General features: G+C 41.6%; 4 protein-coding genes and 1 pseudogene across 13 annotated transcripts; 3 read left to right on the top strand and 2 right to left on the bottom strand.

Moving 5' to 3' along the window:
* The first annotated feature begins 699 nt into the window (after window positions 1-699).
* On the top strand, window positions 700-10,202 carry pwp2h (PWP2 small subunit processome component). The gene is made up of 21 exons (XM_088409241.1): window positions 700-858; window positions 1,538-1,650; window positions 1,717-1,811; window positions 1,891-1,990; window positions 2,074-2,217; window positions 4,276-4,411; window positions 4,513-4,745; window positions 4,846-4,989; window positions 5,064-5,134; window positions 5,203-5,339; window positions 5,716-5,864; window positions 5,951-6,098; window positions 7,049-7,199; window positions 7,523-7,703; window positions 7,771-7,918; window positions 8,006-8,114; window positions 8,193-8,258; window positions 8,345-8,563; window positions 8,983-9,133; window positions 9,207-9,281; window positions 9,974-10,202. The coding sequence occupies exons 1-21, from the start codon at window positions 841-843 to the stop codon at window positions 10,134-10,136; spliced, it is 2,751 nt and encodes a 916-aa protein (XP_088265367.1). The 5' UTR covers window positions 700-840; the 3' UTR covers window positions 10,137-10,202.
* Window positions 10,203-10,470: 268 nt separating this feature from the next.
* On the top strand, window positions 10,471-16,442 carry eed (embryonic ectoderm development). Its single transcript, XM_088407757.1, has 12 exons — window positions 10,471-10,608; window positions 11,100-11,252; window positions 11,358-11,450; window positions 11,839-11,904; window positions 12,048-12,173; window positions 12,244-12,325; window positions 12,429-12,520; window positions 13,474-13,607; window positions 13,671-13,776; window positions 13,852-14,010; window positions 16,030-16,103; window positions 16,191-16,442. The coding sequence occupies exons 1-12, from the start codon at window positions 10,489-10,491 to the stop codon at window positions 16,315-16,317; spliced, it is 1,332 nt and encodes a 443-aa protein (XP_088263883.1). The 5' UTR covers window positions 10,471-10,488; the 3' UTR covers window positions 16,318-16,442.
* A 904-nt stretch (window positions 16,443-17,346) lies between these two features.
* On the top strand, window positions 17,347-30,490 carry atp7b (ATPase copper transporting beta). Of its 5 annotated transcripts, none has more exons than XM_088408258.1 (21): window positions 17,347-17,536; window positions 19,804-20,539; window positions 21,629-21,844; window positions 21,934-22,097; window positions 22,815-22,976; window positions 23,081-23,154; window positions 23,548-23,731; window positions 23,805-24,038; window positions 24,652-24,743; window positions 25,558-25,685; window positions 25,890-26,044; window positions 27,044-27,178; window positions 27,408-27,602; window positions 27,687-27,869; window positions 28,208-28,391; window positions 28,807-28,953; window positions 29,027-29,169; window positions 29,254-29,478; window positions 29,537-29,654; window positions 29,747-29,849; window positions 29,999-30,490. In XM_088408258.1, exons 1-21 carry the CDS (start codon window positions 17,411-17,413, stop codon window positions 30,168-30,170), a joined length of 3,876 nt encoding a protein of 1,291 aa, XP_088264384.1. In that variant the 5' UTR covers window positions 17,347-17,410; the 3' UTR covers window positions 30,171-30,490. The 5 variants fall into 5 exon arrangements, 3 of the variants coding, with proteins under 3 accessions (XP_088264384.1, XP_088264387.1, XP_088264386.1); XM_088408261.1 differs by having other exon boundaries at window positions 17,348-17,536; window positions 19,804-20,101; XM_088408260.1 differs by having other exon boundaries at window positions 17,348-17,536; window positions 29,254-29,457.
* Window positions 30,491-33,121: 2,631 nt separating this feature from the next.
* LOC148428122 (leucine-rich repeat-containing protein 3 pseudogene) lies at window positions 33,122-34,656 on the bottom strand (annotated as a pseudogene).
* A 3,453-nt stretch (window positions 34,657-38,109) lies between these two features.
* LOC148428121 (poly(rC)-binding protein 3-like) lies at window positions 38,110-50,926 on the bottom strand. Of its 6 annotated transcripts, none has more exons than XM_088403342.1 (13): window positions 50,694-50,920; window positions 46,799-46,963; window positions 46,694-46,717; window positions 46,581-46,613; window positions 46,220-46,336; window positions 45,741-45,872; window positions 45,546-45,674; window positions 44,878-45,021; window positions 43,677-43,718; window positions 42,450-42,525; window positions 41,937-41,995; window positions 41,610-41,779; window positions 38,110-40,370 (listed from the first exon to the last, which is right to left on the bottom strand). In XM_088403342.1, exons 2-13 carry the CDS (start codon window positions 46,871-46,873, stop codon window positions 40,316-40,318), a joined length of 1,056 nt encoding a protein of 351 aa, XP_088259468.1. In that variant the 5' UTR covers window positions 46,874-46,963; window positions 50,694-50,920; the 3' UTR covers window positions 38,110-40,315. The 6 variants fall into 6 exon arrangements, 4 of the variants coding, with proteins under 4 accessions (XP_088259468.1, XP_088259476.1, XP_088259450.1 ...); XM_088403350.1 differs by having other exon boundaries at window positions 41,937-41,992; XM_088403324.1 differs by having other exon boundaries at window positions 42,450-42,528; window positions 50,694-50,919.
* Between the last annotated feature and the right edge of the window lie 9,274 nt (window positions 50,927-60,200).

The following is a 60,200-nucleotide window of genomic DNA, read 5'->3' as shown; positions in this document are numbered from 1 at the left end:
AATTCCAGATCCCTCCGGTCTTCCTATGATAGAGCTTGCATGTGCCCGCGTAGGTTCTCTCTGGGCACTCCGGCTTCCTCCCACATTCCAAAAACATTCATGGTATGTGCATTCGACACTCCAATTTTGTCCTTGGGTGTGTCTGAGGGCGTTAATGGTTGTTCAGGTGTGTCTGGGTGCGTGAATGGTTCATCCACGTGTGCCCTGCAATTGGCTGGCAACCAGTCCAGGGTGTCCCCTGAGTTCTGGAATAAGTGGAATAGGCACCATTCCATACGTATATCATGTATGTGCGTGTGTGCGTGTGTTTGCCTGTGTGTGTGTGTGTGTTTCCACTACATGTCTTCTAAATACACAATTCAGTCCATCTGATGTGGATATTTGCCCTTAAAACATCCATAGTTCACCTTCACCCTCCTCCTTTGAACCATTTATGTCATATTATACGTTTTATTATATTTCTTAAAAATGCATATTTGTGACTCTTAAACATTCCGCACCAGTCATAATCTGGCAGGAACAAGTCAAAACTTGAAAAAAATGCTGATCTTAAATGATCAGTTAATGCCATTTTCTTTAAAGAAAAATCATAAAAAGTCGTTGTGGCCATCTGTAGCTCCGTCCTGTTGTCGGCCCTCCTTGCCGCCAGGTGACGCATGTTTAGTACATGGACTCATTTACAGGCGGAAGTTCCGAGTGTCAACACAACGTAAACACGTGCAAAGGGTGGTAGCTGATCCAGCATGTATGCCGTCGACTTTCATAAAAAAACACCTCTAAACAATTTTCCCGAATTAGAGTGACCGTAAAGTGTAGTCAATTGAAGGACCCTCGAGCAAAATGAAGTTTGCTTATAAGGTGAGTGAGGCGTTTGGTAAGTAATTCGTAAAATTTGAATCAGAACGTTTCCCAAACGAATTCCAGTCAAAAATTCTTTGTAAACTCGCCCGTTTGCTTCTTTACACACTGATAGCAATAAAACTAGGCTGAAAATAGGCTCGCTCATTTACTGTACTGATTGAGTTTGAGCTAACCCACTTGTACTGTAGAACGTGGTCACCGTGTTGTTATTGTGCTTTTGCCATTTTTTTTGGTATTGAACATTAAATATTAATACCCGATGTTCACGTATAACAGATGTTGTGGAAAATGCTCAAACTCTAGGTACATGCACTCCGAGGGACAGTTACCTTAAGAATTGGGTCATTCGTCACCCCACATTTCATTATTGATACATTTGCTCCTACTTTTACCGCTATTTAAGACCCTAATTTCTCAGTCAACCAAGATGTCAACTGCAGTTCAGTTTACCTTGCTCCTTTTAATTTTTTCATTTTTTTAATGCTTTATCGTTATTCGCTGAAGTAGGTAAAACAACTGTACATTTGAAAGTAAGAAGTCCAAAGTACAGACATCTCTTTATTTTCAGGGGTTAATAAAATCTCAAAAATCTATACATAAGTATCATTAAGTTTCTTCTTGTCTTGCATTGTTGTACATTTTTAGTGTGTAAACAAAATCCGTTTTATGATTTAAGTTTTCGAATCTGCTTGGAGCTGTCTATCGTCAGGGAAATTTAAGCTTCTCTAAGGATGGCAATGCCGTAATCAGTCCGGTTGGAAACAGAATCTCCATCTTTGACCTCAAAAAGTAAGTATTATGTATGGTATACTATTTACCATATTAAACAAAAAAAGTAATAAGTCTGTCTTTCAGCAACACATCAGAAACTTTACCAATCTCCACTGAAAAGAATATTACATGTGTGGGACTCTCGCCCAATGGGAACCTGGCAATCGTGGTGGATGAAGGTCAGACCACAAATTTTCTTGCCCCATGTTTTGGAAAAATAAATAAATAAATAAATAAAAATGCTGTATGTTCATACAGATGGTGCAGCTTTGCTGGTCAGTCTTATCACACGCACCATCCTTCATCATTTCCATTTTCACAAACCTGTCAACAGCATCCGCTTCTCACCTGACGGGAGGTAATTATGTCTAATGAATGTGTGCAGTGACACCAAAGATTTCAATGCGTGTATACCAACCTGTGCTTTCATTTTGTGTTCAGAAAGTTTGTGGTCACTAAGGAGAATGTCGCATTGCTGTACCATGCTCCTGGCAAGCAACAAGAACTTAACGCCTTTGTGTTAGACAAAAGTTACTATGGTCCCTATGACGAAACAACCTGCATCGACTGGACTGATGACTCCAAGTAAGTCAATGCCGCATGACTGTAGACATTGGTGCGCAGGAATGTTGAAAACTCATTGGGCCAGATTTGTTAATGCAATTGCAAAAATTGATATAAGCTTGGTTGTAACAAATGTGGGATCTGATTTACTACTTTTATCCACTAACTAAACTACTACTAAACATCAGCAAAATGGTTCTATGAAGATGGTGAGATACAAGTACAATTCATTCCTTGACCATGTTCAGAACGCAAAACACTTGTATCTGAAATGGATTTTTTTCCCTTTCTTTCCATGCCTCTTTCCAAAAAATATTACTATATTTTGCAATCAAAATGTGTACTGGATTAAAAGGTGCTCTCTTTCTTGAATGTGTATGTTTAAAAAAAGGCAGAGGGAGCAAAACTGAGTTTGTTGTACTTTATTTAAGGGATTACATTGTACTCTTGTTATTTTTAATCAATCCTAATCCACAAATCTATCAAAGACGAGTAATATTCTGTATCCGATATGAACAACTCGGCAAGTTCTCCATTTAACATGCCAGCCTCCCCCTTGTCAATGTCCGAGTCAGTCTTGGCTACTCTGAAATGATGTTGGCTTTTCCATAGGCTCAGTCAAAAGTGTGAGCACCAAAATGGACCTGCTTGAAATTTTATTTCTTCTGCCATTTTTATTGCCCTCAGTCGAATGGTGACTGTAGAGACACTCCTCCCAGCTATTCTTTGATCATTTATCCATTGCCCGAGTTGGTCTTCCACTTGCGAACCGTTTTTCAGTTCATCTTAAGTTACCTTGGAATTTCTATGCTTGATTCCCATGCTCCTTCGTATAACAGGTATGACCAGTCGCCTGCTGAGATATTGTTGGTCAACTGCATGACTTGAAAAAAAAAAAAAAAGTCAATCAAGAAAAAATGTAAATCAGTCGGTGGGGAAAAAAAGTCACTTGTGAGTTGTCACTTGATTTCATTGACAATTGAACGTGATTTCATAACACCGACCTGCTTACTGTCTGGATACTTCCGGGATGAAGTTAAAACTAAAAGCGTATATTAAGGCCGTTGGTTACTTACATTACTTGTTGTGGTACAGTATATTTTGGCTGTTTTACTATAATGCAGTCCCCCGTGTAGTTTGTTGCAGTTTTGGCCCTACGAGCTTTAAAAAAAAAGATCGCGGCCCGTATTAGTTACTGCCTGGTATAGGTGTCTATCCTGTCTGGATAATTAATAGTCATATCTCTAAACATTGTTTAGTGAAATCCCTGCAAAAGGGAATCTATTAATTTATTGTAGAGGTGCTGAGCTTCTCTTTGTTTCTCAATATGACAGTTGCTCTGCTCCACAGAGTTTGAGGAATGTACACCTCTTATTATTGTTACATTGTCTGTCTACATATGTTGATAAGTTGAAACCCAATTTGTCTTCAGATATTTAACTATCGTCACATGCTGTTTCTAAGTTTCTCATTGTTAACCTGTGTTTTTTGGAGGTTTCTTGGTTTATTCAGTATAGGCTGTGTGGTTGGTCCCTTTGAAAGCGACACCGTGTAAGATTAAGACCAATTTTCATTACAAAGGAATGAATTAAATGATTATAAATTAAAAAAAAAACTTGCAAATAAGTGTTCTCTTAATGACAAACAGTATGTTTAAATATAATTGTAGGTCTAGATATCATTAAATGATATTTCGGAGGGCACACCATGTTTGTTATAGCTGCAGACAATGGTAAATGCAGCTCCTCCTGCTGTCCGTAATGAAAAATGGTCAAATCTTACACAGTGTCCCTTTAAGAGCACAAGGTGTAATCCTCCTTAAACTTTAGTTAAGTGTATCTATCAACAGCTTAAAACGTACTTTTGAGCAATTTTTACAAATTATAGCTGACAAACTGTCCCTTGTTAAGTGAGTTGATCCACCTACCGACTGTCTTCACCACTTTTACATGTGTTGCAACGGCACATTCTGTCTGTTCAAGTTGATGAAAGCAATCAGTGCTTGCTGTTTGGATTTCTCGTAAATCAGGCCACTTTTTATTTCTATTCATACAGTAATATTTTTATATTTGTTGTCAGGTGTTTTGTGGTAGGTAGCAAGGACATGTCCACATGGGTGTTTGGTGCAGAGCGTTGGACAAACCTCATATACTACACACTGGGTGGACACAAGGATGTCATCGTTGGATGTTTCTTTGAGAAAGACAGTCTGGATGTGGGTCTTTACTTTCTTTTTTTTTCTTTTTCTTTTTTTTACCCACCATATATCAAATACTAATGGTGACAATACGCACTAATGTGTTTGTGGGTCTGCAGCTGTACACAGTGAGTCAGGACGGGGTTCTGTGTGTATGGGAGACAGACACAGAGCTTGACTCCTTGGTGTTGAGGAATAAACCCGACAAAACCAAGATGCCCAGACAGGATGAAGACTTGGAAGATGAGGAGGAGGAAAGAGAGGAGGAAGAGGCCAATGTCATCAGAGGGAAGGCTCAAACATCCAAAATTGAAGAGAAAACCGAGCGTGTCCGATACAAGCAGACGAGCAAGTAAAGTATACGCTCACAAATTTGCTCCTTTGTTAACGTCCTTCACAGGATGCTGGTATGCATTGCCCTTTCTTGACTCTTTCACCCTCTTCACTTATAGGCACTTCTTCAACAAGGAGCGTGACTTTACCAATCTGACAGCGGCTGCCTACCATAAACCCACACACATCCTGGTCACGGGTTTTGCATCTGGAGTCTTCCACTTGCATGAACTTCCAGAGTTTAACCTCATCCACTCACTCAGGTCAGAGAAAAAGAAGCTTAGTGAATGCCCGGCAGGGGACTTTTTAAGCTCTATGATTGTGTTTCTCCTTTTAGCATATCAGACCAAAAAATTGCTTCAGTGGCCCTAAACTGCTCTGGCGATTGGATTGCCTTTGGCTGCTCAGGTGAGAAATTATTCATTTCATCATTTCATGTGACTGTTGACTGTCATTCACTGTAGGTTTTGTTCCAGGAATGGGTCAGCTTCTGGTGTGGGAGTGGCAGAGTGAATCGTATGTCTTCAAACAGCAGGGGCACTTCAATAACTTGGCTTCGCTCTCCTACTCGCCAGATGGACAGTACATTGCCACGGGAGGAGATGATGGCAAAGTGAGAGCAAAAGTGTTATACGATGGTCAATTGATGGTCAACTAGATTATATAGTGTAATTAAGCCAAAGGTACATGCCACACACATACTGTCGTATTTGCAACCTAGTATTCAAAGATCTGGGGTCAATCTAATTTTATATATTAAAAAAAAAAAAAAAAAAAAATATATATATATATATATATATATATATATATATATATATATATATATATATATATATATATATATATTTTTTTTTTTTTTTTAATGTAATGTAATTTTTAAAATTTGAAAAGTGGGGGCGCTGCTTTGTGGATTTCACTTTTCGCGGATGGATTCTGACCCCCATTAACTGTGTTTCATGGTATTTAATGTTTTCTCTCATATTTTCTAGGTCAAGGTTTGGAATACCAACAGCTGCCTTTGCTTCGTCACTTTCACAGAGCACACCAGCAGCATCACTAATGTTGCTTTCACCTCCAGTGGCTTTGTTGTTGTGAGCGCTTCTCTGGATGGAACAGTTAGAGCTTTTGACCTTCACAGGTAGTCAAGCATCAGACACTATTCACTGGATGAGAAATGACCTGTATGAACAGGTCGTTTGACTTGTATTTATTTTTGTGCTTAAGGTACCGAAACTTCCGCACATTTACCTCGCCTCGGCCTGCGCAGTTCTCTTCGCTTGCTGTAGATGTGAGTGGGGAGCTGGTAAGCGCTGGGGCTCAGGATTCTTTTGAGATTTTCCTGTGGTCCATGCAGACTGGAAGACTGCTGGAGGTGCGCTCTTACTCTAACCCATTATTATTGATGCTTAATAATGTTCATTTTTTTAAGCACATACGGAATATCCTCATAATAATAGTATTTATCAAATTATGTGCTATAAATCACATAGTGATCCTTATAGACAAAATTTGCAGCACCTATACCAAGCTCGGGCAACATATGGATTTTCTCGAATAATTTGAATTGTCTTTGTAACGGACAATTTAAAAATAAATAAAATCAATATTTTCCTTCCTTGTTTGCCGCGGCAAATTTGGTCCCCTTGAGCTTCCGTAGCCTCTGCATTCCTCATTTACTTCACACTCATGCCAAACCGAAGGCTAGTCTGCCTTTGAATGGTAATCCAACTGCTCTCACCAGCCAATATAGAGCACTTGAGGACTGCTAGCTTGCGGTTTATTCTTGCTAGAGGCTGTGCTTAACGCGCGCTGTACAATAAACTTCCAGTGTAATTGAAGTTTTAGTCACTGCCTTGAATTGGAGATTAAATGTGATCTGAGAACAGCATTGTACAATGTTGTGTTGTTTGTATCAAGTCGCAAACTGCGACTCTCCCACTGCAACATGTTGTGTGGGAAAAAGTCACCCGTTGTCATGACATGCTTTCCGCAAACAACTTTGAAATAAAAACAGTGTCAAAACACAAGCATTCGTGTCTAAACATCACTTGATATGGTAGAACAGTAACAACAACGGCCAAAAGAAAAAGATATATTGCTCTGCAAGGACGAGAAATCTTGCGGCGTTCTAGTATCACTCGATCGGGATCTTGTTCTTCCGCTAAAGTATAGCTTCATATTTATGTATGTTTTGGAGTACTTGGGGAAACATTTTGAAATTTCATTCAGGGTAAAAGAATGGCATTTCGGCAGTTTAGTGCTGTCAAAAGTCAAAGTGTAAAATTGTGTAAAATTTTCTTCTTGCTTCTTGGAATTGACCAGGTTTTAGGTGGTCACGAGGGCCCCGTTAGCTGTTTGTGTTTCAGTCCAGTTCAGTCAATCCTTGCCAGTTCCTCGTGGGATCGGACCATCAGATTGTGGGACATGATGAACAGCTGGCAAGTGAAGGAGACACTTCACCTCACCGCGGATGGTAAACCGTTATCATTGACGCTTCTTTACCTGTCTTTCAAACCCCTTCTTCATCCAAAAATTGGTCGTGATGGTCTGAATTAATCTGATAGAAAACAATGTGGGGTCAAATTGAAAGTGTTGACTTGGCTTAAACCCATTCTACCCAATTGCTGTGATTTCATTTGGGACACAACCGAATTGGAAAAAAAATACCAAAATGTATTTGAGCTAAACAAGCATAGTTTTGATATGGTTAAAAAGCTGGAGTTGGAGATGCAATTTCAGACAAATGGAAACAATTGTTAGTTATTTGCGTGCTTATTTTTTGTTTTGTCACTTCAGCTTTGTCAGTGGCCTATCGCCCTGATGGTCAAGAGCTGGCAGTGGCCACTCTGAATGGAGAAATTTCTTTTTGGAATCCCAACACGGCTGCACAGGTTGGCTCAGTGGCAGGACGCCATGACCTGGAGACGGGCCGCAAGGAGACTGATAAAGTTACCGCCAAGCACTTGTCCAAGGCCAAGTGAGTGGCGGGACTGCATCCCTTCTTCAGCTCAGTGGTTGCTTGAATTTACTTTTGCCGTCAATAGGTGCTTCACGTCACTGTGCTACTCTGCTGACGGGGAATCTATTCTAAGTGGCGGCCAGTCCAAGTTTGTTTGCATCTACAACGTCAAGGAACAGATGCTTCTGAAGAAGTTTGAGATCTCGTGCAATTTGTCCTTTGACGCCATGGAGGTCTGCGTTTACATCTAGCAGTATTGAAAATTAGCTGAGGCTGATATGAGAATATTGGTGTTTGACGAAGGTTTATTCTGCCTTCAGGAGTTTCTGGACCGACGTAAGATGACAGAGTTTGGCAGCCTCGCTCTGGTGGACGAGGGAGCCGGTGACAAAGACGGTGTCAACATTAGTCTCCCTGGGGTGAGAAGGGGTAAGAGATTGCCTTTGATTGCGTCATTCATCGGGGCACTCTTATCTGACAATGATGGTGGTTCAATGGTTCTCAAAGGTGATATGAGTTCGCGACACTTTAAGCCAGAGATCCGAGTCAGCTCGCTGCGATTCTCTCCAACGGGTATGTGATAGAAGAGTCCATTCCTGGTGTATGGGGGGGGGTGAATGCTCCAATACACAGTAGTTCGTCTTTGCGGTTTTGCTCAGGGCGCAGCTGGGCAGCCACAACCACTGAGGGCCTGCTCATCTACTCCCTCGATGGATCTTTAATTTTTGACCCCTATGACCTTGATCTTGATGTAACGCCGACCAGCATACGCAAACAGCTGCAGCTTCAGGAATGGGCGGCCGCCATCATTTTGGCATTCCGCCTCAATGAAAAGGCCCTCAAAGAGGAGGTGTTGGAGGCGGTGCCTTTCGAACAGAGTGAGTGAACCTTGTGAATTCAGCCTTGCTATTTGCGTTTTTCAAATTAACGTTTCATATTTATTATGTGTTTTTCCTTGATACTTCACAGTGCCAGGAGATTTTTAAAAAGGCTTGGCTAATAGTGAAGTAGTATTTGGTGTAAAGAAGTTGTCCTTTTGTAATATACTAAATCTAACTGAGCTGTTATTTGGTTTTATACCTGGGAGGATCCAAGTTTAACACGGGTTGTTAATCGAGGTTAATACATCCACTTTTTCTGCATATTTTTTATTAAATAAAATCATTTCCAAGATACTTATTTTCAAGATTCATGCAGTCATATTTTTTTAAGAAATATTTTGAGCTCAGACGAATCTATTTATTTAGGCACTCGTCTTCCCTCCAATGTGACACAATGAGCTTTTTTTGTTTTCTAGTTCCAGTTGTTTGTGGCACACTCCCTGACATTTATGTAGAGAAGTTGTTGGGCTTCTTGGCAACGTGTTTGGAGAAGTCCGCTCACTTACAGTTCTACATGACTTGGGCTCAGAACCTGCTCATGCTACATGGGCAACAACTCAAGAACAGGTTTGCTGCTGGTCACACTTTAGTTGAATGTAGCATGCAGTACAAGATCTCATAGAGATGCTTTGGTGTGCAGGTCAGGAGCCATATTGCCCACGCTGCAAGCGTTGCAGAAGAGCATCCAGAGACACTGGGACAACTTGTCCAAGCTGTAAGTCTTGTCAAGAACATGCCCTTTTTGTCGATAAAGCGTGTCAAACTCAAATAATTTTTATGATAATTGACTCTAAAGTTTGATTTGTTGGTGGCAGCTCTAAAATCAGGTGTGCCTTTCACGTTGCTTGTTCTTTTTATTTAGTTGAAATTGGGCACAAAAAATGATTTTCGTCACTTTTGTTTCTTGCTCAGTGTATTTGTTAATTTGTTCATATTCGCCCCAGAAGCCCCCACCCAAAAATGCAGCTTTTGTACTATATATTTGGGAGTCACTAATTTTCATGACCTGTGATTATAAACTTAAAAAAATAAATAAAATAAAATGCAGGTGCAACGGTGCATGTATTTTATGCGGAGGTGATTATGCCTTGATACCATTTTTTTTTTTACATCTCATAGATACTATAATAACTATGACGTGACCTGAAATCGAAATAACTGCGACACCCCTGTTTTATACAATTCCAAATTGTGAATGGAGTAGACTTATAGAGCTTTCTACACCGCATGGTGCTCAACGCGCTTAACAAAAGCTCACCTATTCACACACAAATGCATACACCAATTACACCAATACACCAATGGAGGATGCTGCAAATTAGGGTTCGGTGACTCCCCCAACTTTTGTTTGAAAATTGATTTAAATATTGAAGTTAATTCTCATTTACCTTTCATTTCACTCTTTAGCTGTGACTTCAACCTGTACAACATCCGCTACGCTGTGGCCCTGTCTAAGCAGAGAGGCATAAAGCGGGCATCATCAGGGCAGGAGAACAGCCAGGATGTTGATGATGAACAGTCTGATGACATGAGCCAGGCCTCCTTGGATGATGAAGAGATGATACTGTAGATTTTGTATCAATGTCACAATTACGAAACCTGTTTTTTAAATAAATGTATTATGTATATAAAGAAAGTCGTTTTATATTTCAAAATTACACAATAGTCAATATGGTTTATGTGTTGAATTCAATTCATGGTATGAAATGGACATTTGATGTTGTTAAACGACACCTGTGGAATAACAAATGAGAACAACAAAGCTAAAGCTGACCTAAATCTTTTGCAAGGTATGGAACTTCTCTTTGGAAAAACGTAAATAGCACTTTTCGATGGCCCAAATGTCGTTTTGAGAACTACTACTCCCGACAGACCTTGCGACAGATCTGGCGGCTGAACGGAAAAGGCGGAGTTGCAGCAACATGAGGGAAAATAAGAACATGTCCGAGTCCCTGTCTCAAGCGGGAAAAGAAGTGCCGGTCAAAAAGCACAAGTTAAGCAGCGATGAGAACAGCAATCCAGATCTGTCGGGGGACGAGAACGTAAGTGTTCAACTCTTGTTCTGACTCTTGATGGACAAAGCGTTAGCAGTGAGCTAAGTTAGCACCCTCGTGCTATAGTAGCCGAGCATTAATATCTGTTAGCTTTACACCTGGTGTAAAAAAAAAAAAAAAAAAAACAGTTTAATGGGAGCGATTTAATATACGTTAGCACTCTCACTACGATGTAGTAACAACATCGAGTTTCGCGCAATTAATACGTGGGTACTTTCTGATGTTTGATCTGATTCCATTGTTAATCAAATGGGTCACCGGTGATAGCAGTTAGCATAAGTTAATACTTCCTTTTCTACTAGCAAAAACTACTATTAGCGTTCTCATTAGCTGTACACATTATTTGAAGTACTCATATGAAACGTCATTATTCATTGCGTATTTATAGAGCAATTTTACTCTGTAATCAATATCGATCGGCTTTACTTGTATTTAGTTATATTGAAAGGTCCTTTAATTGTATTTATGCCATGGCTTAGGATGATGCTGTCAGTGTTGAAAGTGGCACCAACGCAGAACGCCCTGACACGCCCACAAACACCTCCAATGCCCCAGGAAGGAAAAGCTGGGGCAAGGGCAAATGGAAGTCCAAAAAGTGCAGATATTCTTTCAAGTGTGTTAACAGCCTTCGGGTGAGAGCGTATGCACAACCAATGTGATCATCTCCAAACCCTCATCTTTTTGCTCACACTGTGCCTACAAACACTGCTTAACAAGAAATGCAATGATTCTTTCAGGAAGACCACGGCCAGCCTCTCTTTGGAGTCCAGTTCAACTGGCACAGCAAGGAGGGCGACCCGCTGGTGTTTGCGACAGTCGGGAGCAACAGGGTGATCGAACGGTTTCCATTTGAAAAGTCAACAATACAGTGAACCCCTTTTGTTTGTAAAAGACAAAACAATCAAATCAAATATACTTTGACTTTAAAATGACTACTGTTGGAAGGACCCCCATCCACGGGTCCATGGGCGGTAGATGCAGAATCTTTACAGCAACAGTCTCACTTACCGCCTTGTCCCCTTAAAGGAGGAAAGACAAGCAGTACTAAAATGGAGCAACTTAAGCAATACTTTTCCTGCCTTGCAATTAGCTCTAGAGTTTTTCAACAAGTAACCCAAGTCAAATAATGATGATTCAGGGGTTCTCTGTATTTCTTTCTTTATTTTATTATTTCTTTTGCCTTAATGGTAATAGTAACGGGTGCCATCTGTTCTCTAGGTCACGCTTTATGAATGTCACTCACAAGGAGAAATCCGACTTCTGCAATCTTACGTTGACGCTGATGTATCCTCATTTAACGATGTGGTTCTGTATTCCCTCCCAAGTTAATGTTGACTGGTATTGTAAGGAGTCCTCCAACAAAAAATGTTGGTTGACTGCACATGAAATAAGCCAAACAGTTTGACTTGACTGAAGTCATGCTTAAGGCAGATGAAAACTTCTACACGTGTGCGTGGACCTACGACACTAACACCAGCCACCCACTGTTGGCTGTTGCCGGGTCACGGGGAATCATCCGAATTATTAACCACATCACCATGCAGTGCATCAAGGTTGTTTTTCCTTTCACCTGAAAGAAACTCACATCAAATATTCTCAGTTAAAATATTTTGTCTTATGCAGCACTATGTGGGTCATGGAAATGCGATCAATGAGCTGAAGTTTCACCCAAGAGACCCAAATCTTCTCCTGTCAGTCAGCAAAGGTGCTTTTTTTAAAATGTGATTTTATTTTTTTCAATAATATCCCTGCCACTCAAAACCTTGGACATATATTGTTCAAATCCTTTCAACTGTGTATGTTTGCAGATCATGCCCTGCGATTGTGGAACATACAAACGGACACATTAGTGGCCATATTTGGTGGAGTGGAAGGTCACCGAGATGAAGTCTTGAGCGCTGTAAGTTTTACTGAGTTACACTTAATAGACCATTCATATTTCTCTATCTCTATCTATCTATCTCTATCTATCTCTATCTATCTCTCTCTATCTATCTATCTATCTATCTATCTATCTATCTATCTATCTATCTATCTATCTATCTATCTATCTATCTATCTATCTATCTATCTATATCTGTGTGTGTGTATATATATATATATATATATATATATATATATATATAATATATATATGTGTGTGTGTGTGTAGACTCAAGTGCTTATTTTTACCTTTGTTGGGTCCTTGGGATTCGCAATACGCAAAAAAAAAGTATAAGGGTCAAACTGCAAGACGTGAGCAAAAACCAACTACGGATATTAACAAATGTCTCTGTAAAATGTATTAAAATAATAGAATGAACTTACCTGTAGCATCTGTCATCTTAATATTGCAACCACTGATATAGCTTATACCATTTTGGTAGAAAAATCTGCTTTTTACTATGAGCTTTCGCTTTTTACTTTCTGGTTCATTGTTACCTGATTGTGTTATTTGACTTGTCGCGGATACTAAAAAAAAAAAAAAAACTGAGCAAGCAAGGATAGATTTTGAGTGTGTAATATTGGATTTTTGGTACAGAAAAATATATCGAACGAGCAATGAAAGCTTTTGAGAATATTTGCGTCATGGACAGGGGGCAGGTCTGGCTGGAAGATGAAGTCTGCATCTACATACAGATCCTCAGCAGAGAGAATCATGCAGTCCTCTAAAACATTCGTTACACTGCTGCTGTGACCCGAAATTTAAGGAGGCAGAATTTATGAATACTCGCATCGGACCTTGCACCCCAAATCATGTCTGACTGTAGATGCTGTATGTCACGCTGGACCTCAAGCACCTTAGGTTCTGCTTGAGGCCCAGAGTGAAAGTGTCCACACTTTTTTTTTTTTTTTTTTTTTTTTCTACTGCAGGATTTTGACCTCCTGGGTGAAAAAATAATGTCATGTGGGATGGACCACTCTCTAAAACTTTGGCGAATTAACTCGGAGAGAATGCAGAAGGCCATCCGCGGATCCTATGACTACAACCCCTCCAAGACCAACAGGTAACACAAGAGGAAAAGCATAAACATACTCATTTTTACACTTTTTTTTTCCCCCCTCCACAGGCCTTTTGTTTCACAGAAAATCCACTTTCCTGACTTCTCTACACGGGACATCCACAGGAATTATGTGGATTGCGTGCGGTGGCTCGGTGACCTAATTCTTTCAAAGGTACAAAGCCTAATCAATGTGAATGTGTGAATCCCTGCTTCCATCACACTCATCCACTCCCACGTCTTCTCGTAGTCTTGTGAAAATGCCATTGTGTGCTGGAAACCGGGAAAAATGGAGGACGACGTTGATCACATCAAGCCGAACGAATCAAATGTCACCATTCTTGGACGCTTCGATTACAGCCAGTGTGATATCTGGTACATGCGCTTCTCCATGGACTTCTGGCAGAAGGTGAAGCACAGTAGTTTTGCAACATCGGGTTTCTATTTTGGGGTCGCCACAGCAAGTCCTTTACATGATTTGTTCGGCAGCACTGTCAGGGTTCTTCCACCCCGCAGGATTGGGCACGGCGCAGTGCAAGTAACTTTATAACTGAATCAATCACCTAAGCAATATACTTTACTATATATTCATAATGTGATACTGCATGGGATTTTCCAGGCAAGAATGCTGTTGCTCATAATTTTAACATAACATAATATAACGGCTGTCCCAGTCCCCCCTTCAAAAACATATAATCTTGATTTTGAATTAGAAAAGAGAGCCTGGAGTTGTACTTTATAGAAAAATACAGTCATGAAAACAGTCAAGAAAATGTTGATCAGTTTATGCTTCAGTTCCCTGGATGGATCCCTGGCCACTTGGGGGCGTTATGATACCAACATACAGTCCAGCGAAACGAGATGCGCTTTAAGAACCATCTGCTAAAACGTCTCCTTGTAGTCAAGTGAGTTGGGTTGAGTTAACTGCTGTCCTACAGCACTAACTATAAGATTTTTTGCCAGCGAATCCCCCCCCCCCCCCCCCCCCCCCAAAAAAAAAAAATGTTAGGGCTGAGCGATTATGGAAGATAATAAACAACACGTTTTTGGGTGTGTTTTTTTTCCCCTCAAGATTGCGATTTGATTTGCATTTTTTTTTTTAAAGTTCCTAATCTATTTTTCAGCAGTTCATTCTTATTTCAACAAAGAATATAATGCATAATGGAATGCTTAGGTAAAGTCACATTAATCATCATTTAATAAGAATGACAGTTTATCCACTACAATTAAAGCTATAAACTTACTAAAAACTTTGCCCTGCAATTTGGTAAGCATTCACATAACATAAACAGCCTCTTGTTGGTATAAAAGATTGGGACACAAGACACCAGCGCTCACTTGAACAAGACTAATGTTCTGGTAATACGTTATCACAGCCTGCAATGCATTTATCATGCCCTTTCATAATTTATTAAAATGCCGGTTTGTCCACGCTTTCGATGCACGGATGTTTACTGTGCTCTTGCACTTTTCATCTTTAAATGAGTCATCCACACTTTCCACCAACAGTTCTCACTATAACAAAAAAGACATTTTGGCTTTGGCGAACATATTCCCATAAAAACATACATATCACTTTGGGCTGCTTTTAAACAAACCGCTGAACACTTCCCCTTGAGTTGGTCGTTAACTTGCGTGGTGTTCGAGTCGTTAGTACCTTGTTAGCATGTTGACGAGAAGGCCGAACAACAGTAACAAACAGGAAGTACTTTGCATGACCGTAATCGAAACTTAAGTTAACTTTTCCAATAAAACGACCTAAAGAAAGTTCTCTGCATGCACCACCAATACACCAGCGCCATCCTAAGGCAAACAAATGAGTAACATTCATATTGACTGTGATAATTCATATTATTCATTTGAAGGGTTGAGGGACATTTTAGGGGTCTTGGAACGTATTATGCTTTGACATGTAAGAAGCACCTCTACTTAGGAAACATTTACATTAAAAAATGGCTTCTGGAAAGAATACATTTTGGAAGTAGAGTTACCTCATACTTCATTTCATGAAATATGTAAACGTGGACTGCTGTTCTTTATCATTCACTCAACTTTTCACATCATAGACTATTAAAAAACAACATGCGTGCTCAATTTTTTTACGCATGTAACTGAAATCAATCTTACAACGGTGGTACACAATGAACAACCGTCACAGACACTTCCACACGAAACAGCAAAAATGTAAAGTACACAGTGAAGTGGGAATAAAGTAATGACCTTTTCCAAACCGTTATATTGCAAATGGAGTTAATTGTTACAGCCCCAACCGCTCATACGTGGCTAAAATTCTAATTCGGACAATGGAATGCGTTCCTCTCGTAGGCTGAAACAACTTGACCAACGGTGACATGTTGTGAGAAAGGACCGTAGGGTGTTTTTTGTTGAATTTTCGTGACATGTTCATCCATGTCCTTCTGTATGACAGATGTTGGCCTTAGGAAACCAGGTGGGGAAGCTCTATGTTTGGGACCTGGAAGTGGAGGATCCACACAAAGCCAAGTAGGTTGATTTCGGAACCGATTGATCAGACAGGCTCATTTGCACCTGTTCTGTACATCAACACTGTTCTCGGTGTCTTCTCTCAAGGTCCACCACGCTCACACTCCCAAAATGCACATCCGCCATCCGTCAAACCAGCTTTAGCCGCGACAGCAGCATTTTAATCGCAGTGTGTGACGATGCTTCCATCTGGCGTTGGGACCGCCAACGCTGAAAACTTCCAACTCAAGTCACCTGCTCCTTCTTTTTTTTTTTCCGCTGTAAAATCACTTTTTTGTTTGTTTGTTTGTTTGTTTTGTTGTTTTTTTTCTTTTTAAATAAACCATCTTCACTTTTCTACATTCCTCTGATTTTCTACAGTGCCAAATTTTGTGCAGACCTTATGTCCAAATGTTTATTTTATCTTGACTTGTTTCTAAAATCGTCATGAGTAATTTGGAGACATCAACCAAACTTGAGGGAGATACCTTTTAATTCAAGTGGTTACCCTGCAGTAAAATAATCAGAAATCATTTTTCTCACTAGTGTTCTTGAATTTGAGGGAACTGTATTTGTACTCAAACTTAATTTTTCATACACACCTTGTTTACTTTGCTTGAATTGGTTTAACAGTGGCGGGAAGAAACTGGAAAATACTGGGAGTTTATTGATGTCGAGTTTTCTGGTGGTTCGTAACCTTTTCCCAGTAATGTGCCCCCGTAATACATTTTTTCAACCAGGTACCCCCTATACAGCTCAAAGCGTTAAACAACCAGCTTTGCCAACCATGTACGATAGATTAAATCCTGGTCGTCGGCTTAATATTTTTCAGCAATTTCTGAAAAAAGATTGCTTAACATGTTTTATTTCTGTCTCACCTGCTGGTAAATTGTCACTAATGACAATGTACATGCACATAGAACACCAAAATTGAGGCATTCAAGGTCCCGGGGCACCAGCGTCCATTTCTTGACTCCACGTTGCGTTTTGGTAACGTGTGACTGCCAACTTCAAAATAAAAGCATGTTATAAACAATGGACAGCAAAGATTTTGATTTAAAATAAACAAATAGCACTAAAGTACTCTTTTTGCGTGGGGGGGGGGGGGGGGGGGGGGGTTGGTTGCCAGGAAATGACCAATTTGACGGCGACGATACAAGCGCCGACAGGTAGTCAACCTTGCGGCGTTTGACCGCTGAACCAGATAGCACTTATCAGCATCGCCGCAACTCTCCACTCGCTCTCGCCGTCACTATTGCGGACTTTTGCCCTCTCTCGCTGACATATAATTCCACGGCACAGACCCACTGCGACAGAGCAAGTCGGACATGTTCGCCTCCAAGTCGCCTAAAAGTTTGGTCAACGATGAGCCCGCAGAGCAGATGCGTATGGTCGAGTGTGGCTGCGAGAAAGAGCGCGTATGTTACATGCACACTTCAGAGCCACAGGTGCAGGTAGGCCATCTCGAGACATTCTATAGACATTACAATAGAGTAACAGAATAGCCGTTGTGTGCAGCCGATTGTGTGAAAAGCAATCAAAAGTTCGTTTACAAAATCAGAATGCACGCATGATGTAAATCCCCAAGTAACGTCGATCTACGTTTTCAATCGCATGCACAATGCACTCATGGTGAAAAATAGTATTCGCAGTGGAACTCATATTAGTCGTTTAAAGTGTACGTTAGACGGTATATTTTGTTTGCACTTTTCAAACAGCCTACGTACAGTGCTCCCTGGGTGCATTTTTTCCACTCTTTAATATAAAAGCGTCCTCCCCAAATGGATTCAAATAATTCTTCTACCTTCAAAATTCCACACATAGCACCCTATAATGACAATGATTCTTTTTTTGTTGTTGTTGTTGACATTTTTAAAACGAAAAGACATTTTTCAAAGCCTTTGCACAATTTTTTTATTCTGCTTTTGCACCAATTGCAGCTTCAAGGTCTTAATGACTATAATGCCACTAGCTTTGCACATCTTTGGGAAGTTTTTGCCCATTCCCCTTTGCAGAACCTCTCAAGTTCCATCGGGCTGAAGCATCAAGGCCCACTTGCTTTGAAATCTCTCCAGAGATGTTCGATCAGATTTAATTCTTAAATTGTTACTTTGTGGTTTGGGTTCCGCCATCACAAGCCCTGGCAATCACGTCAAAGGATGAGCTCTTTGTCTTGTCACACTGGGAAATGTTCATTATCGTGGTCCGAGAGTCCTTCAGGTGCCAAAATCCCGGCGCGCTGTCATGTAACTTTAGCTAAGGAGTGGTTTCCATTTGGCCACTCTCCCATACAGGCCTGATTGGGAGAGTGCTGCAGAGATGGTTTTCTTCTGATAGCTTCTTATCTCTCCACAGATGACCGCTGAAACTCTTTAAAAAAAAAAATGACCACTGGGTGCTTAGTCACCTCCCTGACTAAGGCCGTCCTCCCTCGATTGCTCAGTTTAGAAATGCAGCTAGTTATGCTGTTTTGGAAACTCTTCCAATTAAGGATGAGGCCAGTCTGCTCATTGGACCTTCAAAGCAAAAGATTTTTTTTTAATGCAGCCTTCCAGACGTGCGCTTCGAAACCATACTGTCTTGGAGGTCAACTGATAATTCCTTTGCAGTATACTAGTTGCGTTGAATTGTAATACTAGAATGACAACTGCCAGCAACGCGTTTTAAGTTTAGCATAATGACCATTGATTGTGGTTCTTTATTTTGGTGCTTTTCATTGTAGATGCATGTCGCTGAAATCTGAATTTGCTCTGTTTACTCAATTTCGTTCTGCACTTTGGACACTAAAAGAGTTCTTTTCTGAACACCGCTGTTTGCCTTTCAACTCTACTGCACTGCAAATCATAGTAAACACATGTATGTTACGGACCACAGCTTTGAGACAGCAAAATCAGTATGCCATACAGTACTGTATGAGTATTCTCTAACCTGTAGCTTGCTCAAGCTGCCTGGCTGTCAGGCTGACGTTGAGCTCTCTGAGTTTACACTGGCTGACTTTAAGCAGAGTCACATTAGAAATCATGTGAATAGCTGATCATGTGGCTTTATAGCTTGTTTTAGGATGAAGGGGAGACCCTCTGTCAGCACGCAAGGGTTGTCTTTTTTTGTAGGAAAATACAAATTACAATGGAAACATCATAATCACTTCCAGTAAATGTTGGTAAAATATCCACAAGAGGAGGGAACATTGTCCCATGCTGATGGGGGATTTCAGAGTTTTGAAGCACTGATCACAAAAAATTACTGCCATCAGTGAACTATATATCCATTATTATTATCATTATTATTACTATTATTATCATTATTATGAGATTGAGCAGCGAGCCAACACATAGGCGTATTGTTTACATGCCATTATTATAGTACATGATTACAAAAAAGGCATTTCAAATCTTTTACGCAAAATCCTGCCTTGCTGTATGCTGTGTTGGTGGGATGCTCATTTGTAAACAAGTGACTAACCAGTAAAATGAAGCAAACACCACTTCTCAGATGATTTCAGTTGATCATTTGGTCCACATTAATTGGCAAAAGTGTTTGTAGTCTGCTTTTTGTTTTTTTTAATACACTGGTCCTGGAATTTCACTGACAAACCTCATCACTTACATTACATTGAATACGTTTCACATTTCATAAACAATAGGAATTTCAATTTGAACATTTCGGGCCATTGTGCAAATAAGTTGGCTGAATGAATGATACATGTATGTCATCTTTGCAGCGAGGCCTTGACAACTTGGCCTATGAGTACGGCAGCCAAAGTGACCTCTGCCCACCACTCAAAACCTCCAAAGAAACCTTTAAACTTTTGGGCCTGGCCCCAGAGCACCCAATTCACGCCGTCGTAGAGAGCAGGATCTCCAGGCTGAAGGGAGTGCTGGCAGTCAACTCAGCTTCCACCTCAAAGCGCCTGACCGAGGTGGAATACTCGAGCGCTCTCGTCACGGCGGCAGAGATCGCCCGGGAGCTGCGCGGGATGGGCTTCCATGTGGAGTCGGGGGTGTGGATCAGTGTGGACGGTATGCATTGCCAGTCCTGTGTGCAGTCCGTCGAGCGGCACGTCGGCACTCTACAGGGGGTTTCACATGTACGGGTATCACTCGAAGAGGGTACAGCGCTGGTGGTTTTTCAACCGCTTCACGTCACGCGACGGGAGCTAAGAGACAAGATCGAGGGGATGGGATTTGGGGCTACATTACTGGATGACGATCCATCTGTAGCTATCAGCCACTGGCAGGATGATGCGACCCAATCAGTGACCGTTTGGATAGGAGGAATGACCTGCAACGTTTGTGTGCAGTCCATAGATGGGAGGATCTCTCAAATGATGGGCGTTCACTCCATAGAAGTGTCGCTTAAAGACGAAAAGGGAACAATTACCTTTGACCCTGGGCTCACAGGGCCGGAGCAGCTTAGGCTAGCTATAGAGGACATGGGCTTTTACGCATCACTCCGAGGTAGGTACATGTGACAAATGTTACCCTGTAATTTAGGGCTGTCAAACAACACACTGGCCCGTCATGTTTTATCGGGTTGTCAAAATAATTGATTAAAACTCTTTCAATGAAAAGCAACTTCTGCACAAAATATTATGCGCTATGTCTATGCAAACATGGGTGTTATCAGATGAAGAATTAATTGCCATCCCTTCGAATTACAAGTATGTAATGTATGTGTAGTATGTATGGCAACACCGCCATATAGCGTTCACAGTTATCACTGTGACTTAAGATTGGATAAGCACTAGTCAAGGGTGTCAGCTACCCTCCATAAATAAACGCATTCGATGAGAATTTTGTTATTTATTATTTTTTATTACTATTTTAAAGGATGAGAATTCTCATCCGTGGCACTGAAAGAGATAAAATGTCAACTTAGACATGTATGTGATCCTTCAGCTACACTTTGACACCTCTGCGTTATCAGGTACAAGAGCTGTGTCCCAATTCATTGGCTGCACCCTGAAGTGCAGTATCGGTGTGCAGTCCATCCTAAAAAAATGTATCAAAAAGCCGATGCCAAGGAAAACTGCATTTACCCATATCATGCGTTCCCGCCATCACATTTACACTCGGTGCCTACATACGGCATTAGTGATACATAGCCTCTAAACTAAAGCAGCGCAGCCCCCCAAAAATCAACCGCAATCGCTACTTAAAGACCAACCCACAACATTTTTGGGTGGGTTATTGTATTTTGCAAATGGAAGGGAAGCGCAAATGAGTTGAATGTCAGGGTCAGGCCACCCTTATGTTTGCGTCGTGTCGACTACCATGGAAACAGCTCAGCCAATTCATGCCTTCCAAGCAATATGAAGGGCTCTTCTGGGGCCCTTTCACCAAGGATTAACGTCAGCAGCAGCTTGCCAAAAAGTGAAAATGAATGCGGCCATGCCAAACACTGATTTCAATGTCGTGCAGACCTGGTGATTTTTTGGGTTTCCTAAATTAATAAAATAGATAAAGGAAGTTTGATGTCAAACATTTAAGTGTGAAAGTAACGAAATACATCAAGCCTTTTATTACCACCATATTTCTTCTTATCAGAACCAGTCCGGACACAAGAAGCACCCGTTAGCTGTGATCTTTCCCACTTTTCGGACCGGTCTCGTAAAACAGAATTTAGCAACGGCCCTGGATGTCATAGCATGGCCGCAAACCAGCGCATTGACACAAAAGAGCAAAAGTGCTTCATCGGTGTGAAAGGAATGACCTGTGCCTCGTGTGTGGCAAACATTGAGAGGAACCTGCTCAGACACCAGGGTTAGTTGTGGTACACAAGTAACAACAAAAATCCCAAACCTCGTGTTAAATACGCTCACTAAATGGTAACTCTGACATTTGACCCGCAGGGATCACCTCTGTTTTGGTGTCACTGATGGCTGGAAAAGCAGAGGTGAAATACAACCCTGACGTGATCGAGGCTCCTGGTGTGGCCCAGCTCATAGAGGACATGGGTTTTGGCGCCAAGACCATTGAGGACAACACAGTCACACATGGGCAACTGGATCTCACTGTTCGTTTATCTTAAACACCAACTACAAGAAGAGAATGTGAAGTAGTAGCTCTTGTTTGAATTGTGTGTCTAAATGACATTATTAACCTCCATCTAAATGCCTAAATAATGTAAATGAAAGGGAAAAAATAATGATGCTCCTGTGCGCTATATTTTTCAAAGTTCGAGCACCTGCAGTATCGCCGCGCGACGTGGAGCTGCGCTCTTTGTCAATGCCATTGTTTACTCCTCTTCAGCCCCGATGAGTGGCGTCCGTCCTCGCCTAAATGGGAAGACAAATTGGCTGTATCAACATTTGAACATTGCAGGGGGGCGGGGGCGGGGGCGGGGGCGGGGGCGGCAGTTAGCTGTGCTAGCTGCGGGAAGTAGCATACGAAGAGCTGCTGGCTGTTTGTAGTAAAAACTTTAGCGTCCCTAAATTATGAAAACTACCACCAATCGCTGCCAAGAATTGCGCGCACATTCCTATCATTGTCCACTTTAACCTTTAGCGATATAAAAAAGATTGTTGCAAAACTGCTTAGTTTTTCCGCGGAGCTGACTTTTACTGTCAGTGAAATCCAAAACACCAAGGCGATCATTTTTATTTCGGTTACAAGTTGAAGTGAGTAAGAGTAGAAACTAGCCTGTGCATGTTGGTCGTGATTGCTCACCGTTTGAGATGACGAATGTCACAAACCAAAGTTTCCCTTTAAGTTTCGTTCGTTTGACTTACAGATAAACGGAATGACTTGTGCGTCCTGCACCCACCACATTGAGTCGAAACTCAGCGCAACCAAAGGGATCATTGGCGCCTCGGTGGCCTTGGCAACAAAAACAGCAAACATCCAATTTGAGCCAGATATGCTGGGACCCCGAGATATAATCAACATCATTCAGGTGAAACGCAGAATGCTTTCTCTGACATCTGAAATTTAGCTGTATACCTGCTGTACAATGACAGTCAAGTCATTGAAAATCTTAAGGTTTATTTCTGGCTCTAGAACCTTGGCTTTGAAGCCACTCTGAAGAAGGCAGGCTACAAAAGCAACCTCGACCACACGGAAGAAATTCGACAGCAAGTATCTAATCACCTTGTTGTCAGAGCAAATTTAAGAAGACATTCAAGTCAAAAATGTTCTTGACAGTAATGCTACTTTAAAGACAGCATGCCGATTAAGAGTGAGCTTATTAGAGCAGCAAAATCTATCCGATTTGATCCATCTCAAGAGGGTGGCTGCTTTGACATCCCCGTGACCACCTTTTTACTGGATTCTGATCATGTGACATTCGCAAGCTGGACCCGTAGGCATCGAAAAATGATTTTGCTGCAAATTTCAATTTTCACATACTTTACATTTACTGTATAGAACATATTATTGCAAAAAACATTTCTGACTTGACTTCCATGTTAATGAGGTCATTTAAAGTGCAAACGGAACATGTCCATGTTTGCATTTTATGAGTGCAGATGGAGGAGCTCTTTTCTGCTTAGCTTGGTGTTTGGCCTTCCCGTCATGGGCCTCATGATCTACATGATGGTGATGGACAGTCAGCACGAACAGCACGGAGGCACCATGCCGGAGGAGCAAAACCTGCTGCCTGGCCTCTCAATCCTCAATCTGACCTTCTTTCTGCTGTGTACACCTGTCCAGGTACAATGCCACTGCTTTATATTTAGAAGCCTTTTTCAAACCGACATCATTCTGCGGGTCTCATTTGCACCAGGTCTTCGGAGGTCGGTATTTCTACATCCAGGCGTATCGCTCTTTGAAACACGGCGCAGTCAACATGGACATCCTCATTGTGCTGGCCACCTCCATCGCTTACGTGTACTCTTGCGTGGTGCTCATCGTGGCCATGGCAGAGCAAGCCAGTCAGAGCCCAGTCACATTTTTTGACACGCCACCGATGCTCTTTGTGTTCATTGCGCTGGGGCGATGGCTGGAACATCTAGCCAAGGTAGGAGGTGGACAAACGACAGCAGACGGTAGAACACTCTGTTTCCTTTCAGCCAATCAACAAATCAAGATTTTATTTATAATAGAAAGTTACCGCATTTCCCTGTGTACATTTTCAACCCCCATATCAAAACCGACCGATTTTCTCCACGTATTATTTAACATACGATAAAGAAATGCGTCTAAAAGTACCGTTATTTAGGTATTTTAATAACACACACCTTGTGTCATAATTGGACAGCAATGATATATGTAACCATTAAATTCAGGGATAGACTCAGTCCACCCAAATTTAAATAAAAATGGGGGTTGACTTATGCAAGAGGTTGACTTGTACACGCAGAAATTTGATAGTTAATAATATACAATAGAAGGCACTCTCATTTTTCTGGTTTGGCAAAAATAGTCAACGATTTCATAGCGTTTATTCGTGATTTGAGCACTACACAGTCAAATTCTTTTACTCTTATATTTTATAAAATAGCGCCAGTCAGGCTTTTGTACTTATGATCTTTCTTTACATAAATCCAAATGCAACATTTCTAAAGTACTAAAGTTATCGGTTTGCCACTTGGAGCTTCCCCACAACACACTTTTCGTTTCTTCACTATTAGAGCAAGACTTCAGCTGCTTTGGCCAAATTAATGTCACTGCAAGCAACCGACGCCACTGTGGTTACTATGGGACCTGACCACTCCATTATCAGGTGCACCATCAATTCCTTAAAGCAGAGGTCCCCAACCTTTTTTGATGGAGTGGCGAATATAAAGTGCACATGAAAGATGAGCTCATCATTAACGATACACCTAACATAGGCGGTCAGTGTCTCTCTCTTAGTCCCATATGTAATAATTATGTATCTTACAAAAATGCACGCAAATAACATTGATTAAATCAATCACAAATGAGTTACAAATGCAATTCATTTCAATACAAAACATTAATTAGATGCAAATGAGTACTTATCAATGCTAAACCTTTGCATATGCTAAATAATAGCTGATCTTAATAATATCTGGCATAAACGAAAATGCTTAACACATACAAAGCAGCACTGTATAATATGCTGAAGATAAGAAAGAACGTTAGCTTGCATGTTCATCGTCACAAGTTGTTGGATCAACAAACAAACACATTTTTGGGCACATTCATAAAAGACAACATTCTTCCAATGAAAGTACAACTTACAGACACTTGTGGGACAGATTTCACAGAGAGACAGAAAAACGTGTGCGTCCCCGACAGTGACTGCTCTCTACTGAAACCACACCGGTCTTCCTCACTACAGAATGTAATATCAACAGCGGCAACAGGCGGCGCCAAAAATCAAAGATCAGGCTAAACAAAGCACAGATGAATGAACTGTTAAAGGATAAAAAAAAAAAAAATCTGTTCCAAAACATAATTATTCCTTCCGGGTGCGGCCCATGCAACCCGGTACCTGTTGGGGACCTCTGCCTTAAAGTATACAATTAATAAAGTGAAACCAATACTTGAATATGTTATTTGACTTTGCTCAGCGAGGAGCAGATGCTGGTGGAGCTGGTGCAAAGAGGCGATGTCGTGAAGGTAGCTCCAGGAGGGAAGTTTCCCGTAGATGGGAAGGTGATTGAAGGGAGCTCCATGGCAGATGAGTCTTTAATCACAGGTAATTCATAATATAAATATACATTTTTCTTCTTCTTTATTCATTTATTTTTACAAAATCGGTGGAAGAGCATGTTTATGAATTTCCATTGGATCATCTCTGTATTCTTCTTATTCAACTAAAAAGGCTACATTGGCCATCGGAGCAAATATGCATGTAAAAAAAAACAAACAAACAAAAACATTTCCTTTGCACCTCCATTAGGTGAGCCAATGCCTGTCAGTAAGAAGGTGGGCAGCCCAGTGATTGCTGGCTCCATCAACGCTCATGGCGCTCTTCTTGTCGAGGCCACCCACGTCGGCGCGGACACAACGCTGTCACAAATAGTCAGACTTGTGGAAGAAGCCCAAACATCCAAGGTTAGTCAAAGCGCAATGGAACATCATAAATGACACTCCAAATTATGATGGTAATTTTTCCAGACATGTCAGATTAAAGAACAGAGGAAAGAAGCGTATTTGTTCCTGTTCAAGTATTCTTCCAAGAAAATCCATTTGTCGTAGGGTGTTGGGCAGTCTGGAGAGTGACTGACACTCAAAGACAAATATTGTACTGTCCTGTTCCTGCAGTGGAAGGCAGGGGGGTCCTCGCTCATCTATTGGCTTACAACCAGCACTAGCCTGCCGTTTAAACACCATCTCTGAAATAGTGTACTGATAATGTACTACAAATAGACATAATGGGCACACTCTGAACAAAAGTTTACAAAAGATTACTTTCTTTCTTTTTTCTTTTTAAATCAACTCATGTTCTAAAAAAAATAATGTACCGTGCAATGCTTGCATGTCCATTTTCAACTAAAAATAAACATTTCTGTAAGGATAGTTTTTCTTTAAGAACATGCATTTTTGTGTCAAATTTCTGTCTCACTGACTTTCACTGAATTTGCACAGCAATAGACAATTGGTGGTTGCCCTTATACTTCCCAAAATACAATAATGATTATACTTTTAAAAAAATCTTTAAAAAAAAAAGCTGATTGATTCATATTTATTGTATATTCATCTTGGGAAAGGGGAGCTCCCGACAAAATCAGAGAACGATCAAAAATGAAGATGCACATGAAAATGTGTAACATTCGCACCTGTGAAAAACAATATGTCCTTTAGAAGGTTAATGTGCATGATTTCACTGTTTTTGCAAAGTGTCACCCCCACCCATCCATGGTGGTCATGGAATGTAAAAGCAAAAGCCTTTTTTGACATACAGCCCATAGTCTATCATGTATGAAAAGGAATATGCAATAATAATGCAATAAAACGTACATTCTGCTTTAGTAAAATGAGTGTGCGTTTGGCTTCGGCTGTTCTGTTTTGTGCTGCTCATTCATGGCGTCTCTCACCCTTGGATTCCCGCAGGCTCCCATCCAACAATTTGCTGACCGACTCAGTGGCTATTTTGTTCCCTTCATTATCATGGTCTCTCTGCTAACTCTGGTGGCATGGCTTGCTGTAGGTTTTGTCAACTTTGACATTGTAAGAGAGAACTTCCCGGTAAGTGTTCCTGAAACAGTGTTTCCATAATTCCTTTTCAGGACTTATGAATTCCAGCCTGCACTGTTTTCAGATAGATTAGTAAAGAAACTGAATTGGTCCATTCGCTGGTCTTTTTTTTTTTTTAAACACACGCGCCAGTACTTTTGCCTTGATAGAGTGTTTGAGTACTTTTGCCACCTGTCTTTTTGCGCAAGTAAAAAGCCGCCGCATGCTATGTTCTTCACAGGGTTATAACACCAACATATCCAAGGCAGAAGTCATCATTCGGTTTGCCTTTCAAGCATCCATCACTGTTCTTTCTATTGCATGCCCCTGTTCCTTGGGGCTGGCAACCCCGACAGCAGTAATGGTGGGCACTGGCGTGGGAGCGCAGAGCGGGATCCTCATCAAAGGAGGCGAGCCGCTGGAAATGGCCCACAAGGCAAAGCAAATCGTCCTTCGTTGCACTCGGTCGGCCCGTCACAAGAGGATGTGGATGCTCACACGATCGCCGCTCTCTCTTCAGATCAACGTGGTGATGTTCGATAAGACCGGTACTATCACAAACGGCGTGCCCCTGGTGACACGTGTGTTGGTACTATGGGAAATGGCCCGCATGCCTCTGAGAAAGATCCTGGCAATTGTAGGAACAGCAGAGGCCAGCAGCGAACACCCACTTGGCATCGCGGTCGCCAAGCATTGCAAAGATGTGAGTTTATGAACCTTCAACTCAGTTTTAGTAATACAGCACCAATTGACATCAGTCATTCAGAAATGGCCTCCCCTCCACCAATAACAATCGGATACATGTGAGGCAACGGTCCCATTGCCGGTACCACCTCCATTGTGCAACAAGCGCAGGGTTGAGAGAGAAGCAGGCGTAACAGAGCACTTGCATGGTCATGAGACAACAGCACATCTTACAACAGCTATAGCCTTGATGTTGTTTTAAGCTTGGCTCATCATTGGAGATCTGCTAGCAGAAAACACCTGAATCATCTCTGGTTTTACCACATTTTGGTTCCTTTGCCCGTTTCTTGTTTTCAGGAGTTGGGTGTGGATGTATTGGGTTATTGCCAAGACTTTCAAGCGGTGCCCGGATGCGGTATTAGCTGCCGCGTTTCTAATGTGGACCACCTGCTGCCACAGCAGACGAAAGAGCTGTTCCTGTTGCCAGGGGCATCTGCAGATGACAGCAGTCCGGTTGAGGCTGCTGAAACACTAAATGCAGGTGTGTTAGGGGTTGGTGACCTTAAAGCAGCTGGGTTTTCTTTTGGCGTTAGTTTTAATCGGGGTCGGACAAAATAATCGGTCGATTGTTGCCCATCGACTGTCGGCCAATACCGTCAGCCAAATAGCAGATGTTTGCTTATTGTTTTGATCTTAATACATTCAAAGCATTTACAAGAAAAACTGCTCTTGTTATGTACTGCACTGAATTGTATATCCTTAAATATACTGTGGGCGGATGTTACCTTATGCATTACATATATGAATTTTGACCAATTAATCGGCAATCAGGATTTTTGTCCCAAAACTCATCATCGGGCTTAGGAAAAAAATGGTAGCGATTAGGCCCTGGTTTTAATGCCTTCAGCACATTTCATGTTTGCCCACTTTGAACAGGATTCATTTTCTTCCCTCAGATCCAAATGAGATTTTATGTTACTCTGTCCTGATCGGAAACAGAGAGTGGATGAGGAGGAATGGCCACCATGTCGGAGCAGATGTGGATGCCGCCATGTCGAGCCATGAGGCCAAAGGGCAGACGTCTATCCTGGTGGCCATAGATGGTAAGCAAAAGAAGGTGCTCATAGTTACTGCATGCCGGCCAGCTGGCTCTATCATAAGGCGCACTCTCCATAGGTGTACTTTGCGCCATGATTGCCATCGCAGACACCGTAAAATCGGAGTCAGCCTTGGCGGTGCACACGCTCAAAAGCATGGGAATCCAGGTGGTCATGATAACAGGGGACAACAGTCGCACAGCTAAAGCCGTAGCGGCACAGGTGAATGCACTAAGAGGTGTCTGAAAGCTATTGAGCAATTAAGCCCCACATCCTTTCGCATTGGCCGTTGCTTGTCCGCCAAAGGTAGGGATCAGGAAGGTGTTTGCAGAGGTGCTGCCCTCCCACAAAGTGGCCAAAGTGCAGGAGCTCCAGGAACAAGGCTTGCGCGTGGCCATGGTGGGGGACGGCGTCAACGATTCGCCCGCCCTCGCGCGTGCAGATGTCGGCATCGCCATCGGCACGGGCACCGACGTGGCCATCGAAGCGGCGGATATCGTTCTCATCAGAGTGGGTGGATTCCTATGTGCGGTACGTTCCGTGCGATGGTGCCTGTTACGCGCTTGACCCCACTGTGTTTGTTTTGTAGAATGACCTTCTGGATGTAGTGGCTTGTATCGAGCTGTCTAAGAGAACCGTGCAGAGGATACGGATAAACTTTTTCTTTGCTCTCATATACAACCTTGTCGGAATACCCATCGCTGCTGGTGCGACAACGTCAACCGCAAATAACTCTTCAGTGGTGCACTGAAGGTTTCTTTATTCCAAAATATTAATTGCTGATTCTTATCCACCACAGGCATGTTCATGCCTGCCGGCCTTGTGCTCCAACCTTGGATGGGCTCAGCTGCAATGGCCACCTCCTCAGTTTCTGTGGTGCTGTCGTCGTTACTGCTGAGATTGTGAGTTCTGGTCCACTGATTGTTTTTACACACCGTTTTATCAACAATGACAGAATCATGAACAATTTACCAAGGCTCAGTTTAGCTCAGTGTTTATGTCAACTAAAAGCATACTGTACATTAAAATAATTGGGGCATGCTTCCCGCAGATACAAAAAAACCTCCGTGGAGCTGTATGAGGTAAGAGCAAGAGGCCTGATGAGGAGCCTCCGGTCTTCACAGATCAGCATGCACCCGAAAGTAGAAGGCCACCGGCGCAGTACAATTTCTTCCTCTGGAACTTGGGAAAAGCACAATACCAATGGCACACTCGTTTTATAAAATACGGTATATTATCTTAATACATATCCTAAATATAGTTTTGTATGATGTGTTCAGTGACATGTGTTGAAGTTCATAACTGGTGAGGCACAGCTTTCTCTGGAGTTGGAAGTAAAAATATAAAATCCAAATTAATTCATAATTAGCATTGATTAACATTGGCTCGGATAGAAACATTTGTTTTGAAAACGTCTAATTATGCTTCAAGCGATCACACAATACTCAACTGTGTGATAGCAAAAAAGCAAAATATTTATTATAAGGTCAATTGTATCAAAAATATAATAAATAAAAAAAACAGGTTAGACATTCATTCTGTACATTTAACGTGTATGAGAAACGTTTTTTTCTGCCTTATATGAACATGTTTTTGAATCAACACAAATGTATAAATATATGTATAAAAGTATCCCATGGATTTTGAATTATGCTCTGAAACAGCACAGCACAAGCGAACTGGAAGTGACGTCATATATATATATATATATATATATATATATATATATATATATATATATATATATATATATATATATATATATATATATATATATATATATATATATATATATATATAAAGCGCGTGAACATCCATCATGAGTAAAAATAGTAGCAGTCTGTTTATTCCCCTAAAAATAAAGCTACAGGTGTGATGTCAGGCTTCCCACAAAGCATTGTATGAATTGTACACCACTATGCAGTAGGAACAGTGACTATCGCTGCCTGGCACGGAGGAGTACGACATCAAACGAACGTGCAGAAGGTACGTAGTATTTGAGGTCATTGCAGTGTGTTCACACTGATTTTTTTTTTTTTTTTTAGCTGATCTGAGGCAGATCAGCAGAGTGCCACAATGGCCCATCGATGGGGTTGGTGTGGAGAAGGCTACAGGCTGTTTTATATATGCAGGGTAGAATCAGTGTATGTGCACACTCCAAAATGCACATATCATGACGTTTAAAAAAAATCCCCCCCATGCATGTGACGTTCGACTCGACTTGTATATCATTTCCATCTAAATGCATCTTAAACATTGGGAGGCACCCTGGAGAATTTTCTCTGCCATGAGCTATAATATAAGACGAATTAGACAATGAAAATCTAATCCTGTGCGGCAGCCTTTACCATCCATTCCAAGCCAATCCCAGAACAACAAAAGGGCCTTCAAACGCAGTCTGGTGGACATCACGTGACACAAAGACCTTCGACATCCCACTTACAATGCCCTCTTTTTGACACTGAGATGTATTTATTGTGTTTTCTTAAAGAACAAACACATGTCTGAATCTTGTGTTGTCTGTGTCTTTGACATTCAGGAGCCCACAAGGTCCCGTTAGCATAAAAATGTCAACCAACGTCAAAGACTAAGTCACTGATGAGTCAGGCTAAAATGTAATATCAACGATTGTATATTTGTTGACTAGAAGACAAACAAGGGCACACTGTCCTTTGCTCTCAAAAGGTGTCTTCCAGTGCCAGTTTCCTGGATATTCATAAGCAAAAATCACTGGCTAAAGCTGAGAAAAGCCCCTGCTTTGACATTTTTCTGGCCACACTCCACACAGGACAGTCTGAGCATGGAGCAGCAGGTAGACTGGATTAAATGTACTTTCGTACCCTCAAGGGATTTAAACCTCTCCTTCTGTACAGGGAGACCCAACCATTTTTAATTCTGCTTCATAGATTTGTTTAAGAGAGCTCTTTGTTACTGTATGCTGGCCAATTAAAAAAGTTGCATCCTCTTCTGATAAATGAACTCCCCAGCCAGTGACTCCACACTGAGCATGTTTGCAACGCCTCTGCTTGAGGCTCTGTTGCACGTTTGGATAAACCACAAATAAAAATGACAACAAAATGTATAAAATGATATATGTTATGCCAGTGACTCTCATCTAAACCTTTTTGGGAGGGGTGGATGCCCTGCATATTTGATAGAAACAGGAACACAGAACAAAGAAAACAGGACCTTTATGCGGTAGCTTCTTTGCCTAACATTACTGCATATTTTTGCACTCAGACTTACGAAATAACAAATAGGAGAAAAAAAAGAAATCCATCCTTTTCAGTTTAAGATCGAGTTCCTTACTTGTTCTGCTCTTTTAGCACCAGAACATCCCGAGCTGGTTTACTGGCTTGAATGGCACACCTTAAACCAGGCATTGATACATCGTACACTTATTTAAACAAACACTTTATTTGAGTAGGTTCTACAGCTGCATAAACTCAAAATCTTCAAGCCAATCTTTAGTCTGAAGAAATTGTGCAGTGTTAAACAAACCTTTCTTCCTGGGTTATGTCTGGACTTAAATTAGCTGGAGCAATTTTTGATTCTCCAACATTTCTGAAAGCAACATTTTTTTTCTATTTTTATGTCTAATATATCTAATACTTATGTCATTTTGTCACAATGGGAGGACGAAGACTTGAGGTGGAGGTGATCTGATGTCAGTCAAATATATTATGGAAAATATAACCATCGATTGTTAACAAATGAGAGTACAAAAGCTCGAGCGAAAAATGTTTTCGATCAACTGTATAATGATAATGTCTACTCAGAATTATGGATTTAATTTGTTGATGGAATTAAACACTTTATCAGTCATAAAAGTTATTGCAAGTGTGTTAGTGTGTGTGTGTGTGTTTTTCCTTGCAACATGCAGTATGCTTCTTGAGCAATAAATAGTTGTAGCATGTACAAGACAGCTTCTCCTGAATTGAAGATTACAATGAAATTTATAATTTATTGGAATTTATTATTCAATTATCTCCATCTCCATAAACTGAAATTAGTAGCAGTGCTCCCCAAGCCAATTTGGTACCCCCCTCCATTGGCGATTTACATACAAACACTTACAAGAGAAGTTTGAACATTGCCTTTAATAGAATGCCACATGATTGAAAACATTAAATGAAACCTTTTCCTCATTTCATGAGGATTTTGTTACTGTCAAAACACTCGGTTCATTCGTGGACGTCGCATCACTACTATCTACAATCAACACAAAATTGGCACTAATATCCCGGTGATGGAAATTTTGGATGACTTGTTTTTTCTTTAAAGGAAAAAGTTCATGTTTTGGTTTTCAAAGTCAGACGTGTCACAACCAAACTCGCTTTACTCAGCCAATTCAAAATCCAGGACGAAAAGCTATTTCCACCCACCGCTGTTGTAAACGTTGTGACGTTCAAATGCTAAACTTTTTGTTAAGAATGTTGGCGTGGGAGTGATTTGAATCCTGCGTGATTAAGACTACCTACCTCCATGTACAGTCGCGTGTATTCAAGGAATAAGAAGATATGAGGACAACAGTCCCCCACACCCGCCTCCCAGGCCTAGTGTTGACTTCTAACATAAGGACATTGAAGTCCAAAAGGCCATGATTTGAAACCTAGAAAGTAAAACACAGCTGCCTTTAATTTTATTGAAACCGGCACTGCCCTGAATACAAATAAAAATCTGACTTAAGTGATTTTCTTGGAAGATAACCGCCTTCTACACATAAGCACTTTGCCCTATTGGCCACATATTTAATCTGACTTTCTTCAAGCCGGCGAATTGCTGCCTCTTATAGTGTGTGACTTGTGCAGCGGGGTTTTATCGTTCGCTCATAAGCCTCAAACATATTCCCTGCTTGACTTTCATCTATATGCATCAACGCACACTCATTTATATTCATTGGTGCGTCATTTAAAATACACTGCTGGCGGTATCAAAGTCCTTGCTGGTATGGGAGCCGCTTGGCAGAGACTTCAGGTACTCCATGTGCCTTCTTGCCTCCTCCTGGTTGTGTCGAACGTAGTAGATGATGTAAGCGGTCACCATGGAGAACCAGCAGAACATAGCCACGAACATGGCCACATCCGTTGTCTTCTGGTGAAGATTGCAAAAGTTGATTCCCGCGTCCAGGACCTGGATGACAGGCTGTCCGATGTATTCGTCCACCTCGGACGTATAGCAGCTCACCTCATTGATAGTCTCGGGGTCCAGTCTCAGTTCCCTCAGCACTTCCTGCAAAGAGCACTCGCAGTTCCAGGGGTTGTTGGACAAGCGTACGCGCGCTTGCAGTTCAGTGAAAGTTTTCTTAGGCAGGGTGCTGAGGTGGTTGTTTGAAAGGTCCAAGGTCCTCAAGCCTTCGGAAATTCCTTGGAAAGCACCAACCTCCAAGCTCTCAATGAGGTTGTTGGAAAGGTCCAGTTCCCTGAGTCGGTGGAGGTCTATGAAGGCCTCTTTGGGGACGTGTGTGATCCGGTTGGATGAGAGCAACAGAACCACGGTGTCCTTGGGCAGATTTGAAGGGACGTTCTCCAAGTTACGTGACATGCACTGCACCACAGCACCATTCCTTTCCGTACAATGGCATCTTTTTGGACAGGCGTCTGCAGCGGTTATCATGGTCGATAGAAGCCACAGCGCACCCAGGAAATATGGACGAGGGCGATATTTAATGGATGACCTTGGAGTGGACCCCATTAGTTTGGAAGTTCACACTTTATGTCCATTTTCAACTGTCACTCGCTTGCTTGTCACCTGTCAACGTTTGCGTAGTTGGAGGACGAGCCCTGTTGAGATTTTCAACCAAAGTGGATTTTGAGATTATGTTTTTGTCTGTCTTCATCTTTCACCAATCACTGGAGTTAAAAGAGAAAATGGATTAATGACAACACCAATGACCCTGTATACATTTTAAAGTGCTGAGAGGGAAAGCCAGTAAAATTCCAGATAACCCTAAAATAGCATCTCTTCACAGTATGGAACCTTTTGCCAAGAAAAAAGAGCTGCTGGACAAGGCTGAATGCAAAGACAGTTTTCCAATGTGTGTTAATAACAATGACAGTGCTGCGAGAGGACTAAAGGTCAAAATGCATCATTTCATCATAATGTGCACTAATGTCAAATGGACGCGGAGTATCAAAGTCTCTCCTGCTGACAAGTCTGCATTGTTTAAAACAGCCAGGAGATTAAAGACACATAAATGGAGGTCTGAAAAGGTGATACTATGCTACAGTAATTGGTTTGTCAAAAAAGGAAGACAATTTTACAAATCCCTGAAAGAACATTCCTTCTTGACATTTCCGGTTTTAGAATGGCCCTCCACAAAATATCCCATTGTGGGACACAACGGTGGAGTAAAGTAAAGAATCAATACCTTACTCTAGTCCCTTCTCTCGGTTCTGGTCCTGGTCACTTCAAGGGAATTGAAAAATAGTCCATCCTACAACCTTAGCTTTTATTCCAATTAAGAACGGCAGAAAAGCAAATGCAGTCGCCAAGATGCAAGTGCTCAATGAGTTTGCCGGCTGCTGTCGGCGCAGCTTTGAGGCTGCGCGTATGTGTGCGCATGTGCATGTGTGTGTTTGGAGTTCCTAATAGGTCTCTCTCCGGGAGGCACTCTCATAGACGACTCTGTAATTACATCTGCTGGAGAGTTCCCTCATTTTGGTGACTCTTCTGATTTTATTACCTTTGTCAGTTAAATACATGTAGTAACTTTTATATTCTAGTTATAAAATACATTCTCAAAACAATGGGTAAAAAATTACCCAATTATGATACACTACGCTCAATTATTATACACTACTGTAACCCATAGTAAACAATACTCTGCGGGAGATATGAATAAATTGTTTTGGTTTTAAGGTTAAAAAAAAAAAGATTAAACTGCTTGGTGAACAGTCTTTCAAGTGGCAATTTCAGATGTCATTTTTTTTTGTTTGTTTTGCAGTCCTGTTATCGCTGTTACGAGCTTGATATTATACGATACACCAAAGATAGCTTTATGTAAGAATCCACAGCCGTTTCAAGTTGTTAGCCTTTCTTTTTGGTCATTTGTCCGTGATAGATAGAGGACAAATATGTTTACTGTCACGGCCATGCTCACAAAAGACCTTTGAAGGTAGTCCAACAGCATCCCCATAACCACCTGGATGCAGCCCAAGTGTCTATGTGATTAAATGGCAGCTGTGTACAGAGTTCGGCCATGGCATTTTGCTGAAAGGCTAAATGATTGATTATATTGATGACTGAAGCATTTTACCATGTATACATTTGCTTTATCCTTCAGTCTTCTTGACAGTAGCCGGTGTCAAAAGGATACTAACAAATGTTGCAAGAGACCAATGGCAGTTTTGTCTTTGTGTTGGATAATCAGTCTTATAGATGCACAAGGCAGGCATTTGTCAATATCCTTACTCATCCTGTCGGATCCCTGGCAAAATTCCCGCCCCCTGGCCCAGTCTAGCAAAACCGCATCCCCGGAGTGGCTTAACATGACATGCTGCATTTAATCAATGTTAAATGCCTAGTTTCTTTGAAAATAAACACACACGCATACACTCAAACACAGGACAGGTTGGCATTTTGTCCTATCTGCTCCCACTGCATGATTTTGTGATGTGAGTCTCAGTGCCTTTATGCAAATGTAATGCCCAAAAAAGGGCGGCTGCAGTGCTTCCCACGGATTGAATGACGTGTGTCTTCAGTGCACAAAACATTTGTGCACTGAGAAAGGCAATGCTAAACCACAATGTGGCTTTCACCCTTTTTATAATTTACAGGCTGAAAGTATTGATCCAGTCAGATGTTTTTTTTTAGCAGAATTCTTGATTTGATCAGACTGTGTGTCTTCCAAGTTTTTTTTTTTTTAGTTTTTTAGTTTTTTTTTAGTTCAGTCTATTATGTGATGGAAAGAGCATTGAGCTAAGCAACTACACAGTACTTATCCAAAGGAGACCACAATAGTTGGAGTTTGATTGACAGCAGCAAATCCTCGTTGCATTTACAGACACCTGCAGTATGTGCAGAAATGACTTTTGCCCTTGCAAGAATCCCAGACTTGCTTAAATGTCAAAGATCAGTGGGGATAGGAAGCGGAAGTGCCAAATGGGAATTTGAAAAAATGATGAAAAAAAAAATATCATTCCCTTTTTTCTGCTGATAGCCGTTATCCTTTTGCTTGAAATGTCATCTGAAACTCCACAAAGCACGCCAGCGATTGCTTATTCTTGACACGGCCCATTCTTCTGTTGCCTCTGAACACCAACTTTTCAGACGCTCCATTCTCCTCAACTTGAAATCTTTATTTACAGGCAACGTTTTTATCAGTTTTTTATGTAGCTGGCTGTGTCCCAAGCGCGAGCTTGTATGCGTTCAAATGTTTGGCACGGTGTCCATGTGTTGATGCGGTGGGTAATTTGTGTTTTGTGTCAGCATGTATAGTTTTGTATACCGATTAACAAAGGTTTTATCACATTGAATAATAATTCCATGTCAGCAAACAAAATTTCCAGAAATTGAAAAAAGCAGATCGTGTCAAAAAACAATCTAGTTTGTGTTTCTAAAATACTCTTCTTGAGGCCTTTGTTTTCATTTCCAAATGGCCGAGAGATTAAAATCGTAGTTGAGGTGTATGAAGCTAAGGATTCCATACATATTTAGGGTTTTTTAGTAAATAGCATGCATCGTGCGAGTGCATTATTTTGGATGACTTGTAGCTAGCACATGGGGGAACCTACCCGGAGTTGTTCACCTCTAATTTCGTTTTTGATTTTTTTTTTTTCCTTTGTCAAGTAGCGGTGTATCCAAAGTTTGTACATACTGCAACATTGACAGTCAATACAAAGAAACAGTGACCGGGCTGTGGTTGGTAACTCAAAAAACTTCATCAGGGGCACTCGTAAGTCAAAGGTATGCTAATATACATTTTCCACAACTATATTTAACTTTCCTATTGAGCAAAACTCTTTTTTAAATAGTAATCAATGTAACCTATAGTAACACACATATGAAGGCCAAGTATACTGGAGTGTACTGTAGAAGTCTTTTTAGTATATAAAGTACCTTGAGTGTGTTGGAATCTCTGATCGGAAGTGGTCTCATCAGTAATTATTATATCTCAAGACTGGACGGATGTAATGAACTAAAATAAGTTAAAGGAAAAAGTCACAGAAAGAAAAACTGAAACTTTATTTGTTTTTATACTTACCAACACTTTGAAATTAAGCATAGCATTCACAACTAATATAGATCTGCACAGAGCAAATAAATCAAAAATAGTTACAAGCTTTTATCACTTTTTTTCCCCAAACTGCAATACACACAAACTTAAACAGAAAAATAAAAATATTTCGTAAAGCCTCCTGCTACATGGAAAACAATTTCAAAACAACCAAAAAATGACAACAAGGTACATAGCTCTCTCGTCTACAAGTCAAGAAGGGAACAAAAACAATAAATAATTGCACATTGCACCCTATTATTGCATTAGTTGCAGTTTGCTTCAATCATAGACACAGATGTAAGTAAGTACAGCTTTTCAAACACATAATTGTACATGAACATTGATGTTACTAAAACCACACGGCCACCGATTCAACTCAATATTCCTGTTTTGCCATCAAGATAGACTGTTGAAATACAAGCGGACCCAGCATTATAAGAAAAACCAATGCTCTCTGGTCTTTGTGCATTTAGAACTTTGCAAGGAATGACAGCTAGTGCTTTGACATTCTATTCTGTTCGAATAATAGAAACTCAAAGCTGTTGTCACATTGCTAAACTCAACCGTCACATCAAACTGTAAGATTATTGCAGAATGATCATTGACGGTGTATCCTAGCAGCCTTCGGTCCACGTTTAAGTCAAAGGCTACGCATGCTGCAAAATAAAAGTCGCACGTAGCGACTTTTGCCGTGTTACGGTCGATTATTTGACTTGGACAGAAACATTCAACAGTTGTTTGTGTACATCAACACAGAAGCTGAGCTTCGAGCAGAGTTTGAGCTTTCTTGACCAAATAGCATCCTTATCTCCCTCTCGTTAGCTTGAGTCTACCGATGAGCAACGAAAACAAACTTGCGCCCACACACGCAAAAAAAATAGTCGCTGACAGTTGTGACCGTAAAAAGACATTCCAACCTAAAGTGTCGAATAAACGATGAAAGAGACACGACACAAATAAACAATCGTAAAAGAGACTGAGTGGTCATGCCCGCCCAAGCCCCCGTGGGTACCCCCCACCCGACAAACCCCTGAACATTCTTTGGCCTCCAGACGGCTTTTGGCTTGGTCCAACCTCTTCTCGGTTTGAAGATTCAGCTTCTTTACCCGGCGACTCACGCGTCGGAGCTTCCTTTCGCCAATATTGTTAAGAAAGAAAAGGAGCCAAAAGGTTTTGGACACAGCCTGAGGCCAAATAACCCCTCGCACATCAGAGGCAGTACAGAGCAAAGTGTTGAATTGTCTATTGCGTGAGCGCCGCGTAGTTGACAAATAGTCATAAAAGTCCTTGAACGAAACAAATGCAGTATGATCATGAACAATCATTTAAATTTCCGGTCAGTGCTACAGCCACTGAGTTTGGCCAAATTTCCTGTCATGCACGTATACACTAGTCTTGGAAGGAGGCTATTGGTCTGGGCAGGGTGTAGGACGACAAGTGAGCGGCCAGAAAAAAAGCTTAAAACATGAGCGGAAAAGAGCAGGAGCACAAAGATGTAACATTTTTAGGTCCACTGAACAGGTTCTGTTCGAATACACCGCAATACGACATTTAACACATGCAATATAAGTAATAATGTACATAAATATGGGCAATAAACACAAAACGGGTGGCTCCAGGAGTGATACCATTGGCTAAAACGGGTCATGTGATGTAATTTGACAAAGATGCAAATAAGGACGAAAGTGGAGCAGTCCAATATTGTGTTCTAAAGGTTGTGTTGTTCTAAGATATAGTATTATAAATAAAAATGGCTACATCCCACCACACTCTGCCGATAGCATCACTGAGCTGTAATCAATGCAAAGAACTACTTCTACAAAATATGCAATCGTTTTACTTCTTAAATGTTCTATGACGCAGCACTGACAGAGAAAATAGGTTAACAGAAAGAAAAAAAAAAGTAACAAAAGTTGTCGCTAATAAACATTCAACATGCTTCAACAGTTCTCTAAAACATAAAATGTAATCAACAGAGAGTTTTCTTATTCTTTTTTAAATTGGCTCTCTGAAATTGAAGTGAGCTCCCGGCCCTCGCCGGTGTGTGGAGGACCAGGGTGGCCGATGCTCGGGGTTTTCGGAGAGCCAGAGTCCGGAGGGCGTCGTCAGTTGATGGAAAGGGCCAGATAGAGGAGCCAGTCAGGGAGCTCAGGACGTGGTCATGGAGGATGGGTCGTTCCACATTGCCGCCACGTCTCGGAACCTGGAGGATGAAGAAAAAGTAAGTGACGGAGGACATTTTATTTACAGCACTTTTCGGAGAGAAGACCCACCGATCTTACAGAATTGGGCAGTTCGCGTGGTTTAAGGCTGTAAATATGAAACCAGTCCTAAAAAAACTGCTCAGAAAATCTCGAATACCGTCAAAATGTCCATGGGCGTGGACTGTGATATTGGACGTGGAGTGACATACCAAATTTGATTAAAGAATGGACATGGACTAAACTATCGGGCTGGACAAATGATCGGGCGTGGACATGTTGTTCTAATTCACCGTGGACCCCGGGAAGAATAGTGACAGTTTATAATAGGGTTACCATCGATAAATGCAAATTGTTGTTTCACAATACTTTAGCCTGCCAGGTAGCGGACTCTTTAGCGAGCGGTGCTCTCTAATCCCTGAAAGATTGAAACAAAGTACGGAGGGTCCCGCCGGTGCCCAAACTGACACCTACTGAACATGATTAAGTGCAGTACATTCAAGAGGGAGTGACTTGAGCTGAAACCAAGTCTCCCTTTTAGATGTCCAGAACATTACTAATGAATTTAAACGATTTCTATGAGTTCAATCGATACTGTTTGATATTTAACCATTTGCGTCATTAGAGGAACGCACATGCGCCAACATCTCCCGGTCCAAAGAAGAGACCTCTTTCTTTCTTGCTCTCTCTCTCACCAAATGTCAAAGTACTTCAGGAGATGGTGAGCATGGGTACAAATGGGGGAAACGTAAAATTTTGATTATGGGGAAATGTAAACAATTATAGCAAAGTGAGGAAGGGCAAAGAGACGTGTTCCCTTCAAATGTTCGACTACTGCTGGTGGAATGGACAACCACCCCCACACACAAAGACACACACGCTATGCACACACTCTTTGTTCTCCATCCTCTGCTATTAAAGTTTCCTTCTGACTCCCAGCCGACCCGACTCAAGTTACCACTCCATTTTCACTGCTTCTGTCCCACCGCAATGTAAAGAAAAAAAAAACTCGGACCAAATTTGTACTCTTGTTTTATCATTATTATTAGGCAATAGTCACGACGTGAGGAGACATAGGCATAAATGAGTGTTTCTACTTCAAAATGACAACACAGACCTCATTTTTCCATAGGTTTTTGAAGTATAAAAAAATCATCAATAGGCTACAGATTTACTGTTATTATTCAACAACAAAGGAGCATTAGGAGGAAGCTTGAATTTGGCAGATAACAATCATCTACCTTGCATTGATGAGGTACTGGGCCAGGCTTATGTTGGCAGGGGTCCCTGTGATGGTGATCTGGCGCTCCGATGACCCTTCCATAGCGTTAGCAATTTTGATCTGTGCCCCAGACATCTGACGGATCTCGTTGATTTTGGTTCCCTGGCGTCCAATTATGCAACCTATTAGCTGGGAAAAAAATGGGGACGGGACTTAGGATGGCCAGGGCATGCACATGTCCTTCTTTCTTTATGATTCACCTTTCTTTGTAAGATTTGTTATAGACTGCAATGAATCTATAGCAGCTAATGAAGTCAACTTGAATAGTGTTTTATCTGATACTCACATCATTGGGAATGGTGAGTTCATGAGTACTGGCCTGGTTACTGGCATCCAGACCTGCTGCTGACCACGCCAGGAAGAGGAAGAGGAGGAGAGGAAGAATACATAAAAAATAGTTTTGACACATTGGAGGAACTCATCTGAGCAATAGGCCACACCGGGCCCTCGACCGCCCATCAGAACACCTGGCTCTTTGAGCGTAAAGTCTTGAGACACTTGCATCATTTAAAGAAAGGATGCTATGGGAAAAAAAAAAAAAAAAACAACAACAAAAAAAACCTCAACATCAACAAGAGCAGACCACCAGCAGGCCATGTCCGAGGCAGAACAAAATGAGGAAGACACCAAGAAGAAGGAGGAGAAGAAGAAGCACAAGAAGAAGAAGAAAAAGAAGAAGAGAAAACAGCCAGAGGAAGAGATGAAAAAGTGTCGGAGGAAGAGAATGTGTTCACTTCTACAGGTACAAACAAGAGAAGGAGTTTTGGTAAAGAGGGTTGTCGTGTAGGTGGGTACGTACCGGGAAAGGCAGGGGTGGTCTGTCCGAGGGGGGTAAAGGGGGTTTGCTGCATAGCCAACTGGTGGAGCTTGCTCAACTGCTGAGGGGGGGAGGAGGAGGACAGCAAAGCTATGAGGTCATCGTTGAAAACACGTTTGCGCACACTCGCGCACACACGCAAGCACGCACACACTCAAACACACGCACTCAGGTCTGTCCGAAAGGCTACGAGAGTCAAGATAGGATCTGAGGAAAAACAAAAAGGTGAAGGTGAAGACACTCATTGAGGGCTTGGCCTGTTTTCCCATTGTTTTGAATTCATTGCCTTTGCTATGTGTCAAAGCGTATTTTTTTTTCTTTTTTGAGATGATTTTAGATGATTATGCACAAAACGATGCACATGCTGAACGACAATCGATTCTGTTTTTGGTGAGTATCCAAATAATGGTGGTAATACATGTTTACTTTTCAAAGCTGCAGTCTAATTGCATCACACGAGAACCCGATCCAGCAGGAGGTGCAGCTACAATAATATGCACAGTCCCGTTATGATTTTTTTTTTTTTTACATTTTTGTAATTGTACTATTCACGTTTTCGTCCAATAAATACACCCGTGTAATATCAGACAGTAGATTAGGTATACCACATGCCATAATTGGCTACTAGGTAACTTTAATTTCTACTCATTGATTTTCTTTGAGGATATTTCTACCCCATTATCGCTTTCAGGTACTTTATAGAAGAGGGTGCACTGTCTCAGGCAAGTCAAACAGACATGCTGAGGATTGTTGGGCATTGGAGCCCTACCTTAGTTGGTTTCGTTTCATTAAAATGAATAGTTTCTCAGTGGCTCCCGTCACTCTGTTGGAGGTTCTTTTAGAGATGAGCACATCAGTGGCAAGATGCTGTCAACATGTAATGCTGGGGCAAAATTCATGTTGAGCTCTTCTGAGTAAGCTCGAGATATACGTGAGAGTGCATGAAAACAGGAGCTACATATGAGATGAAGATACTATTAGCTGGTGTTGTGAGCTGCAGGCCAAGCCCCCTGAGGTTTAAACAGAGAGCAGACAGAAGGAAGTCAATAGTCTTCAAAGTCAGAAGATATAGGAAATACTTCAGCTATAAAATACATTAATATTAGCATTTAATATTAATAAAGGATGAAGGGGATTTGCCGGTAGGAGCCTGATCCCAAGAGAGAGATTTGGATGCAATGTGGAGCGCCTGGTGTGGCGAGCACTCACATCTGGATGCGGGATGGCATACTGTCCCTGGATGGTGTAGGCCTGCAAATGTGAAACGGAAACCTTGTTTTTTTCTTTTATTCTGTGATAAAAGTTGCAGCAACACTCACAAAACATCCACGTTCTATACATTTAGATTGTTGTCTGGAACTTTTCATTTCTCGCCAAGCTAAAAGAAAAGGCATGCACTGTACTGCTGAGTACTGTCATGTTGGTCTATCATCAATCAAATCCAGTTGAATTATATCAATACAGGATCACTGTGAGGGGTGGGGGTGGAGGGAAGACATGATGTGATTGGTCTATCAATGGGTTGGTGAAAAGGCTAAACAAATCGTCTGGAGACCACTTCTCCAACTCTCAAATAAAAAAAAAAACCCACTACATTCCCACTCGACGCTAAAGCCCAGTGTAGTCATATTTACACAAACTGCATTTAGTATGACTATTGTTTTTCCATTTTTAGCTGACAGATAGCTGTATTGACATTTTCATGTGTTAATTTGTGCAACAACACTTCGATCCGTCAAATCATCAATATTTAACGTGCTGACAAACACGCTCAATCATTTCCAGTTCCTAAAACTTCAATCGCCGATATTGTATGAATGCAATTCAGTGAATACAGTTCATTGGTTCTCCCTTTTTGCTGAGCATGTCTAAGTTTATTTAGTTTATTTGGGTTTATTTGGTTTATTTGAGTTTATTTGGGGCTTCGCCGTTACAGTGTATGCAGTGGTAATAGTAATAAGTCAAAGTACCTTGTTCACCAGTTGTCTTCTTTTTGCATTTACCAATAAAAGTCATAATTGATTGTGATCGTTGTATTCAAGTCAAGACGTTTGGACAATAACTATATTCTCTTCTCCATTCAGTTTTAGGTTAGCGCGGACATTTTTCTGTTCTGTTTTTGGCACTCATAAATAACTGTGCGCTAACTCCTCTCCTTCTGCCAAGTTGATGAATTTTCCCAACCCAAAATAATACACTGCAGACACAGCCAAATCATCCCCTAATGACTCCAGCGATGCTTTTTTTTATCACGTTTTAGGCTGATGGATGGAAGTGAGGGTACAATGGACAAATTGGTGGTAGTTTCATGCTAACCGAGGGAGCACGTCGGGGGAGTGAAGGTGGGTGGGGCTTGTGTGCGCGTGGTGGGGAAAGGGGTCGGTTGAATAAAACCTGGTGCGACACTAACAGGCAGTGGCTGGTGCTGCAGTAAGAGGCTGAGGTTGGCTGTGGATGCCCCCAGTGGGTCTGCTCTTACCTGGCCACCTGAAAAAATGACAGGGGTGGAGGCAGGCTTGGGCCGGTAGGGGATTGTGGCACCTTTCGGTGGGGACTGAGGAGAGCAAGGGTGGGAGAAGGAGTGAGATGTGGAGAGAGTGTTAGAGAAGAAGAAAAAAACAAGGAAGAAAGAGCGCATCAAGTGAGACCAAGAGGGAGAGTGCCTGGGGTAAGACCTGTGACACAAAAGTGCTCTTCATTGTGCACATGCCGACATAACGTCCAATTTGTAAGTCACCTGGAACATCACTTTCAACTGGATAATGATGACGCTACAGACTAAAAACAATCCCCATGAGCACTCCAGTGACTTACAGCCGTGTCGCAACTGTCCCGGCATCCATGGTGGGTGCCATCATGATGGCCCGCTGGACAACTGGTAGCACAAACAGTTGAGATTTTTAAATCAACTATTGACCTCCGTAAGTGGCCACCAATGCGTTTAACTTTACTCTGTCATGCTCATTTATTAACTCTGTCAAATCCCATTCAGTAGGAACGCGCCAATTAAAGTGAGAAAGAGCGGTTAGCGTTCCATACATCCTCATGATGAACGCCGAATGCACCAGGCGAGCGTACCTCCAACATCACCACACATATCTGTTTGACACACTGTATGATGGCCTCCGGCGCCCCAGAAATGGTCACAGCCCTCTCAGTGGAGTTGGGAAGCATGTCACCCGCCACCTGGACCTGGGCGCCTGTGGACTGGAGGGAGGAGGACAGACGTGTTCGTGTTTGCTTACTGGGACGAAGCGCCTATCTTTCAGATACCTCTCTCATCTCTTTGATTTTGGAGCCCCCTTTGCCAATGAGTGAGCCACACTGGCTGGCTGGAACCACAAGCCTCAAGGTCACAGGCGGTTTGCTGGTAGCAGGACTGTTGCTCATGGAGTTGATGATATCCTGGAATAAATAAATAATGTGTTGGGTGTTATTGTTAAAAAAAAAAAAAAAAAAAAAAACATCTTAGGTGGTAGCCACGCCTAGAGGGCAAACAGGAAATCAAAGCTCTATTATCAGGTTTGAGTTGTTGTTCCTTCGGTTGAGTTGTCTTTAAGTCATTCCTTTCAATTTCACAAAATGATGGCAGTAGACAAGGAGGCTATATTATATATACTAAACTTACTGGGTTCAAACAGACGGTGAATATCTCCATACACCTGCCCGTTCCCACATCGTAAATGAAAGTGGGCAGAGTGGCACACTCAGAGTGAAGTGCGCTTCTGTGAAAACATCCTAGGAGCTGTTACCTCCTCAAACTTGTAGGCTATCATTGCGAAGGCCTTGAAGATGGCGTCCGTTGGCCCTGTGATGGTGACTATCCGTTCGGGGCAGTTGCCTTCTGAGATGTTGATGCGAGCTCCACTCTGTATAGCAGCGCAGATGAAAGAAATGAGCAAGAAACCTCAGTGGGTGCCCGATTTACAAGTCCCCCAAGTTGGTGGTTTATTCATTGAGTTTGCTTTGTGTTGTGAGCCAAAATTTGAGAAGAGCTAAGTTGCTAGATCGATCAAGAAAACACTTAAAGAAGTTTACACCCACACATTAAATTCACACAGTAAACCAAGGTACCATCCCGTTAGTTCATGCCAGCAGAAAATGTCTACTTACATCTTCACGCATTTTCTTCACCGTCTCCCCTTTCTGGAAACGATGGAGTCCATTCAGATATATTATTTCTTAATCAAAATATTACATTTAAAATGTGAGCTAAGGACATTTACCTTCCCTATGATGCTTCCAACCTCCTGCAGAGACACAAATGGACAAAAATGTTATCTTTTCACCCTGGTAAGTGATACTATTAGCGGTGAGTATCTCACACGCACCTTGCCGTGCATCAGCAGCCGAATGGTAAGGGTCACATTCAGTCCACCTTCTGATTGGACCTTGATGGGCTCCATGTCGGATTTGAAAGGAAAGGGGTGTGGTCAAATTAGAAAGGAGTTCGAGGGCCAGTGGGGGTGTGAGGGTGTAGTCGGCCAATGGGTCACCTGCAAATCAAAGAGGTGTGTCTCACAATCATGTCTGCGGCTCTTTTGTCGGTAAAGGAGAAAATGTAATCTGGACAAACTCCAATCTCATCGCTTTCTTCTGAGTGGCATCAGGCTCCAGTTACATAGATGGACACAGGAGGGCGCTCCATACCATCATGTCAGGCGTCCAGCCGGATTGGAAAAATGACTGACTCGAATAAATGACACCTTTTACCTGCATTTTGCTTGTAGAAAATGGGTGTTTGTTCTTGTAATGTTCTGATTCTTGTAATGTTCTGATATGGATTATTACAGTTGAATTTCTATTGAAAAAAGTACATTTTTAATATAATTTGTTTTACACTTACTATTTATTATCCGTCATGGGGAATTGAACTGTCAATTTTTGTTATCCACCAAACAGTCTGAAGTTTCATCAGGCTTGAAGTTTGGTATGTCAAGCAAGGGCTGTTTCACAGCGGGGTGAGAATGGAAGACCCACCAGTTTGATCTTGAAATGGTGTCGATATTACTGCAGTGGTTGTGGACATTGAGACAATGGTTTGTTTATGTTTCTGCTTTGTTTTGTGTTTGTTTTTTGTTTGTTTTTTTTGACAATGAGACATGTAGCATCGCACCTTAAAAATTATGCTAAGGTAGAAAGTGGGAGAGAAACTCCTGATGCAGCTTACCTTGACAACGTCTTAATGTCCCAATCAGTGACGGAGATGAAAACTCTAAATGTGTTTTCATCTCACCTGCCCCAGCTGCATTTTGCTGCTACATCTGTCCATATGTCATCTGCTAATTAGCAGCTTTGTGATCATATAGCTCTGGCAGTCTTTTAATTGCCAGAAATCAAGATGTTGCTTGATTAAAAGCATGAAGTGGCCAGCTGTTTGCCAGAAGAAAAATGAAAAAAATAAAGCTACTGATGTTGATTGCATTGCACTTCTAGAATAACTGCATGATTAAGAAACTGCTTAATGACTAATCATTATGATTGTAACCCAAGATCAGTATGTTGATGATCCAGAAACCATACCTCTGCTGAGTTATGCTACATACATGGCTTGGTTAGAGGCCAGGGGAGAACCAAGAGATAAGGACAGGGATTCTGTCACCAGCTGTCCCTCCAATCTCCCAGAGGAGAACAGATTACATAAAAAACCTTAATCCGGGTTTAAGACTCGATCCAGTGGTGCAGGTCCTCAACAGGGAGGGGGAGGCAAAGCACATCTAAGTGCTCCAAAGCGCACTCTGTAAGTTGCTTTATGTTTAAGGTTACAGTTTAGCCAGTGGGTCAGTGTCTTCTTCACACACAGATGCATTTATTGGTGCCATAAAATCATACAATCAAAGCACTTCCTCAATTGTGATTAAAACACCGGAAGAGATAGATTGAGGTCACCCTCACCCAAAGAACAAACGAGCAAATAAAAAAAAAACCTAAAAATCCAATGATGTTTTCTGCATACCGATCTGAGTATATACAAGAATTAGGTCAAGGCCTTGTGAATCATGTGGCCCATTGGGTGAAAACCTTGCAGCAAATGGTCTTTTTTTTTTTTTAAAGAAGTATTGTTGCTCTTTTTTGATCATTCCAGCGCACAATATTTTGTGCAAGTAACCATCTATGGTTGCAAATATTCCTCCCTCATGTCTGACAGGCAGGAAGTCGGGGTCCGACACGATGAGGGACTACAGAGAGTTTTTCATGACATCTGATGAGGAAAGTGGGTCACGCTCGGTGTTGCAGCGCTGCTAGCCTACTCCTCTATGGCGGCTATTGAATTAATCACGCTTTACGCTCGGCTGGACAACACAGTGCACAAAATGCACCATACCCCCTACACACACCCCTCGCCTTCCTCCTGAATTTTTCTGTGCCATGCACAGTAAAGACTTGTGCATTGCTCTTGAAGAAAGATGAACTCGAGGCCTTGCCTCTTTATGTCTTGCGTTCCATTTCTGCTCTTGTAACAATGGGAAGATGCGGTTTTTTATGAGGAGCTCCTGATGTGTAAATGATGCAAAAGCCCCTCTGGCCGGAAAGGACTGAGGTCATTACATTCCCGAAGCCCACCTCTTTAGCTTATGTTTGCGTTCAAGGGCACAGGAATGTTGCGCTGTGGCAAAGGTTGTGTTGCCCATCATCTTTAAGACTTGGTGAGAATGAGTTGCAAATCATGTCACAAGCCTTGCCATTCGATCCCATCCAAAGCCTCTGTCACCTGGCTTATCCACGGATCGAGGGAAGGATTTACCATAATGGTTCGATGCGAGGACACTAACTGACGACTGCATATTAACGCTTTGGACATTCGGGCTGTGTTTACTAAACAAATTGTTGATCAAGAAGCATGAGCCCTTTTTTATAATCGCACGTCCTGCTTTTGTCGCAGATGTTTGCGTCGACGGCTGAAACTGTTCTTCATTTGGCCTTAGGCAAACGGTGAGTGTGGCCAATATGTTTCCTCACATAACGGAGCTCTTAGGATGTTTGTGCTCCAATTACGGGTGAACAAAAGGGGGCAGGGGGAGCCCTCTGGCTGACCTCATTGATATCTTTTTTTTTTCTCCACATTACACAGCATTCAAGAAATAATTTGGCTTCATCAAGTGAGGACAATCAGTTTCCATCCCTTTCGAAATTCTCTTCCTCGGTACGGTATATGAGCAGTTCACGTCTCATGTGGGCTTTTGTTACAAGTGGTACGATAGGATGGGAGTGGGGGGGTGGGGGCGTCCACCCAATGCTATACCACTATGACAGTGCTTTCAAAAGCTGTCAGTCCACATCAGCGACCCAGAATCTCGATACCTCAGCCTCGATCATGATCAAAAGCTTCCTCAAAGAAACTCACGACAGCGCCAACTTGTAGCAAGTAGCGTTCATAGTATCTCAGAGTGTGTTCGCCTGCAATCGCCGTTACGGGCGTTACAATCATTCGTGGCGCGCTGTCAAAGGATTAACGATGCAGGCACACCATGTTGTGCTGTGAAAAAGCTGCGCGTCAAGTCGGCCATTTTAGATTTGCCATAATGCAAGAATTAAAAAAAGCCGTGACTCCTGTTTGCCTTGAAGCTCATTGACTTTTAGGCTGCATTTTAAGGTCTTACAGAAGCCACGTATATACTTCCCGACGTTACCTATGTTCTTTGAAGTGTATTTTACTACAACAAAGCAGCCTCAGACCACGTTTCTGGCTTAGCAAACATGGCAGCACTGATATCAAGGTGACGATAATTGGAATAACAATCACAAGCGAGCCATGTGTGCGGTTCAGCATGTCGCAGCGTGAGTCAATACAGCCACGGATAAATTCATACAAAATAAAAGTGACAATGCTTGAGCTGGCTATTAGCTTGTGAAAACCAAAATATTTCCACTCTCCATGGGACCTCGTGAACTACGGCTAAGTTAAGAAAACGTCAACAAGATTTTTTTCCAGATGATAAAATAAGATAATGAGTCGCGAGAACGGCAGCTCATCCCATCGTTTTTTTTTTTTCCTCTGCTTACTCAATAAATTAATCTAATGAATGCTGATGGCGAGATACAATGCTGTGCTCCGCTTAAGCAGTTTGATGATTCAGAATTCCGACAACCATCGCTATATAAAGTATATATACGGTACAATATTTTAAGGTGGCAAAAATGTATTTATTAAATGAACAGAGCTAGAAGCAAACGCTGGCCTCCAATAGCCAAAAAAAAAAAAAAATCATAAAGAAAGTGTTTTACCTTTGCGTTGGACTGGATGATGTCAACGACCTCCGTTGGTGTGGCAAGATTAAAAATCGCAAAAAGGAAAATGATCCCCACCCTTTTCCTTTTGCTCTTGCCAGGACGAGGTGCCAGCCGATTGGTCAGCGACAAGGGGTCACGTGATTGACCTAGGGAACACGTGACTAGCCTCGAAATTCTATGATCGTTGTGAACATTGGTGGCGCAAGTTTAGTCGCTGCAGTGCGATTTATTTGCCATACCGTTTGGTGTTGAGTGTAAATAGGCCGTACGATGACGCGTAATCTGGGCGAGCATTACCAACCGCCCTATCAAGACCCTCCGACCCCCCTCCCCCTTTATTTTTGCTGTAACAAAAGGAGGGCATGCATGCCCACTCAGGCACAAGGGCATCATAGGGACATATCTAGGGTTGAGGTGCTCTAAATCGGAACTGTGGCCTCGGGGAATGTTCGCGTGCCCATGGGAGAATCAAGAAGCCCAAAGTCCACTGGGTTTCGTCACAAGCGAACGGTCCAATTTCAAATGCGTCTTTTGCGCTAGTTTGGGAATGTTAGGTCCCGATCGGCCGAACACCTCAAAAGCTCGAATAACACACGACATGCAGATTCTCTGCTTTTAATCCAGTTGACCATGTGTGTGGTTGCCTTTGTGTGTGTGTGTGTGTAGATTTATAGGGCTTGGGAGGCAGCCCACCCAGATTTTCCAATCCAGCACAAATCCAAACCTCATGTCAGATGGACAGTTGTGCAGAGCTTAATCTGACATTATTAGGCTTGGATGGAGAGGCTAGGGGAAAGCAAATGTTGTCGGATTAGGGGCAATGCAGACAGTGAAGAACAGGTTTTACCTCGGTGACAATTGTTTTCCATGTCTCATAACAAACAGTGACGATCAGATTCCCGGTCACATACCTGCATCACACAAATTGTACATTGTGCTGTAATGAACTGACGCGACTGGAAAACGGCCCACGGGACGAACTTCAAATAGAGCATTCGATTAGTTGTGTGCTGAATAACAAGAAGTGTGTGAGTAAATGTTGGCCTGGCCCACCTTCACTACCCCTAAACATCAGTGAGATGCACTGAAGTGAGAGAAGCTCCTTCCAGGTCCAGCCTGGGATTTTAGAACAAATTAGTAAATAAAGGGCACACCAGGATATGGGAGTGAAAAGGGATATATGACTTCATTGACCCTACCCTGCACACCCTGCCTGCCAATGGCCTCTAGCAAGGTGATGGGCAGTCCCATTACTAACCACCCCACCCAAACCAGAACTTGTCCTCACAGCCAATCCGCATTTCCTATCAGGATGCTCATGCCCTAATGAAGGCAGAAGGGTGTGAAGGACAGGATGGGGAAGATGGCAGTCATAGTCAATCCCACCGATTGCTGTCCATGCAAGAGAGGTGACAAAAACATTGGGCTGATATGACCTTACTGGGCATGCAGGCAGGGATACAGAGGACCTCTTTCGCAAAGTTGTGGAAAATTGTGTGTGTTAGGCGTTGATGCAGGGGATGAAATTTGAAGGTCGCATGTAAGAATGGGCTTCCACCTTCGGCATTCCTGTGTGGAGTTTGCATGTTCTCCCTGTGCCCATGTGAGTTTTCCCTGGGTTATTCTGATTTCCTCCCACATTGCCAAAACCATGCATGTCAGGTGTACTGGACATTCCAAATTTCCCTTTAGTGTGGCTGCGAATGTCTCTGTGTGCCCTGCGATTGGCTGGCAATCATTTCAGGGTGTACCCCACCTACTGGCCAAAGACAGCTGTGTTAGGCTCCAGCACTCCTGCGACCATAGTGAGGATAGAGAGCTGAGAAAGTGATGGACAGACGGATAGACAAACCAAAACTTAAGTCAAGAAGACTTAAGACTAGGAAATGATACAGTACATATATCACAACGAAATATACACTTGCTATCAATATCAAATTAAGTCAGCTTAATCACCCTGTATGTGAGGGAATCAGAAAATTAAACATTTGGAGTAATTATCCTTTCAAGTACATTTTGTAGTGTCCTGTAGTTTTACATTTCCTTTTTTTCAATGTACCTTTTCATCTTGCTCATGGAGGCTGAGCTGTTTCTGACACACTTTGCTTTGCAATATTGATTTCCCACAACCAGCATACTCATGTAACTCTAATTGATGTCAGAAGCATGGACCTGAAGCCAGCCATTGGGCATCAAATCATTTGCATGTGATGGATGGATGGATGGATGAATGGATGGATGCGTGGATGGATGGATGCATGGATGGATGGATAGATAGATAGATAGATAGATAGATAGATAGATAGATAGATAGATAGATAGATAGATAGATAGATAGATAGATAGATAGATAGATAGATAGATAGATAGATAGATAGATAGATAGATAGATAGATAGATAGATAGATAGACTTTCATCACAATTTGTGTTGTTGGTAATTATAACTAAAATAAATTTTGGCACAAAATGCTGTGGAGAAAATGTATTTTAATGAAAATTAAATGGGGTGGCTGGTGAACCACATATATTAAAAGAGAATGAAAGAGTTTGATTCAATTCTAAATAAGTGTAACCCAGTATCTTTTTTGTAGAGTTTATTCCTGTAGGTCATAATCAGAACACTCCAGTGCTTCACAAAGTCGTCCTCTAAAAGCATCCCCTAAACCTCTGATGCAACCCAATACAAACTCCAGCTTCCTAATGGAAAATAGTGCCTGACCCTTTTTGCTGCAGCACGTAATGGCTCCACTTTGCCCGCTGGCAAAAACCAATGATGTATTCAAACTTCTCTCTCTTTGATCATGTTTTTTTCTGGGTTCAAAAACTCTACATTCATGCTTTGTTAAACAGAAATATCCTGGCACATCACCATGCAAGTGATAGTGACATGTTATTTGTGATTATAGTTTACATGAGAAATTGACATTGAACAGCACATAAGTCACTGAACAGTGAATAAACACCAAAAATAAAAGTGAGTTAACGGAACACAACTTTTTCAGTGCAAAGGAGTGGTTCTCATCCTTCCATCTTCTAGAGCCGCTTATCCTCACAAGGGTCGCAGGTTTGCTGGTGTCTATCCCAGCTGACTTCGGGCCGTAGGCGGAGGACAGCAATTTGCAGGGCACACAGAGACGAAAAGGTATTCACGCATCCAATCACCCCTAAGGACAATATAGTATGTCCAATACATCTGCCATGCATTTTTTTGTAGTGTGGGAGGAAGTTGGCATCAAAATGCCACACAGGAAGGCCGAAGCAAGGATTTGAACGTGGGTCGCTGAACTGTGTGGCGGACGTGCTAACCACTGACGAGCCATCCCCCTCTAACCACCCTAACCCTAAAAAAAAAGCAAAAGAGTTCTGTTCCATCATTTTGGATTTACTAAACTTGTGAAATCCATCTTTGTCAGAGTCTATAGAATGGTTTGAAAATAAAAAGATATACAGTAGCTTCAAAAAGGAAGAAATAATTCATTCATTATGAATGAATATTTGTGCACAAAAATATTAAGTATCCTTTTGGCACACAGCAGAGATCAAAAAGAAATCATTCACTTTAAATTTGAATAATTAAAAAGGCCGACAACATTACAGTTGACATTGGATATTGCATTGTTGCACTGAACTGCGTCAATTTGCAATTTGTGAGACATCCCAGTGAGACACTTGGGATTGTGCATCGCCAAGGATCTTTGTTATTCTTGGAGGCAGGGAGGCAAATGCTGTGACCAAGCTTGGGTTTTGCATGAACGCTACCTTTAACATTATGGCAAAACCTCTCCTCAAGTGCATGGTCATACATATAAGGAGAAAACACCTGATAACGTTGCATTCACATTCGTGACCGTGCGGCTTTCGTGCATCACGCAATTTTGCAAAATGCAAAAAGAGTGCCTTGCTCTCAATATCCATGCATCACGTCACTGCCACTTTGGCCCTTCAGTTCAAGGACACCGGTGACTTTTCTTTCAGTCTCTTGCTAAAGCTGTGGCACAACTGTCCCAGTTGAAAAACCTTCGGCATGCTATCACATACCTTGCCTCCACTCTGTGCAATATATAGATAAACCCCTCGTCTTCCAAGACAAATACATTGTGGTGGAAGACGGGGGGTTTATCAATGTGAACCGGGCCTGTTGAATTTCCTCTATCTTTGTTTTTGTGTGCCCTGCCAAGCAAACTTGACTACCAGAACATGGTGCGTGGTGACGTCAGGACATCCTGCACCTCCGACGTAGTTATATGGAAGCTGAAAGGAAGCAGATTTACTCTCATGTTTTTTACACAGTATTTATAATATTCAATTTAGAACATTTCAGATCGATTCTGGATTGCAGTAAATGAAGATACCAATTCTTATGTGTATCGATGTTTTGGCACACCCCCAGTGATGTTGTTTTGGAAAGATAATGACCAAAGTAGGCTCCACCGCAAGTAAAAGTTACTGTCTCTTCCTTTACACAACAACCTGTGTGAATGTGAAGGCAAAGCGCATTTTTAAATAAAAAAGACGGTATATGTTGGCACCATCACAAGATTGTCTTTGTAGTAGAGTACTGTTCCAAACTCTGCTGTTGAGTCATAATAAATGTGTCATGAGCAAAATCTATTTTAATCAACACAGCACACGTTGACACGTGGGCTCTCCTGGAACAATCCCAATAGGATTTAGTCTCCAGCCATGGGATGAGATCTGACACGCTAAGATACAGGGCACATACAGCTGTTGGTGACGGTGATGATGATGATGATGATGAATATAATGATGATGATAAACATGACACCCATATGCTGAACTACAGCCGTTTGAGCCAGGGGATTATGCGCTTGACCACTTCAGGGTCGGAAGTAGAGGAATGCATACTAGATTAATAGTAGAACGTGCAACTGGATAGACAAATAGATGACTGGTGCATTGCAGTGGTGGAGCAAACCATTTCTTTAGCTCATCCAAAGGATGCAGTGATAGAAATTGGACCTGACCATGCCAGAGGCTGGAGATGAGACACTCTGGCGCACGCACGCACATACACACGCACACACACACACACACACACACACACACGCACACAGGCAGACGCGCGCGCGCACCCCACACACACGCACGCACACACACACACACACACACACCACACACATACACTCAGAGGAACATCATAAACCTCAGAAGGACAGCCTTTGACGTTAGCAAACTTAGAGGGCCTGCAGTGGAGGAACCCAAGAGACAACCTCAGGCGCTCAGAGTGGCTGCAGAGTCGGCAGAATGAGCTGAAGATGCGGCACATGACTGCATGTACACATTGAAAACATTTATGTGCTGGAACTCAAGAAGATGCGGTGATAAGAGAAGAAATGCTTAAATTGTTTCATTATTTGTTATGGGTCATGGATTCATTGAAAGGAAGAAACAAATTCCGTATTCAAATGGCGTGACTCCCACGAGTTTGTTTGGCGAAATCTTACAGTATTGTACAGTGTATTGTACAGGCTGCGGGATTTAGCGGCTTCTATCGGTTAAAACACAAACTGCAACTGATGCAAACTCACACTGGTACGGCCATACAGTTGAAACCAGAATTCAATGACAAAATATACCCACGATTAGCAGCGCCTTCTGGCTTGCATGATAGTTCCGTCGCATTCTCATTGAGACGGCAAAATTTTGCAAAAATCCATGAAACGATAGAAAGAGGTGCTGAAAGCTCCCTAGCATTTGGCCAACAGGGCTGACCAGTCTGCAAGAGAATCATTCATATCACAGCTACAATAATCCTCAGACCAGCACATCCCGTCTCCCCTTTGCCTTCAAGCTCAAGCTGCCATTGTGGCACAAACCAGTTGCTTTGACAAAGGACACAAGTTACCCTGGGTGTCTGTCAGAATGGCTGAAGTCGTCATGCTTTCCTATCAATCGCATGCGTGTTCTTGTGTGCGTGCATGCGTGCGTGTGGAAGTGTCTATCCGCTTGTGTGTGCATCATGCATTATTTGGTGGCAATATAAACATCACAGAATTCTCAATTGTTTCCTGGCTATTTAATAATCAGTCAATACCTAATGGGGGTATGTGAAGGTCCTTTAGGGGGTTCATGAGATTTTAACAGGGTTCCTGCAGGTGTTAGCAAATCCAATTTGATGCTTTATAATGTCCTGACAGGAACAGAACACGTTTATTTCCAAATTAAGTAAGAGTAAATCAATTGGAACATGAAAAAAAAAACAATTTCTAATGGTGCCTTCTTTGCCAAATGTTGTACAGCTTTATTTTGTTAAGTTTAATACAGGTACACATTGTCATTAGTGGCAAATAATCTGCCTGATAAGTTAAAAATGAAACAGATGACGTGACACAATCTATCTTCTGAAGTTGTTGAATAAAATATGCATAGCGATACCACTACAAATGTCTTTCTAAAGTTCAATAAATCCAACATGAATGGCACAACACCATACTTTAAAGGGATAGTGAGACTGTTGTCCGTAGCCGTAACGAAAATGGCTGCCTCCGGAGAAGTGCCTCGCCCCATGTAATATCATTTAATGATAACTAGACCTATGATAATATTTAAAACACATTCGCTGGCAAGTTTTTGAAATTTGCAATCATTTAATGTATTCCTCTTTAATCAAAAACGGTCTAAATCTTACACACCGTCCCTTTAAGACATTTTTTGGATTCTCAAATTATTTGCACTGGTTTAATGGTAAAGTTTGAGAATCACTGTGATAAAATGACTATATATGATATTCTTGAAACACATGTGCTATGTGAAGATGAAGTTATACAGTGTCTCTTGGTTGGCATACCAGGTTGGCGAGCCCCCTTTTTAGGATCGAGTACCTGAGGTTTTGTTCCAACTGGGGCTGCGAAATTAATGGAATTTTAATCGTGATCACGATAATGGCTGCCACGTTTATGATCCTCGGCCATATTAACATTTAAAAAGCCCGCTACCCGTACACGTCAAAACAAGCACCTGGTCATCCGAGTACCAGGGGCCAAACGCAAGGTTGAGACTTCATTAAGCTTAAGAAATAGCAAGCGAGCAAATCCGGCAGCTGCGGCGAGAAGGGCGGCAGCAAGGCTTGGTTTATGTTTGGTGCGAGATCCGCGAGATTTTGGAAACCGCGCGGCCAGATCTTCCGCAACACGTACCTTCTGGAATTTCTTTACCGCGCGGAAAACATCGGCGGACGAACTATTGCTTATGGAAGTTCGCCGGTACAAACACCTGATTCAGCTGAAAACACTACCATGACCTATATATGAAAAACTGTGCTGGCGAGCAGGCACACTAGGGGAGAGATGAAGAGTCTGTTTAATAAAAAAAAAACAAAAAAAAAACAAAAAAAAAACCTTGGAAGACGCTGATGTTAGCTTAACGGCACCCTCCCAAGATTTCAGCTTTCAATTCCACTTTACATGCCCTTAGGTGGCAATGTTTCCCACATGTTTACAAGACAAAAGCCTCTGCTTTTTAATCACCCTAATATATTATTTACCAGTGTGAAACGGCGTTGAGTTTCTCATCTGATTCCATAATACATACCATGCTAGCTGTCAATTGAGACCCATTTTGAAAAATCCGATTGGCAAAAAATAGGAATAAATTTGAAATGACTGCAAATGACATTTTGACTGCTAATTGATTAACATTTGCTTAAAAGTAAATATTGTGCTTGGTTCTAAGTAGAATTCATTTTTGTCATTGGTTCGCACTCAAGTAAGTTAACTGTGTTGCCCTGTGTGCCAGGTTTTTGCCATGTCCTGAGTGAATTTGCCTAATTTCTGATTTATTTAATTGATTTTAGTTTATTATTATTATTTGTAAGTATCAAGCCTTGAAGCCTTCTTTATATACTGCTTGTTTAAAAAAAAAAACGGGTAATAAATAGACATGTTTGACCAAACATGATGAATAATCATGATTAATAATAGTGAATTCAATCCTGACCAAAACAATTATATTTATTTCTTTGAACATAATCGTGCAGTCCTAGTTCCAACTATACAGGGATTACACTCCTTAGCCTCTCCTGGTAGAGTCCATTCAGGGGTGCTGGAGAAAAGGGTCAGTCGGGAAGTTGAATCTCAGATTCAAGAGGAGCGGCGTGGGTTTTGTGCCACCTGTGGATCAGTGAACCAGCTCTACACCCTTGGCAGGATCCCTGAGGGAGAGTGAAAGTTTTGAAGTCTACAAGGCCAAGATAGCATTTAGTACTTCTAATTTGAAAACAGTCGATGTGGCACCAGAAATCTGAAGTCATACATAGGTTTTGCGCCGTTCCACTGAGCACACGTTATGAATTACCCAGGTTTTCTTGCAGTCTTTTTCCTAGTTTGGCAAAACAGTCATGAGCCAAAAAAGGACATTGATTATCAGTCACAAATGGAACACAGCTGCTTTAGAATTTTGATTGGATGAGCAAATGTGTGAAGGGAAAGGTTTCACAACATCCTTATGCTTCTGCTTTGGAGGAATATATATATATATATATATATATATATATATATATATATATATATATATATATATATATATATATATATATATATATATATATATATATATATATATATATATATTCCTCCTTCCAAATTTGTGATTTGGTGTACTATACACTGACAAAATGTTCCCCCTGAGTTCATACACTGCACAGATGGGCCTGTTACATCCAGAAAAACACGGCACTATGCCGTCAGCACCTGCCTATTATAAAAAAAGCTCATCACGTGAAACGGCATCCAGTTCGGTTTAGTCATCCTTCTGGATGTATGTGGGCTCATGTTGGATGGCCACTGACTAAAAGTGACTTTCCTTACAGCCACAGAACACAGCAGTACAACACCAGATGTGGAGCTACACACTCAATCATGCATGGCTGCCTCTCCTAATTAGCAGAGAATAAAACAAATCAAATTAGCTCTTGGAATTTCAAGATCCTTCAGATATATTAAGTTGTCTTGCATGTGGGAGGGGGACTGATCAGACTCACCTCATAAATTACAAGGACATTTTAACATGTAATTTGAGAGGCATGCAGAAAGAGTAGATGCATGATGTAGATGTTATGTCAGGCTATTTTTGCTCATAATTCCTCATGTTTTAATCTGCATGCATTTTGGGTTATAAAACACCATGAACCACTCAGCGATGAGGAATTAAAACAAGCCCCGGAGCTCAGCACTTACTTATTTTATAAGTCGGGAATAATTTTGTTTTTCATTAGCTTGTATCTTAAAATTCAGTTGTTGTTTTTTTTTCGACGGGTGACTATTCTATTAGATGAATTTGAACGCAAATCTCCCATAAACACCTCAATGAACGGTAAATATTGGCCTGGGGAAAACTTATCTGTGTTTGAAAATGAGTTGCACATTCAATCCATCCATCCTACCATTCTTTCAACTGTCTACTAGGGTAATAAGTTTAATAAATATTTGTACTGAAACCACCTATATTACAAAACAAATGAAAAAGTGAAAAGACAACAAAAC

This window comes from Hippichthys cyanospilos, chromosome 2 (genome assembly GCF_059441005.1).
Source record: "Hippichthys cyanospilos isolate Australia breed blue-spotted pipefish chromosome 2, RoL_Hcya_1.0, whole genome shotgun sequence".
Lineage (NCBI taxonomy): Eukaryota > Metazoa > Chordata > Actinopteri > Syngnathiformes > Syngnathidae > Hippichthys > Hippichthys cyanospilos.
The sequence above is the reverse complement of the archived record's forward strand: the minus strand, read 5'-3'. Positions and strand labels throughout refer to the sequence as shown.

Excerpts from the sequence above, each read along its gene's own strand:
- LOC148428121 (XM_088403324.1), bottom strand. The coding sequence starts at position 46,873 with ATGGAGCCCATCAAGGTCCAATCAGAAGGTGGACTGAATGTGACCCTT. Across the intron at positions 45,022-45,545 it reads TATGTGTGGTGATGTTGGAG|TCCCCACCGAAAGGTGCCAC; the intron begins GTACGCTCGCCT and ends TGCTCTCCTCAG. Across the intron at positions 41,996-42,449 it reads GACCACCCCTGCCTTTCCCG|CAGCAGGTCTGGATGCCAGT; the intron begins GTACGTACCCAC and ends TGGCGTGGTCAG.
- eed (XM_088407757.1), top strand. The coding sequence starts at position 10,489 with ATGAGGGAAAATAAGAACATGTCCGAGTCCCTGTCTCAAGCGGGAAAA. Across the intron at positions 11,451-11,838 it reads CGACAGTCGGGAGCAACAGG|GTCACGCTTTATGAATGTCA; the intron begins GTGATCGAACGG and ends TCTGTTCTCTAG. Across the intron at positions 13,777-13,851 it reads GTGACCTAATTCTTTCAAAG|TCTTGTGAAAATGCCATTGT; the intron begins GTACAAAGCCTA and ends GTCTTCTCGTAG.
- atp7b (XM_088408258.1), top strand. The coding sequence starts at position 17,411 with ATGTTCGCCTCCAAGTCGCCTAAAAGTTTGGTCAACGATGAGCCCGCA. Across the intron at positions 20,540-21,628 it reads CTTTTACGCATCACTCCGAG|AACCAGTCCGGACACAAGAA; the intron begins GTAGGTACATGT and ends TCTTCTTATCAG. Across the intron at positions 25,686-25,889 it reads AGATGAGTCTTTAATCACAG|GTGAGCCAATGCCTGTCAGT; the intron begins GTAATTCATAAT and ends CACCTCCATTAG.
- pwp2h (XM_088409241.1), top strand. Across the intron at positions 2,218-4,275 it reads GACTGGACTGATGACTCCAA|GTGTTTTGTGGTAGGTAGCA; the intron begins GTAAGTCAATGC and ends ATTTGTTGTCAG. Across the intron at positions 6,099-7,048 it reads AGACTGGAAGACTGCTGGAG|GTTTTAGGTGGTCACGAGGG; the intron begins GTGCGCTCTTAC and ends GGAATTGACCAG.